The sequence below is a fragment of the Maniola hyperantus genome, chromosome 17 (genome assembly GCF_902806685.2).
Source record: "Maniola hyperantus chromosome 17, iAphHyp1.2, whole genome shotgun sequence".
Lineage (NCBI taxonomy): Eukaryota > Metazoa > Arthropoda > Insecta > Lepidoptera > Nymphalidae > Maniola > Maniola hyperantus.
The window spans coordinates 10,841,832-10,913,920 of record NC_048552.1 but is presented as its reverse complement, the minus strand read 5'-3'; the positions used below and the strand labels follow the sequence as shown (position 1 = coordinate 10,913,920).

The 72,089-nt window shown below is 37.2% G+C and overlaps 5 protein-coding genes across 8 annotated transcripts; 2 read left to right on the top strand and 3 right to left on the bottom strand.

Annotated features, from left to right (window-relative positions):
* Positions 1–33,011: 33,011 nt before the first annotated feature.
* On the bottom strand, positions 33,012–35,124 carry LOC117990315 (uncharacterized). Its single transcript, XM_034977779.2, has 2 exons — positions 34,885–35,124; positions 33,012–33,290 (listed from the first exon to the last, which is right to left on the bottom strand). Exons 1-2 carry the CDS (start codon positions 35,080–35,082, stop codon positions 33,150–33,152), a joined length of 339 nt encoding a protein of 112 aa, XP_034833670.1. The 5' UTR covers positions 35,083–35,124; the 3' UTR covers positions 33,012–33,149.
* Positions 35,125–39,789: 4,665 nt separating this feature from the next.
* Positions 39,790–42,000, bottom strand: LOC117990316 (uncharacterized). 2 transcript variants are annotated; one of them, XM_069504212.1, is made up of 3 exons: positions 41,890–42,000; positions 40,722–40,914; positions 39,790–40,040 (listed from the first exon to the last, which is right to left on the bottom strand). In XM_069504212.1, exons 1-3 carry the CDS (start codon positions 41,913–41,915, stop codon positions 39,900–39,902), a joined length of 360 nt encoding a protein of 119 aa, XP_069360313.1. In that variant the 5' UTR covers positions 41,916–42,000; the 3' UTR covers positions 39,790–39,899. The 2 variants fall into 2 exon arrangements, with proteins under 2 accessions (XP_069360313.1, XP_034833671.1); XM_034977780.2 differs by lacking the exon at positions 41,890–42,000 and having other exon boundaries at positions 40,722–40,958.
* A 2,856-nt stretch (positions 42,001–44,856) lies between these two features.
* On the top strand, positions 44,857–46,517 carry LOC117990314 (uncharacterized). Its single transcript, XM_034977778.2, has 2 exons — positions 44,857–45,105; positions 45,735–46,517. Exons 1-2 carry the CDS (start codon positions 44,905–44,907, stop codon positions 45,873–45,875), a joined length of 342 nt encoding a protein of 113 aa, XP_034833669.1. The 5' UTR covers positions 44,857–44,904; the 3' UTR covers positions 45,876–46,517.
* A 6,133-nt stretch (positions 46,518–52,650) lies between these two features.
* On the bottom strand, positions 52,651–56,403 carry LOC117990313 (uncharacterized). The gene is made up of 4 exons (XM_034977777.2): positions 56,352–56,403; positions 56,018–56,232; positions 55,460–55,674; positions 52,651–54,970 (listed from the first exon to the last, which is right to left on the bottom strand). The coding sequence occupies exons 2-4, from the start codon at positions 56,161–56,163 to the stop codon at positions 54,891–54,893; spliced, it is 441 nt and encodes a 146-aa protein (XP_034833668.2). The 5' UTR covers positions 56,164–56,232; positions 56,352–56,403; the 3' UTR covers positions 52,651–54,890.
* Positions 56,404–56,476: 73 nt separating this feature from the next.
* On the top strand, positions 56,477–69,183 carry LOC117990311 (TP53-binding protein 1-like). 3 transcript variants are annotated; one of them, XM_069504117.1, is made up of 11 exons: positions 56,477–56,845; positions 57,961–58,073; positions 59,647–59,680; positions 59,760–61,875; positions 62,426–62,579; positions 63,304–63,394; positions 64,568–64,729; positions 66,069–66,268; positions 66,742–66,899; positions 67,489–67,708; positions 68,394–69,183. In XM_069504117.1, the coding sequence occupies exons 1-11, from the start codon at positions 56,791–56,793 to the stop codon at positions 68,724–68,726; spliced, it is 3,636 nt and encodes a 1,211-aa protein (XP_069360218.1). In that variant the 5' UTR covers positions 56,477–56,790; the 3' UTR covers positions 68,727–69,183. The 3 variants fall into 3 exon arrangements, with proteins under 3 accessions (XP_069360218.1, XP_069360217.1, XP_034833666.1); XM_069504116.1 differs by having other exon boundaries at positions 57,958–58,073; XM_034977775.2 differs by having other exon boundaries at positions 57,943–58,073.
* Positions 69,184–72,089: the final 2,906 nt, after the last annotated feature.

Here is a 72,089-nt window from a genome sequence, read left to right as displayed (position 1 = left end):
TGAAAAATCCTTTCTTAGCGGATGCCTACGTCATAATAGCTATCTGCATGCTCAGCCCGATCCGTCCAGTAGTTTGAGCTGTGCGTTGATAGATCAGTCAGTCAGTCAGTCACCTTTTCCTTTTATATATTTAGATTATGGTTTCCACTGAATTGTATTACTAAGTATAATATGGTTCTAAGTTTGTATCTTTATCTTGTAGTCTAGACGCATTAATAAAATGTCTAGGATATTAGATATACTAGATAAAATTTCGTTGTTTTGTTTGCGGTTTGGCAAATTCTTCCTTCCCGCATCAGGCAGTTAATCTACCGTCTAGCAGTCTTGGAAATAACTTAGAAGTTTTGTTTCGCTCTTGAGTAATTCAACATGTACCTACTTACTTAAATATAAAAATATCAAGACGATATTAGAATCTTTTTTTTCATTGCATAATGCATAGTCTCTAATAATTTGAATTTGTAGGGCAGCAGCTTCATTCGGCAGAAATATACATATATCCATTTTATTTCCTATCCCGTGGGAATTTCAAAATAATCCCTGTCTACGTTATAAAAGGGACCTCTGTGAAAGATTTCAGCGCTCTAAGTCCAGGGGTTTAGATTGGGTGTAGGCGACTCAGTTAGCGAGTGAGTCAGGACTTTTACTTTAGGAGTATTTCCCCTCCAAATAATAAAACAAAATTAGCTGTTATACTTAGGTACTATTACTATTAGTTGTAGCAAGACTGTAGTCTTTAGTACAGTAAGTAATAAAGAAAAAACACTAATAGCTGAGAAAGTTTTTAAAACGAAATTAAGTAAATCAGCGCAGCAGTTGCGGGGAAAATAAAAATAAAACTTTCCCAAAATGGTGGGGGCGCATGATGGATCGGTTTAAATAATTGCCGGCCCGTTTTTGTGCCCCGGCGGTTTTTTGGCCATTACAACTTTTTTCTACAACTAGAACGAGTCTGTGTTTTCGTAAAGGCCTAGGTACATTTTGCAGAGCATGTTTTGATATTTTAAGATTCAACTTGATTTTGTAGTTTATTTTATTTTCGTTAGAACTTTTCAGCACATTACAATTTTTTTCTGTAACTAGAAAGAGTCTGTGCTTTTGTAAAAGCCTATAGCTGTACATTTTGTATTGCATGTTTGGATTTTTTTTCGTCAATGTGATTCTCTAAATATTATTTTATTGTTATTCTATTTGCATACCTACTAATTTATACAATACAAAGCAATAAAAAGCAAATACTTGCAAATGCTAAACAGTACAAAAATAAAAGTTGGATGGTTGGTTTAATAGCAATCGAATAAAACTGGTTGTTCTCCAAATGGTCGTGTAAAAAATGCGTGTTTTGGGGAAACTTCGCGATTTTTTTTGTATCGAGCCAAATTAAGCCAATCATGTTTTGGCTCTCGTAATTCTCTTAAAAATATTCTTTAATTTTTATAATATAAAAAATAAATAAGTAAACAAATTTGTAATTTTTGAGACTAAAACTTGATTCTTTGAACATCCGAAATGTGTCTCAACACCGATTTTGGAACGCATATCGCTTTAAGGATTGAAATCACTGAATCGGCACAAAAAATAACTGGCAATTTTGTACCTATGGCACATCTTATATTGAGCGTAGATAATACGTAAAGCTTGTAAAACGGCTGATAGACTGACTGATCTATCAACGCACAGCTCAAACTACTGGATGGATCGGGCTGAAATTTGGCATGCAGATAGCTGTTAAATAACGTAGAATACGCGGACGAAGTCGCAGGCGTTAGCTAGTACTTAAAAATACTTACAAACTAAAGCAGAAATAAAAAAAATTGTAAAATTTATCTGATCCAAAACGACCCTATGTGAATTCATGGTGTGGAGTGACCATTAGACAGTTTAAGTTTTAAGTTGTGTAACTCCCAAATATTGGTTTTTTGAACGCGGTTCGAATGTGTTTACGCAGACTGGAATTGAATTTTTAAACTCGATTTTTCAACGGGTTTTATTATACAGTTGAAATCATGTAAAAATCCGTGTAAAGTTATTTGTTTTCGTGTTACCTATCAAAGAAGTTGTTCACAAAACTCTAGGGATAATTAATAAGGCAAGCGCTTTTACGGCGATTACGCACTGCACTTCCGTCATCTGAGAGAATACCAGCGATTGTTATCTACGACATTATGTCATAGCCATACAAAACAAAAAGGAACGTATTTTCACGGACTTGGATCGGATGCAGTGCGCAACCGCTCTTACTCTCTTTCGTTGTAATTCGTTGAGCTATATCGGTCACTCTGGTTCTCCTACGGATTTTGTCCCTCAGAGAGTTACTCAACATAGCCCGCTCCATAGCCCGCTGAGCTATTATCATACTTAATCATCATCATCATGATCAACCCATCACCGGCTCGACACTACAGAGTGCGGGTCTCCTCGCAGAGTGAGACGGGTCTTGGCCATAGTCTACCACGCTGGCCATGTGCGGATTGGTAGACTTCATACACCTTTGAGAACATTATGGAGAACTCTCAGGCATGCAGGTTTCCTCACGATGTTTTCCTTCACCGTTAAAGCAAGTGATATTTAAATAATTAAAACGCACATAATTCCGAAAAGTTAGAGGTGCGTGCCCGGGATCGAACCCCCGACCTCCGATTAGAAGGCGGACGTCCTAACTCCTAACCACTAGGCTATCACTGCTTTCTCGTAATAATTTTGGAAAATTAATTGTGAATACCTGACATTGTCGGACTTCAGCTGTTCTCATTAATTACCTTATTAATTAGAGCGAGCGCTAGCTCCGATGAAAATCAAAATAAAGCTGAAATTGACTAATATATTGAAACTTGAAAGATTTTCTCAGAGTTAATTAAAATTCTGCTCTACGAGGAGGTATTTATTAAAAACGTGCCGTAAAGGTTGCTTTACTTATTTTGCAATTTGCTAACAAATACATAATATTAAACATTATTGACAATCAAAAACACCTTTTTTTAATAAGTGATGGAGCAGTCTAAGATGGAAGTGAGCTAACCTGGAAGGGCAGCAGCTTTTGTTAAAACCACGCCCCTTTGGTTTATACACGGCATTGTACCGGAACGCTAAATTGCTTGTCGGCACGGCTTTACCAGTACGGTGGTAACCAGCCACAGCCGAAGACTCCCACCAGACCAGACCAGCAATTTAGAAATTATAAAATTCACATTGATGTTAAATTCCAACTTCCCACAGGAGCGAAGCCGCGAGCAATCACTAGTTATCCTAATAAGAATAATTAATCAAAAATGCAGAAAAAGTCAAGAATAGTCGTCCAGTGCCCGTCACGCAGTCTGCGTGAATGATTTATAAACTGCCGAACAAATTGACAGTCGGCCGAAATTCGGCTTTTCAGAAATTTCCAATGCTTTTTCAAGTACTTTTTAGGGTTCCGTACCTCAAAAGGAAAAACGGAACCCTTATAGCATCACTTTGTTGTCTGTCTGTTTCTGTCTGTAGGTCTGTCAAGAAACCTACAGGGAACTTCCCGTTGCCTTCGAATCATGAAATTTGGCAGTTAGGTAGGTCTTATAGCAGACATAAGAGGAAAAATCTGAAAACCATCAATTTAGGGTTACATCACACACAAAAAAATAATTATGGTAATGAACTAATAATTAGTATTTTAAATTTTCGAAGTAAGATCAAATCAAAAGGGGTATCATAGGGCTTTGCCTATGCATTCCAGAACAGATTTTCATTTATTTTTATGCATCATAGTTTTTGAATTATCGTGCAAAATGTCGAGAAAATACGACTGAAGTACGGAGCCCTCGGTGCGCGAGTCTGACTCGCACTTGGCTGGTTTTTTATTGGACATTTCATTTTTATTTTGCGGCGAGTTCTGACGAGTTTGTGTTTTAAAAAAAATCTAAACGAATTCCGCTGAAAGTTTAAAACTGTGGAATCTGCTCAATACGGGACTGCAACGAATGCGGCTTGAATTGACAATAGCGGCTGCGAAATCGGATGCATTGTGAGGGATAAAATCAATATGTATTTATTTCGTACTAGCTGACCCAGCGAACTTCGTACCGCCTAACACATCACTCATTAATTGTTTTGCCTTCCCGGAACCCCTCCAGTAACACAGTTTTTTAATTTTTTTTTCTCCGTAAGAACTATCCTCAAAAAAGAATTAGCGAAATCGGTTCAGTTGTTCTCGAGATTAGCGAATGAATCGCTGAATGTGTTGCCTTAGCAACACATTCAGCGATTCATTTTTATATATAGGAAAAGAAAAAGATAGAGGACAACAGTGATACCGATTCTGATCTGAACTAAATTTTAGAGTATTCCCATCGCCTTCCTACCAATGTAATATGAAAAGGACAAACACAGTGTGGATAGCTTTCAATCCCTTCAATTTAATTTCGAACTGTCAAACCTCGTGACTTTAGCTAGCAGTCGCGAGCCTATGTTTAAAGGAGATCATTCTGGCTCCATACATTGTTGGGCCTTTTCTGAAAGTGCCGGCCAACAAAAAAATTGGTACGTATTGTTAGAACTAGTCAATTGGAGCAATAGTTAATATGGCACCAAAGTTGTAAAATTGCTCTGAGCCAAGTTTATACAGGTTCGATTCGATGATTCCTCATTTTCATACATTTTATTGATTTCTAAAAGTGCTGGGAAACTTAAAATAATGATAGATATGGCTAGAACTAATGATCTGAAGCAAACAAATAAAGCCACAATAGCTCAACTGGTAAAGGAGTGGACTGAAAACCGAAGGGTCGACGGTTCAAACCCCGCACGTTGCACTATTGTCGTACCTACTCCTAGCACAAGCTAGCCTAGTTGGAGAGGAAAGAGGAATATTAGTCATTTAACATGGCTAATATTCTTTTTAAAAAAACCAAAAAAAAAAAAAAAAATGTTGTTATGGTTCAAAAGCTGTGGGGTCATTACGTCATTACGTCGCTGTGGGGTCGTACGCGTATACAAGTGTTCTTTCTATTGAAAGTTTAAAACTGTGGAGTTTGCTCAAAACGAGACTGCAACGAATGCGGGTAGAATTAAAAATGGCGTCTACGAAACTCAACCTATTGTTAGAACTGTATCCGCGGTTAGTTTCCTATTTATTGTTTGACTTTCGAGCTTTTATTCCATCAAAGGAAATGAGAATGCAACAATTATTCCAAAGCCAAAACCTAAAACTCATTTGAACATTAAAATAAAAAATATAGCTATCATCATCACCATCATCAGCCTGTGGATATCCACTGTTGGACATAGGCCTTCCCTAAAGAGCGCCACCAAACCTGGTCCTCAGCCTTCCTCATCCAGGCACTTCTATGTGGTTGAGTTGTGTCATGTGAATGAGTCAGTGAACCAGTTCCCGCTTCTCTATTTTACATCAGTGTATAATATAGTGTGTTAATAAAACAGAATTAATATAAGATTCAGGCCATTTGTTATGACCCATGAAAACGCCCAGTTAGGGCATAAACATTTTTATTTGTTGTGTTTGGCTGAATAGTAAATCAAAGGGTCCGGTTATTGGACGTTATTATCGCCCTGCCCGGGCGTTATTAGCACTAGCTGTATATTGTGGACTGTGTTTAGGAGCTACGAGGGTATAAACGAATAAATGCGAACGCTTATTGTTTTTTTTAGATATATCATACACTATGCTTTCCATGCTTATTGAAACTTGATAATAATCTTTCATATTATAAAAATCACAAAACCGGCCAAGTGCAAGTCAGGCTCGCACAATGAGGGTTCCGTACTACAGTCGTATTTTTTCGTCAATTTGCACGATAATTCAAAAACTATGATGCATAAAAATAAATAAAAATCTGTTTTAGAATTTACAGGAATATACCTTTCATATGATAGATACCCCACTTGATATAGTCACTCACTTCGAAAGTTGAAAATACTAATTATTAGTTCATGACCACAATTTAATTTTTTTTGTGTGATCTAACCCTAAATTCACGGTTTTCAGATTTTTCCCCAAATGTCAGCTATAAGATCTACCTACCTGCCAAATTTCATGATTCTAGGTCAACGGGAAGTACCCCGTAGGTTTCTTGACAGACAGACGGACAGACAGACAGACAGACAGGCAGACAGACAGACAGACAGACAACAAAGTGATCCTATAAGGGTTCCGTTTTTCCTTTTGAGGTACGGAACCCTAAAAATTAAGTATTGTTTGTATGTTCGTTTTCTACGCTTTCGCGCATAATTTTATTAATTGAGTTGAATATTTTAATGTAGGTATATAACGAGTACGTTACAAAACAACATACCACGATTAATTTTGATGTGGGGCGATTGGGTTGAATGGGCGAATATCGAAAAATAAAAACAAAAATTAATCGTAGTATGTACCTACCCGTTATGTACATTAAAATCTGTCGTTATACCACGAAATAAACTTAAATTCAACTCAATTAATAAATTGAGTTGAAACCCTTGACTTATATATTACTTTGTATGGACAGGGGTATTGAACAAACAAAATGGCACCGACTCAGTGACGTCTGGATTTCAAACGGGTCGTTCATTAGCATCTAAGAGGTGGCGCTGATTTATTTGGTTTCAAAACCGTGAAAAATTACGTTCGCTTGACCATATCTTGTCATTTATATCGATGGTTGAAACTTTCTACAGTTGTGGTTAGGACTTAAAGTGTTTTTAACATCAGAAGCATTGCAAAGCATGTCGAAGTCCTCATCCCAACGAAAAATACGCCTAACTATGTTTTTATTTATTTTTAACTCAAATATTTTATTAACTCGGTTGATTGCATGATTTATGTATTTATTTTTTGCCGACAGGCCAAAATCAAAATACCTACTCTCGAATAATTTAATAAGAATTTCGGATTTTAATTCCATCAAAATTGGTTCCCAGTATTTGATTAGCATTTAAATTGAAATATCTTTTTTAATGCCTTTTTCTACTGTTTATGTTAATTTTAGAATATTTTTATAGGTTTATTAATAATACCAGCGAACCCGGCAGACTTTGTCCTGCCCGGAGCAGCGCCACATTAAATATAATATTTTAATACTTACTAATAGCAACCGGTGACTCTTTCCGGTAACTTCTTCCGGTCCTCATTCGCAAGGCATCGTCGGACGTCAAGGTCTGCCGTACCCGTATGTTTTCAAGATTCCACGGAATGGTAGAAGCGATTCGCTTGCTCGTTTTTAATTCAAACACCTAGGATATGAAACGCCCGTGCCATACATACGAGTATTGTGGCATCACTGGCAATAAGTACGGCTCCAAGACTTTGGTCTTCCAGCAGTGAGTAGTTTTGGACGAGAAGACATCTGAAAGCTTCCCGTACGCTCTTTCGAGCACTTTCTCCAAATATAAATAGCCGATAAGCCGGCAATGTTAATTAACATTAATGAATAAAGATTTAATTTAATTTTCAATAGGTAAGAGCTAAAATATTATATTCGCGTTGCCCTGACTGGCATTTCCGCCTTCTGGGAAATCAATGTGGACGATAATTTCTGTTAATGGAGGTATGAATGATGCATTTGATATTTGATTGAACATTAAACAACTACGGCGGCATGGGTTTAAATGATTTCCGATTATTATTTTAGCAAGCTGATTTGATTATTCGATGTTAGCAGCGCTATTCTGTATAAATTTGAATAGCAAAACTAATTTGGCCATTGACTCAACCTGAGTCAATGGCCAAATTAGATTTGCTTAGTTTAATGCAAAAATGTTTTTATTTGTTTATCTTTTTTATAACGTTTCAATGTGTAAATATCATGGTTCTGAAAGAATTTTTAGATTTGCCATTACAGAAAATAAGCAATAATGTTTTTTTAAACACACTTATTTAGTCGAGGCTATTAAGGTATACAATCTTGCCGCAAAAAAGAGTTTCTTGGTTTAGGAAAAACTCTTTAATCTACGCGAAAGGATAATATCTAATACTGCTATCCCATTTCTAAAATCCGGTCAGGTCTTGGACGATCTAACCTTTCGTCCAAGGGTCAGGTAGATATAGAAAATATTTTTGAACTACTGCCAAATCGAGGGAATTTTCAAAAACTGAAGCACGTAATCGCCAATTTTTTTTTAAATACTCTTAGTTCAACTCCAGTAGTTCTAATTCACAAACCAATCACTCACTCGTTCATCATTCCCTCGCGGCGTGTACTGTTTCAGTGATGTGAATGATTTATAAACTGTCGGACAAATAGACAGTCGGACGAATTGGAATAGAAGTGTTCCTTTTTCAAATAGTTTTAAAATAGACATTTCAGTATTTTATTTCGTGGCAATTTACGACAGGTTCAGAAGTTTATTTACGAATCCATCCACAGGCCGCAAGCTATTGATTTACTACTATTAAATTGTGGGACTTATAAAAACCAAACAATATAATTAGTACAACAAAAGGTCTACTATGAAAATAAACATCTTTATTCGATGTTTATATGTTATTTCGGGGCCTAAATAGTAAATCAAAGGGCCCTGTTATGAGACGTTATTATTGCCCTGCGCGGGTCTTGCTGGCAATTGCCGTATATTCCGGATGGTAGGTACCTATATAATATTTGTAATAACCACATATTATCTTATTTCATTTATGTAAAAACTACTAGTGGTTGCCCGGGACTTCATCCGCGTAGTTCTATTTCTAATTTTCCATGGGATTAAGAAATTTCCCAGCTGTACAACTTAAATTTCACCATAAGGCTTCTTTTTTCATCTTTTTGGGTTCCGTGCCTCAGTGTATGTCTGTCTGTCCGTCAGTCCGTCCGTTCATGCGTCGGTACTAAATTATAACTTTATAGCTCACTAGCTGATGCCCGCGGCTTCGTACGCGTGGATTCAGGTTCTTGAAAATCCCGTGGGAACTCTTTGATTATCCGGGACAAAAAGTAACCTATGTCACTCTCCAAGTCTCAAACTATACCTATGCAAGAAATCACGTCAGTCAGTTGCTCCGTTGCGACGTGATTGAAGGACAAACCATCAAACCAATAAAATAACAAACAAACACACTTTCTCATTTTCATCTCATTTCATTGTCATTTTTATAATATGGGTAGTGATAATATGAATAGTGATAATATGGGTAGTTATGGCTATGAATGATATTTTTTTTTTATATAAAGAATATTAGCCATTGTAAATGACTAATATTCCCATTACCTCTCCAACTAAGCGTTAAGCTTGTGCTAGGAGTAGGTACGACAATAGTGCAACGGGCGGGGTTTGAACCGTCGACCTTTTGGTTTTCAGTCCACTACTTTACCCGTTGAGCTATTGAGGCTCAAATGGAGGATATGATACACAGGCGGACGAGACGAAACTATAATAGGGCTCCTTGAACTCGAGACCCCTAAAAAGTATCCACGTGGCTTAGTTAAACCGTAATATACACTTGTTCATTACTAGTAAACTAGGCCGTCGGCATTTACCGCCTGGTTTATATGATAGAGGGGGAGATAAAAAGGTTCTCAATCTCGCCGTTTGTAAACCCCACACGTCTGCGCCGACACGTAGTCGGGTATGAGTAAATAAATAATATTGAGTGACTAACGATCACGTATCTCAATATTAAATATTAACTAAGTACATTCACTCCATCGATGTACCTATGTATAATCCATACTATCCATACTTTTATACATAGTCTAAATATATGTATAAAACGAAAAGGTGATTGACTGACTGACCGATCTATCATTCCGGCATTCCGAACCAGTGGTAAATTAAAACTACCTGATTATTCATAAGCACTTTTTATTTTATTATTGTAAACTGATTTATACTATTTTTATTTTATTTTTGTGATTTTACTTTTGTAATGACATTCAAAAAGTGTACTCCGTATGTACTTACTTTGAATAAAATATTTGATTTTGATTTTGATTTTTTTTTTAAAGTTTACATGAATAAAAAAACATTCTATTCTATTCTATTCTATCGTAAGGTTCAAACTGTTGGATGGATCGGGCTGAAAGGCATGCAGGTAGAGATAGCTGTTATGACGTAAACAACATTCGCTAAGAAAGGATTTCAACCCCTAAGAGTTAATTCACTTATATTTTGTAGGTGTTAATTAGTAGTTACTTAGCTAAAAATATAAGTAAGGGAAGGGGGAGGGGGTGGGGGAGGGGGGGGGGGAGGGGGGAATAGCCCCTTCAAATTTCATGTCTTTAGGACTAGCGGTTTAGGCTGTGCGTTGATATATATGTCAGTCAGTCAGTCAGTCAGTCAGTCAGGACTTTGAATTTTATATACATACCTATATAGATTTTCATAGAGTATATTTAATTCAAATACACGCTCAATAGAAATACATACTCTGTGAAAATTTCAACTTCCTACCTATTACTGTTATTAGACAGGCTTAGTCTGGTACGGAACCCTAAAAATACCTTTATTTTTGTGTAAAAAAGGAGGAGGTTACTTTTATTCTGGAGGTCTTAAGAAGTACTTAGGCTACGAATAATATAACCGAATAATAACATTGAAAATATGCTGGAAATAATTCCCAGAGGATTGCGGTAACTGAGTCGTTAATGGCGGCAATCTAAGGTTCCCAACTGCGCTATTAGAGAACGGGGAGACAGTTAGCTTCCATTAGTGCGCAAAGACCTCATGAATATATTTTCATAGAGAATATTTAATTAAAATTAATTGTTATGGGATTACTTTATTGCATACTAGATGATGCCCGCGATTTCGTGTGGATTTAGGTTTTTAAAAACCCCGTGGAAACTCTTTCACTTTCCGAAATAAAAGTAGCCTATGTCAATCTCCAGGTCAGTCCCAAAAATCACGTCAATCCGTTGCTCCGTTGCGACTTGATTGAAGGACAAGCCAACAAACAAACACACTTTCTCATTTATAATAAAGGTAGGTAGTGATTCTTAAGGTGGATACCTACTTAGTTCTTCTTTTTTCATTTTTAAAACAGTTTTTCTAACACAGGAATTCATGGTCATGGTCATGAGCGTTATATCGCTGATATAAATCTGACTCGTTTTAACTGAAACTTAAGTCTGAGTAAAGTCAAAGTACGCTCTATAGATCTCAACCTAAGATTCGTAGCACATTTGCTCAAAATCAAAGCGTAGTGACGCGCGAAAAAAACTTTTTCAAAATATGTTTTAAAGTTTTTCGAATTCTACGAGTATCTCCACAAACAATTAAAACTATGCAAGGAACAATAATTTGCTATGATCCACTAAATCTGGTTTTGTATAGTTCAACATACAGCATGTGATATTTTACTGCAGCGTAACATGCAGCAGCACCGCCGGCTATCGCGCTACTAAACATGCAGGAAAAGCGAGCAACTAAACAAGCAACAATTTTACTTCGACACCGGAGCTTCCTCAGGAGACTTATACTCTACAATGCGCAATTAATTGCAAAGTCCACCCAACAAACAACTAATCACAATAAAAAAGCATACGTGTGGTGAAGGGCACATTCGTAATTGTTCCACACAAAATATTGGCATTTCATAGCTGAGTTCAGTTTACGTTGAAACATTTTTAGAAAAGACATTTGACACTGCGCTTCTTCTCTGCGCCAATGAGCCTGGAGCCTTATCCTGGCTATATTTCTCGCAGCATTCGATCGTAGGTGTAAGTTACAATGGAACAGTAACCAAATAACGTAATATGTCAAGCTTAGAGGCACCAGTTAGTACTGCGACACCAAATTTAATATTTTACGTGAACGTATAGCGAGCGACGTGCAAAATACATTTATATTTATTGCATTTAAGACTTTAAACCTGTTATTTTAAGGGTTAAAGTTGTGTGTAGCGTTTGTAGTTTCAGGGTGACTGTATTTTACCTCGAGGGAAATTACCGGTGGACGTTAAATTCCGATGATGGGTGTGCAGCCATTCCGGTTTAAAGCAAATAACTACAGGGACTCGTGCGTTGGTGTAAGTGATTACCAATGATTCCCGATGGCTTAATTTGATTACCTACTCTGGTCGGATGAATATTTTATGACACCTGGTACTTTATAACGTGTAGATTATCTACTAGATGATGCCCGCGACCAGGCCCATCTTTCCCACTGGGCACTCTGCGCACGTGCCCAGGGCCCACGATAGATAGGGGCCCACTAGTCCCTGCCAAATCACCAAACTATAACCAACCGACCGATATTTTATTAGCGAAAAACATATTTATTTCGATAAAATCAAAGGTCAAAAAGGCCCACTCAAACGGAGGACCATAGAGATAGTTAACTATAGTCAAGACTTATATTCGATCCTTCTTGTTTACCCCCGACCCATTACTCTGTCATGGTCATAGGGGCCCAATTATTCTAATGTGCCCAGGGCCTTCAATAGGTTAAAGATGGCTCTGCCCGCGACTTCCTGAATGACTGTGGGCAGCCCGCGACTGTAGCCAATGCTACTAGGTCTACGCGTGAATCAGTCCAGTCGCACATATTTTCAGCGAAATCGCTGACAGACATGGTTAATTTGTGGACCACGGAATGTTCACTCGTTGACCACGCGCGTTTCACTAGTGTCAACGCGGCGTCCACCCGTGGACCACCTGTCGACAACGAGTGGACGCCGCACGATGAGGGGGTGCTGATCGGGTGCCGGGTGGCTCTAATGAGCTATAACCTTAAATAGCACTATGCCCATCACATTCAAGTAGTTAAGTACTAGCAATGTCATGCTAAAGTGCACCCGGTAGGTACAAACTGCAAGCCTGTACCGTGAAATGTCTCCTTTATTTCACTTTAATACAGGCGAGTCGGTATTAAAGTGAAAATAAAAGAGACATTTGTGCTTACACGAAGCCGACTTCATTGCGTCATCAGTACCTACCCTTATTATAAATGCGAAAGTGTGTTTTTTTGTTGGTTTATTGGTTTGTTGGTTTATTGGTTTGTCAGTGTGTCCTGCTCCTGCATCAATCACGACGCAACGGAGCAACAAATTGACATGATTTTTTGCATGTATAGTTAAAGCAGAGTGGTAAAGGCTTTTATCACGGAAACTCAAAGAGTTCCCACAGAGATAACTCTGCATTTGCCTACTATCATTCAATTCAATTCCCAATTATTGGCTTTTAGGTGCCTACTATCATAATATATAACTTATTATAAATGCGAAAGTGTGTTTGTTTGTTGGTTTATTGGTTTGTTGGTTTGTTGGTTTGTTGGTTTGTTGGTTTGTTGGTTTATTGGTTTGTCAGTGTGTCCTGCTCCTGCATCAATCACGACGCAACGGAGCAACAGATTGGCCTGATTTTTTTGCATGTATATAGTTAAAGCAGAGAGTGGTAAAGGCTTTTATGATTTATCACGAAAACTCAAAGAGTTCCCACAGAGATAACTCTGCATTTACTATCATATATAACTGACGGATGTTGCTGATTAAATTAGTGCCCCGGCCTTGCAAAAACATAAATGACACAAACACCCACGAATAATTTACAAAGTGCAAAGTTACACATAGAACGCTCATAAACACACGACGTTAAAGTTTTATTCCTCTAGACATTTTGTTGCAGAGACTCGCTTGAGATCTCGTATAAATCAAGCGTTACTTTGCGGAAGTCCATGATGCTAAGTGATTACCGCCGCCCATCAACATTTGCAGCACCAGAGGAACCGCCGATGCGTTGCCAGCCTTCCTTCCTGAAGGCCTTCCTTGTTGAAGTTATTTCTGCCGAATTGTATGATGGGCATTATAATTATTTTCAAAAGTCGCATGTGTGTTGGAGCCATAGAGAGTAGGAGTATGTAGGTATAATGAGAAACAAAAATAATCCAACGAGACGTGTAAAAATACCCAGGAAGCGACCCCGGGCCGGACACTGGCCGGGAGCAATAAACGGCTAATTAAATTATGCTGCTCTCGCACAGTAATGAACTTTATTTATTTACACCTACTTCTCCATTGCTTTCTCTCTCTTTCTCTCTCGTAACACGCGCCTTTATTATGTACCTATCTTACGTTTTTTTGCACTTTGTCATTATTCTCAGAGTCCTAAGAGCATCTTTACAATGTGGGTACTTACTTATTATGTATTAATAACTCCATACATCAAGAGATTCGTTTGTTATTATTATGCACACCAAAGTTTTTAAAGACCACACAAATATTTTAAATATAGGTACGGTACATACATCTTTATCTATACAATACATAAAAGAAAAAGCTGATTGACTAACTGACTGATCTATCAACGCACAGCAAAGGACGGATCGGGCTGAAATTTGGCATGCCCATTACCTTATACCATTACCCTACCATTTGTTCGTTGGTTTATTGGTTTGTTCTTCAATCACGTCGCATCGGGGCAACAGGCATACATTGCATCCCGAAAAGGGACATGTGAATTCTTTGATTTTCCAGGATAAAATGTATATCCCGAGAAAATCAAAGATTTTCCGCGGGATTTATAAAACCCTAAAATCCACGTAGTTGAAGTTTCGGGCATCTTCTAGGTTATATTATTATATCTACATTTCTGGGAGAAGGTACGTCACAAACATCAAGAACATAACACTTGCAAAAATGTAGAGAACATTCGCGGGAAGTGGTGTCACACTTTACTGCTAGCTGTAAATTATGACTTTTACGACTACCTTCAAGAATTCTAGCGTTGCGTTTGGTAGACTGCTTTAATATTTTGGATTCAATATCACATACGTTTTTCAAAATATTTTCGTTATTTGAACTCGTACAAGAGGTAGGTAAGTCCTTCCGCGACTTCGTCCGCGTGGATTTAGGTTTTGAAAATCCCGTGGGAACTCTTTAATTTTCCGGGATAAAACGAAACGTCCTTCCCCGGGATACAAACTATCTCTGTACCAAATTTCGTCAAAATCAGTTGAACGGTTGAGCCGTGAAAAGATAGGAGACCGACAGACAGTCAGACAGACAGACACTTTCGCATTTATAATATTAGTATGGATAGTATAGATTTAAAATTTAATCGCATCGGCATAATTTACATCGGCCTTTAGAATAACATTTCGGCTTTGTAGATCGATGTCCCTGTCACTCATAACTATGTGACGTTTTGTCGGTCTGAACGACAGAGACAATGCTCTACAAATCTGCTAACACTTTCTAAAGGTCGATGTGGTCGATGTACAATACTTTCTGTCGCGTACTGTAGCTATTTCAATATTGATAGCGCTCTATTTCCAATAAGAAACAGTCTGCAGATATGAAACATCACGTTCGTTGATATAATTTTGTCATAATACAATATGTCACAAGGAAAACCAACATCCCCTTTCTGAGTATAATACAGAATTTGTGATTCGATTATTATATTATTCCGTCGAACTGAAACCATTGTCCACAGAACCAAACGCTTTAATATTAATGTTGATGTATTCACCGCTCAGCTTCGTATGGGTTTCATTATTTTATTATTTTGCTCTCTTCGTATATACTTATACTCATGTAGAACGTGAAATTTAGTACTTTTTAGGATTCCGTACCTCGAAAGGAAAAAAGGTACCGTTATAGGATCACTTTGTTGGCTGTCCATCAGTCCGTCTGTCCGTCGTGTCTGTCAAGAAAACTTACAGGGTACGCGCACCGAGCATTCCGTACTCAGGTTTTTTTTTGCACGATAAATCAAAAATATTTTGCATAAAAACAAAGAAAATCTGTTTTAGAATATACAGATGCAGCCCTTTCATATGATACCCCACTTGTTATAATTATCTTACTTTGAAAATACTAATTGTTTGTTCATTAACACATTTAATTATTTTTTTTGCGTGATATAATCACAAATCCATGATTTTCAGATTTTATTCTTTTACTCGTGCTATAAGACCTAACTACCTGCCAAATTTCATGGTTCTCCGCCGTGGTTCTAGGTCAACGGGAAGTACCCTATAGGTTTTCGTGACAGGCACGACAGACAGACAGATAACGAAGTAATCCTATAAGGGTTTCTTTTTTTCTTTTGAGGTACGGAACCGTAAAAATTAGAACTCCCTACGATAATAATTGTAATAGGCTACCCGTGCGAAGCCGGTGCGAGTCGCTAATGGGTACCATATAAAATAACATACCATAGCGGAAAATAAAAGGAAATTATCTTTGTATAAATCGTTACCCCTCACTACCGATAACACTGCAAACCGTCAGATCCTGGAAGTTATGTTTTTGGGAATGTTCCTAGAATTCCTGATGTAAAAATATATTCATTCAATATACGAAAAGGTCCTATCTTAACCCATTGGCTTACAATATTGAACTCTATCACAACGGTATTGAGATCTTAACAGAGCAAGTAGTGTAAGTTTTACTTTTAACATCATACGTAAGTATTTAATGTCCCTGCTTCACGTTGGTGCAATAGGCACAAACAAAGTCCAATGCCGATATAAAAAAATTACCCTAAAGTAAACGTTGACGGTCTTATCACAAAAAAAAACAGATTTACTAATGACTGTAATATTTTAATGTAGATAACGGGTACATCCCACGATTAATTTGGCGTTTTTATTTGTCGATATTTCAACCCAATTGCACGGGTCGCCTCACGACGGGACTGCGGTGCTGCGAGAGATGAAGTTCGAGCTGTCAAGGGCAATAGCGAACTACCCTCTTTCTTGTTCTTTGGCAAAATACACTTGCAACGTCACTATTAACTTTCGATTGACTACTAACTTTGATTGGGTTGAAATATCGACAAATAAAAACCCGTACCCGTTATCTATAAACCACGAAATAAGCTTAAAATCATTAATGTCTATAATTGTCATTTTGACAATTTTTGTATGGAAAATCTGTCAGGTGCAAAAGAAGACTAATTTTTCAAGTGGCAGCGGCCTTATTGGGCAACGAGACTAAAACGTGTTTATTTATTACTCTAACAATTTGAATATAAAATAGGTTTAGGTTTTAAAAATTCCAGTGTAACATTTTAATTTTCCGGGATAAAAATTAGCCTATGCCTGTCTCATAGATGCAAGCTATTTGTATACCAGATTTCATCAAAATTGGTTAAGTGTTGGATGAGTCGTGAAAAGGTTGTATTTATAATATTAGCATGAATTAGTATGGTTAAGTAATGTAGGATTTGGGCTTGTAATTCTGTTATACTGTTTATATTAATTATTCTTCTTCGACTGCGCAGTTATTTGAAACAAATAAGATAAGGTCTCGGCAACTAATAAAATATCCCTTGGGCCTTGGTCACAGGTGGTGCAGATTTGGCCAAAGATTCATTTTGTACCATCGTGTAGAGGTGTCATTATGACCGTTGTACCGTGTATGGCAACATAAAGTCAGCTTTACCGTGATGTCGGATGCAATTGCAACAATATCAGTGTCGGCCGCGGGAAATGGCGTAATATTTTGCTATTGGTGGGTAGAATAGAATTTTCACGGCGAAATTATAGAATTTTACATCAGCTGGGTTTTGCTCTTTGTTATTTTTGTAAACTGTACGATACAAAGCAACGGTTTGACGTAATCTCTACATGAATGTTTATTTTTAACTTATACTAGTTGATGACAGTGACAATTAATCAACAAACAAACACACCTTCGCATCACTAGTCATATTATATTGTTGGGAAAGTGAGTTTGTTTTTTTTGGTTTGTCCTTCAATCACGTCACAACGGAGCAACGAATTGACGTGATTTTTTGCATGGGTATAGTTTAAGACCCGGAGAGTGACATAGGCTACTTTTAATCCCGGAAAATCATAGTTCCCACGGGATTATTAAAACCGAAATCCACACGTACGAAGTAGCGGGCATCAGCTGGTATTATTTTAAAATCTCATTAAGTACAATTCTATATAGAAATCTATAAAATGCAAAATATTCACAGTCGATCAGAGACACTTAAACCTCGCATTCGCCGTTATTAAAAAACACTTTGCATTTAAATAAATAGTCTTCCTTTAAAAACACTTACAATTTCCACTGGGATATATATTTTTTGTTTGTGTTTCGAGTCTCGACTCTCGATTCCAATCCAGAATTCTTTTTCGATGCAAATATCTCATTAGGTTTTCAACCATAACAATTCGCGGAGGCATCGAATTTTAATACATGGAAATTTTCGTTTCGACTGGAGACTCCCCGTTCAGTCTTTATTTGTTTACAGTGATATACCAACTTGATAATTCAAAGATACCTACTTACTTTGAAATTAAAAGACTTAGAAACACTAAAATCAATTAGTATCTACCTATAGAAGTGCTATTTCAAATAAAAATTGTGTTCTATGAAGCTATCTTAATTTTAGCTGATCACCTCTGCTTTGGTGGGATTGAATTTCTAAAAATCCTTTCTTAGTTTTTTTTTTATCATTCATTGTTTTTGAGCATATTCACAACACACGTCTACACCTTCATAAGATTGACTGATAGGTTCTCGAAGTTAAGTTTGCCTTTTGTATAACTTTTATTGGTTATGCAGTAAACAGAAAAACCTTGTCATAAAAAAGAGCGTAGGTATAGATAGAATTAGGTACTTAGCTGTGAAAGCCTAGTGGTTGAAACATTAAAACGTCCACCTCTTAGTCGGGGCTCGGAATTGCGTATTTTCCTACTTTTGAATTTGATAAATATTATTACTTTATTATAAACTAGGATAAAAATAATGACGTACGCTGATAAAAATAATTTACAAAGTTACAGGCATTTTAATTTTGTATGAAACCGCACGAAGCTACTATGGCATTAGTAAGGTGTGACGTCAAAATGCTATATCGCTATCTCTGTCTAATCAGAAATATTTAAATGTTTATAACTTTTTTGTTATTTGATCAATTTAGTTAGTTTTTTCAGTTTACGTCATTATTTTTATCCTAGTTTATAGTAAAGTAATAAAAAAATTGGAGTTAAATACCCAATTATGTGCGTTAAAAATGTCGAGGAATCCTGCGTGCTTGAGAGTTTCCATAATTTTCTCAAAGGCGTGTGAAATCTGCCAATCCGCACTTGGCCAGCGTGTTAGACTATGGCCAACACCCTTCCCATTCTCAGAGGAGATCCGGGCTCTGTAATGAGTAGGCGATGGGTTGATCATGATGATGATTATGATAGAATTTGTAGTATGAAACTAGGGCGACTGCAAACTAAATACTTTTGAAGAAAATTCGATTTTTAAACAAGAGTTTTTGAAGTGAAAACTTCTGGGCGATTTTTAGGCATTAATTTTCTCATACACAGGATATATATTCTACATTTATATCTTGGAATTAGCATATCAACGTTTGTTTGCCTAAATTCAAGTGGGAGTAAACGAAATTCTTGCTACCTACAAACCCATCATTTGCTTTAAAAATCTTGTTATTTTTTAGGGTTGTCTCATAATATTTTTGTAAATCTTAATTTATTTTTATCCTAGCTGATGCTGGCGAATTCATTTGTGTGGATAGGTATATAGCTTTTTTAAAAACTCGTGCGTATTTTGCGGGATAAAAAGCAGCCTATGTCACTCTCCCGGTCTCTTTAACTATAGGTATATCCATGCAGAAAAATCACATCGATCCGTTGCTCCGTTGCGGCGTGATTGAAGAACAAACCAATAAACCAACAAATAAACAACTTTCGATTTTATAATATGGGTAGTGATAGTGATACAGCAGTCATACATATAACAGTGGGGATTGCAGTTTTACATGGTATGAAGTTTGGTAGACAGCGCCGCATACATGCCCTTTTGTGGAAAAAAATACTTCTCAACCATCGAATCATAACGCTTAGTACCGAAGTTTCTAACAAATATCCGCTCGAAACTTTGGTTTAGTTATTAGGCGTTATAATTCATGTCCTCAACTTTATTTTCAACAAAAATAAATTAAACACTTGATGTGATTTGTAGTGTAAATTGCTACGAAAATTTTAACTAAGTATGTCTAGATGAAATAAAATAAAAAATAGTATTTCTGAAAGCGATTTAATTTGCGTTGAAGTTAACATTGTGTTTGTAAATTTGTAAAGAAACAAAGGTTTATTTTTACCGTAAATAACAGTTCAAGTGACCGTGTTTTAGTCCGCTGTTTCAGTGCAAAGCAAAATCCATTCACGAAAAGACCCGACGCAGCGAATTCGAATAGTTTTAATGAGATGGCCAGAAAACTTTCCGCAATTAGTGCCGAGCGGAATCCGAAGGAATGTGTAATAATGACGCTTTAATTAATCACTGAAGCCCGGGAAATCGTTTGACTAGACTAAAAACTCACTTGATGGCCTTGATGAGAAAGGAACTTTAACAATTTTAAAAATAACTTTAGCTGTTACAGCTGTTGTTGTTGTAAAAAGCTAATAATCATAAAACTATTTATATTACTTTAAAGTAGTTAAAAGGGCACAACAAAGGTAATTTTTGTAAAAAGCGTAAATAGAAGCTCAAAATATGATCGTGTTTTAATGTAAACAAAATCCATTCACGAAAAGATCTGACGAAGCACATTTGAATAGTTTTAATGAGATGGCCAGAAAACTTTGCACAATAATTACCTACTTTGTGCCGAGCGGAATCCGAGGGGATGTGTAATAATGACGTTTTAATTACTGGGACTCGTGAGACTCACTTGAGCTTTAGCAATTTTATTGATGACCAGCCGCGACTTCGTCCGCGTAGACTACACAAATTTCCAATCCCTATAAATAAAAATATTTTATAACCCTATAAATAAATATTTTAAAAATTCAACCCCTAAGGGGTTTACCCCCTTAGGGGTTGAATTTTTAAAAATCCAGCGGATGTCTGCGTCATATTTAATGTACCTTACGTATACCGATACGACTTAAACACAAGCATGAGTCAGTGGCCTTCGTGAAATGCAGGAACTATACCTATATAAGTACTAAAAATAATAGCAAATCGTCAAAATGAGACCAAAACGAAGTGAACCCCCGATTTATTGCACCATAGAGTTGTTCCATTCCGTAACAGCTTTCATTATGGCCAAGTTATTGCTGACGTCGCAATAAAAATTGTTTATCGGACCAATATCGGTTTATTTGGCCAAAAAAAATGACGCGCACATTTTTATTTATTGTTCTGATGTTATTGCCGGCTATTATTTGATTCTAGTGGATTTATCATCTATAATTTTCGATTAATACTTTCCCATTTATTGTGGCGTGTGTTGGTTATTAAGAGAAAATTAGAAAGCCCTTCTTAATTTTCTTTTTGCGCCTTATCGTTTTATGGAGGTAAAACTAAAGCTACAAGGGTTTTAAATGCGCCCTGGTCTGGGAAGAGTGCACGACAACCACTGCCAAAAAGAAAAGAAGCACATCTACCTAGGAAGTTCTAAACTCTCTATATCGTAGACCCTCCCTGGCGCAGTGGTAAGCGCTGTCGTCTTATTAGTGGGAGGTCCTGGGTTCGATTCCTGGCAGCGATTTGGAATTTTATAATTTCTAAATTTCTAGTCAGTTACCACCCTACCGGCAAAGCCGTGCCGCCAAGCGATTTAGCGTTCCGGTACAATGCCGTATAGAAACCAAAGGGGCATTGGTTTATTAAAAACTGCCATACCATAAGGGTTCCGATTTTTCTTTTGAGGTACGGAACCGTAAAAAGGGGATTAATGTTTCACCATAATTTAACAACTAAGGCAAATAAAACCTTTCTTACCAAACGTTCCTTATCATTAGTGGCGGTTTTATTAAGTCGTTTTCCCTTATAACCATAATCCGAGTAAATCACCATGGCTCTTACGCAAAGTGCACCGCGGAACGTTAATCCTTTAAAAACTCGTCAACCATTAGGTTTATAACCACTTATTCCTTTTTATCCAATGACCGGTTCATATTTTATCGCTCGGTTAAAGTTATGCAAAATTTTACTCACCGATACGTTAATTTTAATGTAACAAAATCAATGCACGACTTTCTCACAATGTTTAAAATGCTAACAACACTATTTATTGAAAGTAAATAAAATAAGTTATTATAATATAAGATTTTTATAGAAATTAATTTTATACTAAAAAAATCTCAAATAATTCAAAAACTTAACTAGGTTAAATACTAACCAATAAACCATTATTTATTCATTTATAGAGCCTTCATATTACATTATAATGTGTTTTTATTAATTTTTTTTAGTGGATAAGTGCTAAAAAACCTACCTACCTACCAAATCTCATGATTCTATGTCAACGGTAGGTACCTTATAGGTTTCTTGACAGACACGACAGACAGATAGACAACGAAGTAATCCTTTAAGGGTTCTTTTATTTCTTTTGAGCTACGGAACCCAAAAACTAAGCATGCAATGTGCCTTAAGTGAGTTTTTATGGTATTTTCGAAGACATATTATTGCCTTTTTTCAAACTTCTTTTTGATATATTTTAATGTAGATAACGGGTACATACCACTAATTTGATGTTTTTATTTGTCGATATTTCAACTCAATTGCATGGGTCGTGGTTACGACGGGACTGCGGTGCTACGGGACTGAAGTTCGAGCTGTCATAGGCAGTAGCGAACTACCCTCTTTCTTGTTCTTTTCGCTGCAACTTCACGAGCTGTCCGGCAAAATACACTCTATCTATCTAAATCTAAATCAGCCTGTGCTGTCCCACGTCTGGGCAAAGGCCTCCCTCCGATCCTTCCACAATTTTCTATTTCGTGCCTCTTCAGGCCACGTAACTGTAAATTTATCTAATTCATCACGCCAACGTCGCCTCGGCCGACCACGCTGGCGTTGATGATTCTGGGGCGTTCAAAAAGAAGCAGATTTTCAAAATCTAAATACACTCGCAACTTCTTTTTCATATCTTAAACTAAACTAAAAACATAGTAACGACTCACTGTAAACGTGCTGCACCGGAACAAGCTCGAACAGTGAGAGTCCCAGAGCCATAACAGTTTTAATTAGGTTAAAAATTACAAAACTCACCGTATCTTGCAGCTCCATTACGCTTTTACGGTTATGTTTATCTACGGTATTCTATTATAATTATGCAGTTAGTGCTATAGTAGTCGCATAGAGGAACAATTAAAGCTATAACGTACCAAACTTTTAATTATTGGTATCGAATAATTTTAGCGCAAAATATTGTTTAACTCGGTCAATCTGTTTTAATGCCGCCGGGAACTATGGATGTTACTTTAATCTTTTTGGTATAAGTCCGCAATAGGTCGAGATGGCAAACGAGGTAGGAGGCGGAGGGACGCCCCGCACACCCGAACGTCACCCGCACTTGCCCGTACCGGGTTAGGGCGAGGGCTGTGCGGGTGTGTGGGGCATGAAATTAACAGGGTTTCCGGCGCGTTCCAAACTTAATCCGACAACTTGGATCGGTAAAACACCTATTTATTAGGAATAGTGCCAGTATTTTTCTTTTTATTTCTCTACTAGCTTATGCACGCAACTTCGTCCACGTGGACTATAAAAATTTCAAACCTCTGTCACCCCTTTAGATCTCAAATTATCCTTTCTTAGCGGATGTCTACGTCATAATAGCCATCTGCATGCCAAACAGCCGGATCCGTCCTTTCCGTTTGAGATGTGCCTTGATAAATCAGTCAATCAGTCAGCTTTTTCTTGCCAAAAGCACAAATACCAAGTTTAAATTGATTTTTTAAGTAATTCTACAATCCATTCTCCATGGTGGTAAAAAGACAAAATGTTTTCTCGATTCGTGCAAAAACAAATCGCCAGTTAAAGTAGAATTAAAATCCAATTAACAGTATAAAAGACGTAAACAATAAACAACGGATCGTCTTTATATAAACCTTTTCAACTGCAATAAATCCCCGGCGGAGTTTACATCAAGAAACAATCAACGGCAGGAAGAAAGTTCCTGCTATCGGGAATTAACAGGAATTCCAACACTTTCAAACTTAATACAAAACAGCTATTTGGATTAAAAAACCTACTTTTAGGGTTCCGTAGTTATGTGCGCTTAAAGAAATTGAATATCACTCGCTTTAACGGTGAAGGAAAACATCGTGCGGAAACCTGCATGCCTGGGAGTCCTCCACAATGTTTTCAAAGATGTGTGAAGTCTGCCAATCTGCACTTGACCAGCTTGGTGTACTATGGACAAAACCTTCTCATGGGTTGATCATGATGAGGATTCCATATCTCCAGAGAAAAAAGGAACTCTCATAGGATCACTTCGTTGTCTGCCTGTGTGTCTGTCTGTCAAGCTCCGTCATGTGAATCAAAAGGTATTGTTTTATACACAACCAGGTATTTATTCTGAGTACACAACGAAGTCGCTCAGCGAGCTATGGAGAGGGCTATGTTAGGATTTTCCTTGAGGGATAAGATCCGAAATGAGGAGATCCGCAGGAGAACCAAGGTCACTGACATAGCCCAAACTATTAGCAAGCTGAAGTGGCAGTGGGCAGGTCATGCCTGTCGTAGAAGCGATGGCCGTTGGAGCCGGAAAGTCCTTGAGTGGAGACCGCGTTTTAGCAAGCGTACCTAATGTGGGACGCCCTCCAGCACGATGGACCGACGATATAAATAGGCTGGCGGAAAGTGGCTGGATGAGGTAGGCTGAGGACCGGGTGTGGTGGCGCTCTTAAGGGAAGGCCTATGTCCAACTGTGGACGTCCACAGGCTAATGATGATGATGATGATGATAATGAAGTATACAGGTAGGTAATTTTCAAGAAATAATAAAATACATTATTCTTGTTAGGTAATTTATTGTTCTGCTTATACCTACTTGTATACTAAGCCAGTGACTTCATCTGTGTGGATTTAGGTTTTTTAAAATCCTGTGGGAACTCTTTGATTTTCCGGGATAAAAAGTAGCCTACGTTAATGTCCAGGTTCTTATCTATCCCCATGCAAAAAATCACGGCAATCCGTTGCACCGTTGCGACGCGATTGAAGGACAAACCAACAAACAAACACACTTTCGCATTTATAATAAGTGTACTGATTATTCCAAGAGCAGAAAAAGCCCAGGAAGAAGAGAATATTACTGAAAATGCATTCTCGTAATTATTGCAACAACAGTTTTCTAGCTCTGCATTCGCTAACGTACAGCATTATAAACGTGCCAGTAAAGGATAATGGCAGAAGCGAGCTGCAAGCTACTTTTATTGGGTCGTTTTACGTAACTTTTATAAGAATTACCTACTTCTATTTACTTATAACATTTTTTTAATCTAAATATATAAAAGGAATAGGTGACTGACTGAATGACTGACTGATCTGTCAACGCACAGCTCAAACTACTATTGGACGGATTGGGCTCAAATTTGGCATGCAGATAGCTATTATGACGTAGGCATCCGCTAAGAAAAGATTTTTAAAAATTCAACCTCTAAGGGAGTGAAATAGGGGTTTGAAATTTGTGTAGTCCACGCGGACGAAGTCGCGAGCATAAGCTAGTATGGTCATATAACTGCTATATGAAGTTTTTTTATTGAAAATATTACAATAAAACTTAAAACGATATTTATTTTTGGCCCAACCCGGGTGTCGAACCCAGTAGGTACCTCGCAGTCGAAAATGTTAACCACTAGACCAATGAGGCAGTATAATAGTCAGAAACCAGTCTTTTTAGGGTTCCGTACCTCAAAAGGAAAAACGGAACCCTTATAGGATCACTTTGTTGTTTGTCTGTCTGTCTGTCGGTCGGTCTGTCAAGAAACCTACAGGGTACTTCCCGTTGACCTAGAATCATGAAATTTGGCAGGTAGGTAGGTCTTATAGCAGATATTCGGGGGGAAAAACTGAAAACCGTGAATTTGTGGTTACATCACACAAAAAAATTAAATTGTGGTCATGAACAAATATTGCTATTTTCAACTTTCAAAGTAAGATTACTATACGTGGGGTTTAAGTGGGGTATCACATGAAATGGCTTTACTTGTACATTCTAAAACTGGTTTTTAAAATACGATCGTAGTACGGAAACCTCAGTGCGCGAGTTTGGCTCGCACTTGGCCGGTTTTTTAAAATCATACCTAAAAGTCCAAGAAGCTGTGTGCCAAAATCTTGACAACCATTTTGGCTAACTACTACAACTTTGAACACGGAAAAGTGAAAAAAGTCACTTATCTAATTTATTACAACTCCTTAAACGGCACTTGGCAAACGTTTGAACACAATATCTTAGAGAAGTACTGTTCGCGATTCGAAATACCACAAAAAGGCCATTAAGGAACCAGACAGATCACTATCTCTTAAACACGTGCCAAATTTCTTGCGAGTTTTTAACTTAATTTCCTCTGCCACAATCAAATGGTCTTGGCAACGATGGGGACTCTACAAGGAATCTTGCGTTCTGGGAAATTCCTTGCTCATTTTATTTCAATGTGCTTGGCGAATCTTTTCTGATAACAGCCATGTTCGTTGCTCAGCGGTGATGCGATTGTGTGGTATGCTGACATAATGGTACTGATTCTAGTGGCTATTAAATTTTAGAGTATATTCTCATCTTTTTCTTACCAATATAATAGGAAAAGGACAGACCCACTTAAATCATTTTAAAACGAGATTTAAAAAAATTACGAGATATTTTACCGCGATTAATAGTTTCATCTGAAGACAGAAGGGCTGGCTCATTCTTTGCGCAACGGATCAGCCTGGCTGTCAAGCGCGGAAATTCAGCCAGTACCTATTCTTGGCACCATGCCACGCGAGCATGATTTGTATAGTAATTAGAAAAGGCTAGCTTTAAGTTTTATTGTAATATTTTCAATAAACAAAAATCAAAACTGTCAAACCTGATGACTTTAGGCGACAATCTTGAGCATAGTGTTTAAAGTGTTTTAAAATTCATTTGCCGTATTTTTAAGCAATATTGAAAAGAAACAAGAGATAGGTACTCTTTTTAACCGACTTCAAAAAAAGGAGGAGGTTCTCAATTCGTCGGAATCTTTTTTTTTTTTTTTTTTTTTATGTATGTTCCCCGATTACTCGAAAACGCCTGGACCGATTTTGAAAATTCTTTTTTTGTTTGAAAGGGTATACTTCAAAGTTGGTCCCATTTCAATTTGGTGAAGATCTGATGAACATCTTCGAAGATAGATACTGGAACTCCTCAACGGATAAGAGTAAATTGCTCGCGATCAGTGTAATAGCTTAGTAAACAGTAGATTTTTAACCAGTCATAGCATAATTCCATGGGGCCACTAAAAATTGTGAAATAAAAAAATTTTACAAAAAAAATAAAAACCGACTTCGTTACACAAACACTAAAAATTGAAAAATAATTTAATTTATTACCGATTATATTATGTATACAAGAGTTAATATAGTTCCATAATAATATTTTTTGGGGTCGGTGCCAATGAGGTGCCATTGTGGAGTCCCATAAAAATATGAAGTCTAGACGATTCGCGCAGCTAAAGCTAATTGGCACCGGCACCAAAAAGTATTATTATGGAACTATATTAACTCTTGTATACATAATATAATCGGTAATAAATTAAATTATTTTTCAATTTTTAGTGTTTGTGTAACGAAGTCGGTTTTTATTTTTTTTGTAAAAATTTTAGTTTATAGAAAGACATCAGAATCGACACCCTTAAAGAATTTTACTTTAGTATCCTGTTTCGACTGCTATGAAAATTTTGCATTATTTCGATATAGTGCAGCAGAATAGTTACTCATTTGTTACCAAGATAATATCTTAGCGATTCAAAAGAACTTAATAAACAATCCAATTAAAATCATTTTAAGTTTTAGCGTTACTTAAATACTAAGTACAAGCTATTAATTCAGCCAGAACAACTTCTAAACACGTAATAGGAACATAATACGGCCACGCTATAGTTGTCGCATAATTCAACAAGTAACAATAATTCAGGCAACATTCGAACATTGTTTGCTACACACAATATCGAGTTTAATAACTAAAGGCACCTTTGGCTGTATTAAGGCTAACTACAAACTGAATTATTAGATACTTATACTTAGCTTAAGCTCGCAACTTTGTCCGCGTGGACTACAAAAATTTCAAACTCCTTTTTCACTCCCTTAGAGGTTAAATTTTCCAAAATCCTTTCTTAGCTGATGTCTACGTCATAGTAGCTTTCTGCATGCCAAATTTCAGTCGGATCCGTGCAGTAGTTTGAGCTGTGCGTTGATAGATCAGTCAGTCAGTCACCTTTTTCTTTTATATATTTAGACTACAATATGATTCCCGCGACTTTGTCCGCGTGATTTAGATTTTTAAAAATCCCGTGGGAACTTTTTGATTTTCCGGGATAAAAAGTAGCCATAGGCTACTTTTACTTTCCTTCTTCAGGATGCAAGCTATCTCTGTACCAAATTTCATCAAAATCGGTTGAAAGAATGGGTCGTGGAAAGCTAGCAGACAGACAGACAGACAGACAGACATATTTTCGCATTTTTAATATTAAGTAGTATGGATTATAAATGCTGAAGTGCATCTATCTATCTAACTGTTTTACTGTTTCCACAAGCTCACGGCTCATCCGCTTAACCTTTGATGTGGTACTTACTAAGTACAACTTGCATTCCGGAGACCGACAAAGGCTAATTTTTATCCCGCAAAATCAAAGAACTCTTACGTGATTCTTACTAAATCCACGTGGACGTAAATACAGGGATCATCTACATCTTCATCATCATATGAATAAGCTAAGGAAAAAATCATGTCAACTGAAATTTCAGTGTACAGTGAGCCCTTATACACCGGAGCGTTAGTAGAGTCAATTTAAGTTGGCAACTTAATTTGTGTAAGTTGGCCAATACCTGTCGAAGACTGGCTTAAACATTGTACGGTGAACAAACATGCCCAAATGGTATTGTTATGAGTGTTTAATTATTTAAACTCCAATCTAGATATTTGTATTGGTTAGCCTATACATTTTGTAGTATTATAAAAAGCTTAAGGGCAAACCATTTTCTACTATCCCTGTTCCAAACTTCGTCAAAAACGGTTGAACGGATGGGCCGTAAAAGGCTAGCAAACAGACAGACACACTTTCGCATTTATAATATTAGTATGGAAAAGTATGGAAGTATGGATTATGGAAGTATAGATTATAAACCGACGTATTATCCGCCTGAATCTATAGTGGCTCTTTGCGACTGGATTGATGACGTGTACCTAGTGGGAGCCTTCCAACGCTGCGCTTTTCTGTATGAGGTCACCATTCAAGCACCTTGGGACCCCAACATCTATCGGTAATTATATTTCCGCAAACAATAGTCCCATGCAGATACATAATAGTCACATATAGGTTACTAGTTTACACACAATTACCCGAGCGTCCTGCATGCCTGACGCACCACCATAAATTAAATTTCACGTTGATATATTGCGAGCGGGTGCTCAGCTAAAATTCTGCATTATGCGGAATATGCAACGCGGTGCTATAGAAAACCAACGTTACGACTGACTAAAATTAAATTAATTTTAATTACAGAAAGATTTTTCGAAGAAATGTTCGTTTTTAGGTCTCTATGCCCGGCCCTGGCAAGGGATGTTTACGAAGGGGCGCAGGTGATTATGTAGAGTTCCATTACCTGGCCTACCTAATTATCCCTACTAAGTAATATTATCTTGGAGTGACCAAAACTGCCGCTTCTTTAATATAGCAGTGCCATGACGTGATGTTCTTCACTCGTTCACATAAATAAATATAAACACCAACTACCAGCTATGCAATGAGACGAATCCTCGTTCTTTCGAAGTTAGTAATTTTTTTATTATCGCTGTTGGATGGGCGCCTATGAGGCGCTTGCCTAGGGTGCTCTTGACATTTAATCCGCCTCTGAATGGATGTGCAACGTCACACGTTGCGACCTACAACACAATAACATTCGCGGTAGGCTCGGTGTCTGTAACATCGATGACAAGTTGCAAGAGGTCCACCTTAGATGATACGGTCATGTAGCATGGAAATTGGAAACCACAAAATTACATCAGTAATAGATGTCTCAACATCGCCATCCTGGAGCTAAATCCCAAGGCCGCCCAAGAAAGTGCGGCTGGACGTCGCGAGTGCAAACCTGATAGCAAATAAATAAATAAAAGTTTATTCGGCTCACAAAACAAGAGAAACAAAATATATAAACCAACTGTTAAAAATAAAAAATAAAACTAGGTAAACTTAAAACTACGAGCTCGACAGTACTAAGAACAAAAATGATGTCTTGTTTGAGCTGAAAGGGCTTCTGCCTCAGCATGATGCTACACTATTTGACTAATACAGCTCTGATTTTCAGGTAGAGTCCTAGTGTCACGACCCGACAACGAAACAGTGAAATAGACTCAATAAAACGGATGCTCAAACTCCGAGCAAGGTTGGCGGCAAAATGTAGGTGTGACAACACATTAGTCTAAGCTAAGTTTTATCTCGATAGGAACTTCAGATTCATCACAAATAACAAACTGAAAACTGTGCGGGTGTATGGGGCGTCCTAGACCCGATTGATATCGAAATGTCGCGTACTAATACTATAGATAGAAAATTTATTTCAAATTAGAAGATTCCCCCTTACCTATGACTTAACCCCTATGAATACAAAAACTATACCTACCTTCCAGCGGCGAAGAGTCAATATAACACGATTCCTATGGGCTTCCCTTTAAGAATTGGCATAATACTTATAGCGTAAGTAGGTACCTACTTAACATAAATTCGGTAATACGTTCGTAAATACAAAGGTTCGATCGTCACGCATGCTAAAATTTTTTTGTTATTATTAATTTAAGTTAAAAGCATAGGTACCAGCTAATGTAAGTAACATACACCTACAGTCCTACACCGTACAAGCCGTAAGATATCGGATTCCCTAGTTAGATTTTGCTTAGTATTTATCTCTTTCATTTCCCTAGCGAAAGCGCAAGGAGCGAACTAGGTCTGTCTCGCTCTACGAATGACCAAAAAAAGAACTCACCAATTTAATCTGGTCCAGTAGCGAATACTAATTTGGAACTCTGACAGGTCAGACAAATTTGGCGTAATTAAGCCGCCAGAATTCGAGTTCCCGTATTATACCTCCAAATTATAATATAGTAGTAATTATATTAATAGTATTATTTTAACAGGTACATGTTACTATTTTGAATATTTTGTATTTTGAAGGGTAAGTAATTTGATATTGATACATTGTTTTTGTGAAGCGGCCATGCTCGTTTGTTTTTAAAAGTGGTTAGTGGTGTTTTATTTTGATATAATAAATTAGGGATAGTGATTAATAAATAACAACTAATAAGTGTAAGTTGACGGTAATTTTGATTCAGTTTTGTAAGTCAAAATCAGAAATGGCCTTAATTCACATAGATTGTTGTTTAACAGATTTCTTGTTACGTAACGATAGTAATTTTTCTAAATTAGGTTTTGAAAACAAAAATCGATGGGGAACAGCTGATATTCTTTTAGATAAGTACGTTTCCGGCTTCCCTTTTTCAGATTTTCACCTTTCGCCACTGCTACCTTCATTTATATTATTTCATGGAACAATGGGTTTTGCGGTTGAGTTTCCAAAATCGAGGAATATTCTAAACACAGTTGTTCCTAAATTCTAATTTGTAGGCACCTGCAGCTAGCTTAGCTGTAGCTTCGTTTGCGTATCGAAAATGACTGACTATCACACCGAGTCGTAAACAATTTATTATTTTTTGACAGTGATAGCATACTATAAAGAAAGCACATATTAAGTTAGAATGATCTCATGATACACAGTTATGTAATTATAATACAATCGATGGTTTATATAGGAGGTAAGTATTGTACCCTTTTTACCTTTTCTTACCACACACTAAACACATAAGTAAAATGATTACTCATACTTATAAATTTTTATTTTATTAATTTTTGACAAGATTTACAATAAACTAATGCGTGGAGGGTATATTATTTGCTCTATTATCATCGAACAAGTATTGATCAAAAGTTTATTTTTTTTTAATGAAGAGTCTGACAAAGGAATTTTTTCATTTTTGAAACTGTTTTCATTACGTACTCCAAATAATATTATGGTAAGTGGATGTTGGTTGGGGAGCCCAAGCGGGGGTAAGTTAATTAGATGCAGAAAAGTTTGCATTTCAATAATCTGACAATTTGAGCGTGGCATAAGGAAATGGGAGAGTCACAAAGTTTCTAAAATCGACCATGACTTTTGATCCAAATCGTCAGGCTTTTGAATAAAAGCTACTTGAGCGTTCACTTAACGTCCCTTCTCAATATCTGACGAACTCATAAATATTTTTGGTTCTATTTTCTTTTCTTTTTTTAATGTACCTATAGACTCGCACTTTTTAAACCTGGTGGCAAGTGATGGTGCAGTCTAAGATGGAGCGCCCCTTTCTACTCCTTCGCTTACCAATCAAACCAGCAGCTTAATATTTTTCCGATAACAGAAATACGTGGGGTGCATACCCTATTAATATCTGAAGCGCTCGAGTAATACTTTGTGAATTTTTTTTTTTTTTACATTTTTGTAAACCTGTACATGCTCTCCCCACCAGTAAAAGGGTCAACATATAACCTTTTTTTCTTTTTAGCGCTTAATCTTCACAACCCAATAGGTCCCCACGACCAAAGCTCGAGTAAATCCCTATTTAGCCCCTTGGGCTCACCTACTATATAGAGAACTAGCTGATGCCCGCGACTTAGTCCGCGTGGAATTAGGTTTTTAAAAATCCCGTCTTATAATTCTTTGATTTTCCGGGATAAAAAGTAGCTTATGTTACTCTCCATGTCTTTATCTACCCGATGAAGGATTATAGCCTATTTTGGACATGAAAAACGTGGAAACGTTGCACTTCGGTGTAAAACCGAGAACCCATTCAAATTCTGTCACAATGCATATCAGAGTAAGTCAGTTTTTTCGATCTCTTTGTTTATTGGCTGTTCGTACAGAGATTTCAACTAAGCCACGGCATTTTTACCGATATCAAAATACGGTTTTTTTTAATCAGATTGTTAGCCCGTGACTACAATCTTACCTGGTGATAAGTGATGATACAGTTAAGATGGTATCATTAAATATCAAAACTGTTTTATTTAAATTAAATAAATGGTTAATCCGACGATAACAAAGTGTTGGGATAGTCCTGGTAAATAAAAAATCACTGTACAGATATTTATTTATGATATTTAAAGACTTAGGTGCTCCAACCGCGGGTCAAAAACGGCACGGGTCTAACCCGTGTTAGTTTAATGAAAGTGAAGAACTATATACTACTACATGAGGGACCGGCGGTTTCGGCGTGCCAAATGGTGATTTAGGCGTAAATGTAGACGTCATAGTTGATCTCGCGTCCACGTTCGCTCTTCATGCGCAGTGTCACGTAGTTGAAGCCAAGACCTCCATCTGTCACGTTGGCTGTCGCACCTGACTTGGTCTTGTCGTAGGCGAGGATACCCTGAAACATTTATAAAGGTAAAAAATCGGGGTAACCATCATCGCTTGAAGAACGGTGGTCCTTAAGAACGCTCATGGGCAGTTTACCAGGTTCTCAATTCACCAGATTCGCAACTCACCAGAAGTACAGTTAAATACAAAATATAAAAATAAAAATAGAAATAAAGAAACATTAAAAAATTAAACATAATATAATATGTTAATGTAATCTAAATAATATAAAAGGAAAAGGTGACTAACTGACTGACCGACTTACTGATCTTTTTTTTTTTTTTAATTCTTTATTTAGCCAAATAGTTTATACAATTTTACGCTTGACATCCTAAAACTCAGTTGAGTTTGTATGGATGTTGCACATTCCTCTTAACTAATAACTTAGTACAAATCAAAACTGATGAAATCGATAATATTGGTAGATAAAATGTAGGTCGGTAGGTAATTAGCGAAATGTAACTAAATGCTCGCGATTATGACTTCGCACCGCGCACCGTGCAATCTAATAGCCACTCGCCAAATCTATCAACGCACAGCTCAAACTACTGGACGGATCGGGCTGAATTTTGGCATACAGATAGCTATGATGGCGTAGGCATCCGCTAAGAAAGGATTTTTGAAAATTCAACCCCTAAGGGGGTAACTATTTTAGAGGTTCAGTGAAGTCTACGCGGACGAAGTTGCGAGCATAAGCTAGTTGAATATAAGGTTGAAAAATTACTTTTTTTTGCTAAAAATAGTAATAGAGGACCAAAATTCAACCCCCACTTTAATTTAAAATGTTCTACCCTATTGAACTACGAGTTTGTTTTCATTGGATTTAGGTCTGATGTTGGAGCAGGAAGGCGGGTCCTCGGGTTGGTTGGCGTGCTGTGGTTCCAGCATGCCTCTGACGGTGTTTGGAGACACGTAGTGACCCAGTGGGTCTGCTATGGCGGACATCCGCTGGCGAAGTAACGAGGCGTTGTTGGTCCCTTGTGCTCCGTCGTTAGCGGTGGGGTGGAACTTCGTGAGGTTTTTAGTCGGTAGGAGTCCAACATAACTAACCACTGTGCATCCCCGTGGCCGGTGGTATCAATTCTGGATTTTCCTCACAAGAAAAAAAAAAAAGGAAGGCGGTGGGTACATAATCGGATGTCAAGTCCAGCGTAGACCCATACATTTCACTTTTCGGGGATGATATAAATTAAATTTTTATTCATCATCATGATCAACCCATCGCCGCGCCCGCTCAATACAGAGTACGGGTCTCTTCTCAGAGTGAGAAGGGTTTTGGCCATAGTTTACCTACCACGCTGGCCATGTGCGAATTGGTAGACTTCACACACCTTTGAGAACATTGTGGAGAACTATCAGGCATGCAGGTTTCCTCACGATGTCTTCCTTCACCGTTAAAGCAAATGTTAATTAATTAAAACGCACATAAGTAACACCGAAAGGTTAGAGCTACGTGCCCGGGATCGAACCCCCGAGCTCCGAAAGAAGGCGGACGTCCTAACCACTAGCCTATGGGTTCATAAGCAAATTTTTATTAAAATAGGTACATAATTTACATCTTGTGTGGTGAAATAAAAACAAAGATAAGTAAAGTTTGAATTTACCTGAATAGCCCGCCCATAGAAGTTGTTAGGCATGCTGAATTTCAGCTTCTCAACCCGTTTCTGGAAGAGATATGAGCCGTACTTCACATTTTTATGGAACACCTTCTGTCTCTGGACGTTGGTCCCCAGGAAGGTATGCTTGCATTCTGTAATTACAACCGCTGCTACTAGAGCCGCCAAGAACAAGTACAGTCTCATTTTGAAAAATGGAGAGAAGAAAATCGGTTATGAAATCAACGTTCGATTGTACTCGAAATTTAAATGTAGAGTTTTTGGGGAAATCAGTTCTTTTATATGGTTTTTTTGGGTGAGATAAAAATAATGGTGTGTGGAAATTAAAGTGTGATACGGAAACACAAAGTGTGGTTCCGTAGTCCTCATTATTATATGCCCCATTTCACTTTTTGGTTAAACTTGTACACATAGTTCGGACATCGCAGTATTTACAAATTAATGTGGTTCTTTGAAAATAAATATGACGATGACTTACAAATCGAGGAAAATAAAAATTTAATAAAGACACAACAGAAATTGATAGTGTAGCTAAAGGGAAGGGGATAAAAACCTTAAAATTATGTTCTGATAGCAGCAGTGACATATTATGAGCGTACTCGGAACTAAATGTTAGTAATGAATAAGAAAGAAAGAAAGATAATAAAACTAATAATAGAAAGTATTGAATATTTGCATGCTAGATATGTAGTAGAATATGAAGATCGCTTACACTTAGTTATAATTTATTGTAAACATCCTGTGTACTCATATTCAGCAAAAAAAACTATTCTATTCTATTCTATGAGACATTTGTCAACTTAATGTCAACACCAAGACCATTTTGATACACAGTGTCTATTCAAACTCCCTATACGCTCGGTGGGTCGGACACACCTCTTCCAGCGTACTTGTAAGTGTCCATTTCAGTCACTATGATGCCACAAGCAGATGAGAACTTAAAGTAACCAAACTAGGAGCACTCCTCTGACGTAATGCTTCTTGCGATCCCAGGAAGCTGTGAGCGGAGATGACGAAGAGTGGAGGAGGTTGTTAGGGTTCTGTACCTCAAAAGAAAAACGGAACCCTTATAGGATCACTTTGTTGTCTGTCTGTCTGTCTGTCTGTCGGTCTGTCAAGAAACCTACAGGGTACTTCCCGTTGACTTAGAATCATGAAATTTGGCAGGTAGGTAGGTCTTATAGCAGACATTAGGGGGAAAATCTGAAAACCGTGAATTTGTGGTTACATCACACAAAAAAAAATTGTGGTCATGAACTAAAAATTAGTATTTTCAATTTTCGAAGTAAGATAACTATATCAAGTGGGGTATCATATGAAAGGGCTTCACCTGTGCATTCTAAAACAGATTTTTATTTATTTTTATGCATCATAGTTTTTGATTTATTGTGCAAAATGTCGAAAAAATACGACTGTAGTACGGAATCCTCGTTGCGCGAGCCTGACACGCACTTGGCCGGTTTTTTAGTCCGTAGGCCACTACGCAACATCCTCAGTGGTGTCGGGCTTGCCAGATGCAATCCATGGGGGTTTTCCTCCACCTCCGAAAATATCCCTCCCTCTCCTTTCTACCTACTGTACCGCAAGACACCGGGCGAGTTTCCACCCCTATGTCGTCAACATTCCATCTTCGCGTACGAAACGCTTTGCGTCATCATTCCTTATACGCATGGCTAGGGTCTGGAATACTCTTCCTAGATCAGTGTTTCCTGCTAATTATAATCCGGGTATCTTTAAAACAAGAGTGAATAGGCACCTTCTAGGCAAATGCGTCCCATCTTAGGCTACATCATCACTTCCCATCAGGTGTGAATTGTAATCGTGCGTCAAGCGTGCGCCTATAATGAATTTAAAAAAAAGCTGGGACTAAAATAATGATTGAAAAATATCTACGAGGTACTCTAAAATATAATCATTATTTAAACTTTCAGGGTAATAAAATTATTAATTACTAGATGATACCCGCGACTTCATCCGCGTGGATTTAGGTTTTCAAAAATCCCGTGGGAACTCTTTGATTTTCCGGGATAAAAATTAGCCTAACCAGTTCTTAGTTAGACGATGTTATGCGTGGCACAGTTTGGAAAATAAACGTCTTTTCTTTCTTTCTTTCTTTCTTTCTTTCCTATGACCTTCCCTGGGATGCAAACTATATTTGTACCAAATTTCATCAAAATAGTTTGATCGGATAGGCTGTGAAAAGCCAACAGATTGACAGACAGACAGCCACACTTTTGCATTTATAATATTAGTATGAATTTTTGTGTAACGTACCTACTTAGACTGATTTATTTTTATCCTATTATATTTAATTAATATTATTTTAGTTAATTAAATAAGTATAGTTAATATGATAAATTAAAATGAGCATTATGATAAAACTCGGACCAATGACCCCTTGAATTCATTAATTATTAATTGATAATTATAAAATCACTTTCGTCCGTTATTCAATTATATATTTAGGGTTCAGTGGCTACTTTACAAAAACGGAATTTTCTATTACGATAATCACAAGTATTTTTAGACCAATCAATTAATTATCTTTACTATTATTATTAATATTACAAAGAGGTAAAGTTTGCAAGTTCGTTTGTAGGAAGTAATCTCTGGAACTACTCCGATTTTGAAAAATTATTTCACCTAAATTATTAATTAAAATATTTAAAGCTACATTATTCCTGAGTGACATAGGCTATATTTTATTTTCAAAAAATTAGAGATCCCTACGTAACTTGTTTTAAGCTACCCGTGCCAAGCCGGAGCGGGTCGCTAGTGCATAAATATTAGTCTGTAAATATTATTAATTCCAAATAATGTTTAAGCATGGCTAGCTACAACAAAACTGGTTACGTTAGAAAATTAATGAGTCTAAAATATTACAGAACCGTATTCCACTAGTGTCTACACGCATTTTAACTTTACACTTTCTACTTGTCTAACCATACAAATTGCTATTTTTCTTGAATTCATTTATTTGGATAATTGTTTCCTCGCAAATGGAAGAAAAGCAGTACACAAATCTCGACCGAACCACCGGCGATTCACTTGGTTCACACGGTTTACAATCACTACCCATAATTATAAATGGGAAAGTGTGTTTGTTTGCTGGTTTGTTGGTTTGTTGGTTTGTCCTTCTATCACATTGCAACGGAGCAACGGATCGACGTGATTTTTTGCATGGGCATATTTTAAGACCTGGAGAGTGACATAGGCTACCTACTTTTTATCCCGGAAAATCAAGGAGTTCCCACGGGATTTTTGAAAACCTAAATCCACGCGTACGAAATTGCGGGCATCAGCTAGTCTAAAATACTTAGATTACTAGGTAACTAATGCGTGGAGTACCTATGCTCTATTGGCATTGATGAAAAGCCTGGATGGCAAAAAAATCAGTACCCATAAATTTTTATTTTATCAGACAGATAAGATAAACTTTTTCTCATTTTCATTATCAGTAGGTAGGTACCCTTATTATAAATGCGAAAGTGTGTTTGTTTGTTGGTTTGTCCTTCAATCACGTCGCAACGGTAGGTACACCAATTAATACATTGTTTTTCTCTCACCAAACTGGTTTGTTGGTTGTTGGCGAGCTGGCTTAAAAATAATTAGTATCTACGCTACGTATTAAATGACATGAAAAAATCAGTCAGTGCATGAAAAACGTTGAAACGTTGCACTTCGGTGTAAAACCGAGAACCCATTCAAAGTCTGTCACAATGCATATCAGAGTAAGTCAGTTTTTTCGATCTCTTTGTTTATTGGCCGTTCGTACAGAGATTTCAACTAAGCCATGGCATTTTTTACCGATATCACAATACAGTGACGTTCAAATTTTGAACCACGCGATATTCGATCCATTTTTATTGTGATTTTGTGCATCGAGGGCGGTTTTCTAATCCATTAGCATTCTGCGGCAGATTTATCTCGATTTTACATTTTTAGGGTTCCGTACCTCAAGCCGTGCCGCCAAGCGATTCGGCGTTCCGATACGGTGCCGTGTAGACACCAAAGGGGCATGGGCTTAATAAAAACTGCCATATCCCTTTCAGGTTAGCCCGCTTCCATCACTTACCACCAGGTGAGATTACTGCATCATCACTTACCACCAGGTGATATTGCAGTCAAGGGCTAACTAAAGGGCTATCTGAATTAAAAAACCCGCCAAGTGCGAGTCAGGCTCGCGCAACGAGGGTTCCGTAATACAGTCGTATTTTTTCGACATTTTGCACGATAATTCAAAAACTATGATGCATAAAAATAAATAAAAATCTGTTTAAGAATGTACGGGTGAAGACCTTTCATGTGAAGTAATTGTTCATGAACACATTCAAATTTTTTTTGTGATGTAACCACAACTTTGTGGTTACATCACACACAATAATTAGTATTTTCAATTTTCGAAGTAAGATAACTATATCAAATAGGATATCATATGAAAGGTCTTCACCTGTACATTCTAAAACAGATTTTTATTTATTTTTACGCATGATACTTTTTAATTTATCGTGCAAAATGTCGAAAAAATACGACTATATTACGGAACCCTCGTTGCGCGAATCACTAGCCGGTTTGTTCCATATTGTTACGATTTTAGGCGTGGTTTATTCCAATTTGCCTCTATCTCGTATTTTGTAACGACTTTTACGAATACCTCGATACAATAAAATAATACATCTTCATAACAAAAGGGCGTATAGATAGTTCAATCCATTATTATTACCCTATAGGTTTCTTAACAGACACGACAGACAGCCAGACAGACAACGAAGTGATCCTATAGGGGATCCTGTTTTCCTTTTGAGGTGCGGAACCCTAAAAAGTGTTGGGATAGTCGGTAAATAAAAAATCACTGTTGTAGGGATATTTATTTAAAGATAAAGGTCCTTCAACCGCGGATCGAAAACGGCACGGGTCTAACCCGTGATAGTTTAATGAAAGCGAAAAACTATATAGGTACTACTACAAGAAGGACCGGCGGTTTTGGCGTGCCAAATGGTGATTTAGGCGTAAATGTAGACGTCGTAGATGATCTCGCGTCCACGTTCGCTCTTCATACGCAGTGTCACGTAGTTGAAGCCAAGACCTCCATGTGTCACGTTGGCTGTGGCACCTGACTTGGTCTTGTCGTAGGCGAGGATACCCTGAAACAATTATGAGGATTAACAATCGGGGTAACCGACATCGCTTGAAGAACGGTGGTCCTTAAGAAGAGCAACAAATGGTCCTTAAGAAGAGAAACATTTATGAGGGTTAAGAGCCCGCTTCATCGATACGATAACTAGTTGGTGGGTGGAACCTTAAATAATAGTTTTTCCACAGATAACGGAAACAGCCTTATTTGTGCGTATCCACCCTTTCCCTCACCTCGAGAGAGGCACTTACCGAAAAATGATCGGATTCATTAGATTTAATTTAATTTATTTTAGTTTTAATTTAATAATGTTTTTTTTACTTTTAATTTAGATATAACTAGCTGATGCCCGCGACTTCGTACGCGTGGATTTAGGTTTTTAAAAATCCTGTGGGAACTCTTAAATTTTCCGGGATAAATGTCCCGGATACCCTATGTCCTTCCCCGGGTTGCAAGCTACCTCTGTACCAAATTTCATCAAAATCGGTTGAACGGCCGGGAAAAGCTAGCAGACAGACAGACAGACAGAGAGACTCACTTTCGCATTTATAATATTAAGTATGGATAAAAAAAATCTTTGTTTACCATTGGCTTCCGTGGCTTCCTATTAAATAAATATTTTACTAACAAATACTAAATCATTGGATTATTATTGATAAGTAGATCAACATAAACAAGTAGTTTTGTTTACCTGAATAGAACGCCCGTAGAAGTGACTGGGCATGGTGAATTTCAGCTGCTCAACCCTTTTCTGGAAGGTATACGAGCCGTAATTCACACACATATGGAACACATTCCGTTTGTGCACGTTGGTCCCCATGAATGTATGTTTGCATTCTGTAATTACAACTGCTGCTACCAGAGCCGCCAAGAACAAGTACAGTCTCATTTTGGAAAATGGAGAGAAGATTGTCGGTTATGTAACTAACGTTCGATTTTTAATCGAAAGTTAAATGTAGAGTTATGGGGAAATCAAATCTTTTATATGGTTTTTGGGTGAGATAAAAATAATTGTGTGTAAATATTGGATTTCCAACACACTTTAATTTTAAAGTGCGATACGGAAACACAAAGTATGGTCCCGTATTCTATCCATACTAATATTATAAATGCGAAAGTATGTCTTTCTGTCTGTCTGCTAGCTTTTCACGCCCCAACAGTTCAACCGATTTTGATGAAATTTGGTACAGAGTTAGCTTACTTTCCGGGGAAGGACATAGGCTACTTTTTATCGTGGAAAATTAAAGAGTTCCCATGGGATTTTCAAAAACCCAAACTCCACGCGGACGTAGTCGCGGGCATCATCTAGTACTTAATAAATAAAATTGAAGTGTCGGTCTCGGAAATTTTGAAATAACTACCTGATATTAAGCTCATATTATTATGGTTATTTGAACTTTACTATAACTGAATCAAACGTTTTTAAATTTTTTGTCTGTCTGTCTATCTGTTTGAACGAGCTAATCTTCGGAATGGCTGAACCTATTTTGACGGGGCTTTCTCAGACAAGTACCTATAGGATTAACCAGGGAGTAACAAAGGCTACTTTTTTAACCAATTTTCAAAAAAGGAGGAATTGTGTTTTTCTACCTATGTACGCCAAAATATCCTAGATTATTCAACCGATTTGCGTAGTTTCTTTTTTAATTGATAGAAAAACTTTGCAACACCCATAATAAAATGAAATCCTGATGCTATATAGGACCTGACCAGAAAAAATGATGGGATGTAGAAACTGTCCGTTACAAATTATTGATATTGGAGGTACCTACTAAGTTACTTACCTAGTCTAAGTAATGACTTTTTGAACTCGAGGACCCAAAGTCTCAGTCCTGATGCAGTAAGGAATTGCAAATTACCTGATACTATGAACAAGCGCCGCCATTTTCTGTGGCAAAAAATACACGGTAAAATCATAGGTATTTTCTCTCTATTAGTTTAAATACTCTAAGCTTAGATCCCATTCCGCCTTAAGTCAAAGTAGATACGCTCGGTGAGGCGCTTGAATCTGCACAAAAAATGATGACCATTTCAGTGGCTATGATGCCACAAACAGATAACACAGACAACAAAGGGTCAAACTAGGTATCTCGGCTTCTCTGTTTGCGTCAGGGGATTAAAACTAGGCTTAACTGTTCGTAATCTTTTTTCTGGTACCAAAATAAATGTCCATTGGAAAAATCTATTGTTTATAATTCATTATATTTATCTATAATCATTATATTTAACCCTTCAAGGTTATAACAAATTTAATAATGTCATTCAGGGCAAAAGCATGCACTTTTGCCCTTCATGCTATATTTAGCAAAAACTTATATGATGTTCGTTACACATTTAGTGTTTAGGTATTTGAAGCACGTTTATTAGGCTCCCAAATTATAAAGAGTTCAATAAGATAACTATAAATATTTTTTGTTTATCAAGCAAAAGGATGTTATTGGTCAGACTGCGTACTTTTACCCAAACTCTGGTTCCCTGGATTAAGGGATAAAAAATGCAATTGTAAGGGTAAATGTTCGCGTGTTGGGTAAAAGTACGCAATTTGTTTACCAATTATAAAATTATAGATTTACCAATAAAAATAAAGTATAAAAACTCCATATTAAAATCAATTAGAACAAACTAAAAATAATTCAGATAGTATATATTATGAAAAACTAAAATTATTTAACAGAAAAACATAAAATTCTTCTCACAAGACATTTGTCAACAACAAACAAAAAATGGTAAATTCTGCCAAATTAGGGACTTAGTTGAAATAAAAAACTAGCCAATTGCGAGTCAGACTCACGCATTGAGGGTTCCGTACTGGAGAATCATTATAGACTATTCTCGCGACTTTGTCCGCGTGGACTACACAAATTTCAGACTCCTATTTCATCCCCTTAAGGGGTGAATTTTTAAAAATCCTTCCTTAGCGGATGCCTACGTCATGATAGCTATCTGCATGCCAAATTTCAGTCTAATCCGTCCAGTAGTTTGAGCTGTGCGTTGATAGATCAGTCAGTCACCTTTTCCTTTTATATATTTAGATATATTTAGATTTCTTTTGACCATAATTATTTCAGATTTTTCGATTAGTAAACTTTGGAAGTAAGGGGTAAAGGTATTTTTTTCAACATTTTGCACGATAAATCAAAACTGTTTTGCATTCTTACTTTAAAATTTCAAACCCCCGATTTTCCCCCTTTTTAGATTAAAAATAATTTAGATTTTTTTTATTTCAATGATATTGGGGCCACTATAATGTATAAAACTATTCCAAACATGTCGATAGCTTTAATAGTTACTGAAATGTGTGACTGTCTTTTAGATTTAAAATAATTTAGATTTTTTTATTTCAATGATATTGGGGCCACTATAATGTATACAACTATTCCAAACATGTCGATAGCTATAATAGGGACTGAAATGTGTGACTGTGACAGACAGACGGACGGACTGCGAAAGTCACACCCATAAGGGTCCTATTTTTACTATTTTGGTACGGTAACCTAAAATCTGTCCGTTGATGCCTATAAAATCCGCTTCATTGACTACAAGTTTTACAATGACTTTTTGGAACTAGAATTCACAACATTTATCATACTACTATCTATCTACAATTTTTTGGTACATTAATAATAAAAATCATATTTATAATTTTACTTAGACTTTTATAACACAATAATATACACTTATATTATATGCTATAAATGTATATAAAGGACATTATTTTTAAAACTATTAATGGGGTAAAAGTCCGCGTGCGTACCAGAGCGTGACGAAATTTTCTACAGAACGCAAAATTAACGAGCTTGACCTTAATTAGACATATTTACTCATAATTCACCAAAAGCCGCGTGCACGGCTCAGTTTTGGAAAAGTTTTGACCCAAAATGGCGGTCTAAGCATGCGTTCTTCCGTTGACCAAGCTTCTTCACCCGCACACCCTTCACTGAGAAATTAGCACCGCGTACTTTTACCCACTGCGTCCTCTTACCCCTAATGACTCTATAGTTTAACTTGCCTGTATTGATTTATTTTTATCCTATTATATTTAATTAATATTATTTTCAATAATTAAATAAATAGGTATAATAAGATAAATTAAATTAAAATGTGCATTATGATAACACTTGGACCATAAGCGCAATTTATTAATTATTATTATTAATTAATAGCCACAAATATATTTAAACAGATAAATCATTTTTGTCCGTTATTCGATAATGTATTTAGGGTTCCGTCGCTACATTATAAAAACGGAATCTTTACGGATTTTTAGTACGGAATCTAGCTTATGTTCGCGACTTTGTCCGCGTGGACTACACAAGTTTCAAACAACAATTTCACCCCAATAGGGGTAAATTTTCAAAAATCCTTTCTTAGCGGATGCCTACGTCATAACAGCTATCTGCATGCCACATTTCAGCCCGATCCGTCCAGTAGTTTGAGCTGTGCGTTGATAGATCAGTCTGTCAGTCGGTCAGTCACCGACCGAGAAAGGAAAAGGTGACTGACTGTCTGACTAACTGACTGATCTATCAACGCACAGGTCAAACTACTGGACGGATCGACCTGAAAATTGGCATGTAAATAGCTATTAGACGTAGGCAGCCGCTAAGAAAGGATTTTTGAAAATTCAACTCCTAGGGGGCTGAAATAAGGGTTTGAAATTTGTGTTGTCCACGCCGACGAAGTCGCGAGCATAAGCTAGTATAGTATGTGCCTACGGAACCTAATCAACTCTATGCGTTTCAGTCTGCAGTTTTTTTACATTCACCCACACACCCATATTTTTATCTCATCTATAATAACATATAAAACCAATCGTTTTTCCTCCAGCACTACCATATTAAGATTCCTCCGGATAGTATACCCTCTTTTGCAAAATGAGGTGCTACGTATTTCTCGCAGTGTTCGTAGCAGCGGTGATTGTGATAGAATGTGGGCATACATTCTTGGGGACCAACGTGCTGAGGCAGGAGGTCTACCATCGCGAGGTCCAGTACAGCTCCAAGATGTTCAGGAAGCGAGTTGAAAACATGACATTCACCATGCCTGCTTCGTATGGCTACGGGAAATCTATTCAGGTAAAAAAAATTAGCGTTTAAACTACCGTGAGTGATTTCCATTATAAATAATATCTATCGGCTGAGCCGCGGCGCGTGCGCGAACTGACTCCCTTGAAAAAGGACCCCGGATGGGTTCGAAACTAGTCGGGCTAACGTCGACTAGACCCGTGAGTACAGCCGGGATAGATATCCATACTAATATAATAAATGCGAAAGTGTGTCTGTCTGTCTGCTAGCTTTTCACGGCGGATTTTGACGAAATTTGGTACAGAGATAGTTTGTATCCCGGGGAAGGACATAGGCTACTTTTTATCCCGGAAAATTAAAGAATTCCCACGGGATTTCCAAAAACCTAAATCCACGTGGACGAAGTCGCGTGCATCATCTAGTTATTTATAAGATACAAAATTGTTTACTTTAACATGTTCTAGAATGGCCGTCTCCCGTACTGCAAGATTTTTTAAATTTATAGATCATCATCAACATCATCAACCGGTAGACGTCCACTGCTGGACATAGGTTTTTTGTAGGGACTTCCACACGCCACGGTCTTGCGCCGCCTAAATCCAGCGGCTCCCTGCGACTCGTCTGATGTCGTCCGTCCACCTATTATTCTTTAGATATTTCAACAACCTTTATATTTCCAGGGTATCCTCGCGTATGACGTCACCAACTCGGACGCCTCAGCCAACGTGACAGCGGGCGGTCTCGGCTTCAACTTCGTGACACTGCGCATGAAGAGCAGCCGTGGAGATGACATCCACTTCGATGTCTACATTTACGCCTAGGCGAGAAAAATGCTTCTCGAAAATACAGACGGTCATTGAATTTTTTTTTGTCGTAAAGTACTGCCACCAGTACCTACGTTACTACCATTACAACCTAGCCTATGAGATAAGCTAATAAGCAAAATTGGCACCGATAAGCACAACCTAATTTTAGAGAGTATTCGCACCCTCTTCTTACTATTGTAATATGAAAAGGACAGAAGCAGTTTGACATTTCTAAATTTAATTTTTAGATGGTAAACCCGTGATTTTAGCACGCACTCGCGAACCTACTGTTTAAATTTGTGTGCACTAAAATTTAAATGTCTTTAAATGTGAAAGTCATATTCCGTTCCTTTTTTAACATTAGTAAAAAGAAAAGGATGCAGATACTCTAAATTTAGTTTAGAGAGAGACTAGAGAATCGGGGCCTATTCCATTAACCTAAACTTATAAACGTACTTATACCTAAGAATCGGTCCATTGACTTAGCTCAGTCAAAGTGTTTAATATATTATCTTTGGCTCAGTTTATAGTTAAGATACCTTATTGGAAGACACTTTGTTCTTGTGTTCTTTAAGTTACACTAGCACTATGCTTTCACTTTGTTCGTGTGATCTTTGATTTGCACTAGCACTACACTTTCACTATAACTACACTAGCTCAAAAGGCTCAAAAATACAGACGGTCATTGAAAATAAGTTTTTTTATTTCCTGCTTGGTTACATTGACTAGCAGTCTAAGCACAGTCAATGCGCAATAGCTTTATGTGGTCAATGCGATACACCTCTTGCAGAATATGCGCGAAATATGAAACCTTCAGATTCTCTCGCTAATCGGGGACTTTTTAAGGAATTGAGAAAAGGATTTGACTCTCACCACCTGGGTGCCTGGTGTGTTTCGACCGCTCGTTCTGATCTTTTTCCCACGCAAGTAGGTATAATAAGGAAATAGAGTATTTTACACCAAGTAAAAAAAATCTAAAAATATATGAACAAGATAGCATATCGAGTATCGATAGGTCTATGATCCCACCAAAAAAAGTAAAGTTTGCCAAGACTCACAAGTTCATACCAAATAAGATCAGTCAAGAGCACTTAAGAGCTATATACTTTGGACTTATCCAATTATTAAGTCCAAGTATATAGCTTTAAGTTCTCTTGACTGTATCACATTTATAACAATAAATAGGAAATAACCCTACTTATAACCCATGACTCTACAAATCCTACATCTTTCTAAAAAAGTATGGCTATGCAGTTTAATGTTCGTGGAAATTTTATCTGATATAACATTTAGGCCCATAAGGAATAGGTTGTGCGACAATTACGAAATTGTATTGTGGGGCCATTTCGTGATTGTCGTCCAACTCTTCTTATGAACTTAAAATATGTTGCCGTTGTATGTTGAAGGCCGGAAGGAATTATTTCTACCGAATTGATTCTCATGAAACTTTACACGTGATTTTAATTACCATGAAAATAAATCAACCAGTAAATAAAAAATGATTTTTGTAGGTAGTATATTTATTTAAGAAGGCATTTAAAGATTGAGGCACACCATCCGCGGGTCGTATAAGCGGTACAGGTCAAACTATAATATGGGTTAGTTGAACGAATGCGAAGAACTCAAGGCTCGATTCCTCCGCACAGTACGAAGAATGTACTGGGACGCAGTAGCAGTGATGCCATACCTACTCAGAATTGTATCTTCGTACAAAGTCTGTACACAGGAACCGGTAGTGTCGCTTGCAGTCGGAGGCACGGTCGCTTGTCGCTGTCGCTGCCGCTCGCCATCGCGCCGGTCTCGGAAGTACTCTACCTTTATACTACAAACAGAGCCAGCAGGGTTGGTGTGCCAAATGCTGGCTTAGACGTAAATGTAGACATCGTAGTTGATAGTACTCCTAATTTTGCCGGTAAAACGCAGTGTTATGAAGCTGAATCCAATACCACCTGCACTGCTTTCCATCTCGACTTTAGTGTTGGAATTGTTATTGTCGTAGGCGAGGAAACCCTGAAAAAGGGGTTGTACGTTGTTGTATGGAACCTGGCATGCCTAAAAGTCCACCATTTTAAAAAAACCTCGTTTCGGCGGCCAGTGACAAAACATATTGTGTCAATAAGGTGGTATCCTAATTTACTAATTACACGGCTAACGAAAATGGCGGACTTTTAGGTGTGCCAACTAGGTTCAATGCCCATGAATGCGTCAAATCGGGGCAACCGACATTGTTATCGAAATTTCAAAATCAATTTTTAAAAAAAATCACGCAAAAACTATTGGACAGATTTGGCCGGGAATGGAGATAGCTTATACCCTGACATCAAAGGGTTCCCACGGGATTTCGAAAAACCTAAATACACGCGGACGAAGTATCGGGTATCTCACCATTAATTTACGTGAGGGGATGATACAATAAAAGCAGAAATAAATAAGTAGTTTACCTGGATAGTCCGCCCGGCTAATTCCCCGGGTATGTTGAAAGTCACCAATTCATCGCGTTTAGAATATAACTTCGCCGCAAACTGAATGCTACGATGCAAAATCAACTCTTTGTCCACATTGGTTCCTACGAAGGTATGCTTGCATTCTGTTACTACTACCAGAGCTACCAGAGCCGCCAAGAATAAGTACAGCCTCATTTTGAAGAACGGGGAGAATAAAATTAATTGGAATGAACGTTCTATTTTACTCGGAAGTTGAATGAAAAGATTCGGGGACATCGATTCTTTTTATAAGAGTCTTAGGTGAGATAAAAATATTAGTAGGTATGTGAAAATAACTAAAATGTGATACGGAAACATTAACTATGATTCCGTAGACCTATATTTTAATTACAAACATACCTACTCCCAGTTTGATAGGAAACGTGACGTCGCAGTAACAGAATCAAGAAGATTGAGTGATTTGACTCTCAACTGGCGCCAGCAATGTTGAGAACTGCAATTTGGTAGATAAAAATAACTGTATGGCATGGCACTATATAATAATTATTGTAAATTGAATTTATGAAAAGAGCAACCGTCGAACAGTGACTGAGGAGGAAAAGACAGCCGTGAAAGAGAGCGTAGCTAAAGATAATGTAAATAATGCTCCACCTGATATAACTTGAGCAAAAATTAAAAAAAAAAGTTAAAAGCAAGATACCTAATTAGCAAAGTTTTTGAATGAATGAGTCATTCAAAAATTTATTGGTTATGTGCGTGGCCGCCATTTTAGTGACGTCAGCACTAGATTGAAGTTTCTGATGGTATAGATATTTTGATTTTGGCTGACGTCAAAATGACGTCATTTCGATGTTAATGAGACATGGTTCCAGCACAATAGCAATTTGCGGGACTTATAGCACTCCTCCATTGGAGTTTTAACCGACTTCCAAAAAGAAGGTGGTTCTCAAGTCGGCCCGCTTGTTATTTTTTAATGTAATATGTAGATACTATGTTCACCAATTTTTTCGAGGTTTCTGGACCGATTTGCAATTTTTTTTTAAATCTACAGCAGAAGTTTCTGTGGTGGTCCCATAAAAAAATTGGGTTCCAACTCCTTAATCCTGATGCTGCAGCGTTATTACCTACTTGAGTTACCAAGATTCACGAAGTGTTCATATAGTGGATTAATATCGTAGGTACTAAGCAACAACTTCAAGCTTGGACTCCCTTCAATCCTGATGATGCAGAGTACAGCACTCCTAAACTGTAGTATTTCAGGAACTGTGGATGGTGCAGTATTATAATATTTGTACCAAGCATATATCATAAAACTTCGGATCCCAACTCCTCAATCCTGATGCTGCAAGGTACTGAACTCCTAAGCCGTGGGGATTCAGCAATTTCTGATGATGAATTGATGTTTTAGGTACGAAGCAGACTTACTATACAATAACCTACCTACCTAGATACACGTGTAGAAATAAGTTATTTTCGTAATTCTTTACTTTGTAGTGGTTTTGGAATCGGATGTCGTTTACTTATATATATTTTTATATTCTAGGCATTCCTCTGTAAGGTGTAACGTAAAATATCCGGGACTAAAATAAGGTTCATTTGAAAAAATCTACGAGGTAGGTACTCTAAAGTTAACAAACCTCTATCTATCTCTTATCTTACGACCTCTAAGTTTTACAAAATAATTTATTATTGTACCTAGTAATTTATGTTGATATATTTTTTCTATCTATTAAGAACTTACTTATAATAAAACTGTAACTGGGCGGTTTCTGTCTGTGCACTCTTCACGCTGAAACTACTGAACGGATTTGAAGTTTGAACGCAACTTAGCACGCTTTACAACAGCTAATAGGTAATCCAGGTTAACTTATAGGATAGTTTTTATCCTGAAAAACAATAGAGTTCGTTCGGGATAAGGAATGAACATTTTTATCGATTTAACTTCATAAGTAACTCCGTCAAATCTTAACCGATTTGGACAAACCTCTTTTCTTTACTAAAGTTGTACTATCAATAGCTATCAGATGGTGTTTTTGCATTACACAGATAATTATCTTAAATAATAATAATAATATAAAATAATAAAAATAATAATCTTTATTTTATCAGACAACAAAGGCCCACAATATTATGTTAGTAACCATCTTAACCTATGTTAGTAACTATTTATTATAATATAATGTATGTTAGTAAGAAACTTATTCTATGTGAATTAATATAATTAATATACTTATTAACTAATGCAGACATCCAGTGCGCTGTGAGAGCGCTGTCTGGTATGCTATCACCTTCAGGATAATGTTGGGACTTCTCTCCAACCTACTTTTCATTGAGGCGATCCTTTTCCGTATGATTGCGAAGAAGCCGTCTACACAGTTATTCGCAAACATACCGGACGCGCTACAGTACCGAGGCAGTCCCAACATTATTCTGAAGATGTTATTATACTGGACCCAGAGAGCGTTTATAGATTTTGGGTATAGTCGCTTTTAAAGCACGTTCTGAGGTAAGTATTATGTTTTAAAACAATAGGCCACTAGGGGGCAATGCAGTACAGTTTTTTTTGTTTTAATTTTTCACATGTTCAATTACCTATAGCCAGTGGCGTGCAGCTCATAGAGGCATGAAAGCATTGCTTACCCCAGTTGTAATAGCTCAATGCATATTTTTCATTATTTTTCATTATAACTTGCCAGTAAACAGGTTCTACCACACTGGTGCCTACCCTGGCTTCAAACCCTGTGCACGCCACTGCCTATAGGTACCTACTTAGGAATTCAACATTCTGGGCCGGAAGGAATTAATTCCTACCGAATTGATTCTCATGGAACTTTGCACGTGAGTTTAATTACCATGGAAATCAATCAATCAAAAAATAAAATAACGTTTGTATAGGTAGGAAGTATATTTATTTAAGGCATTTAAAGATTGAGGTACACCATCCGCGGGTCGTATAAGCGGTACAGGTCAAACTATAATATGGGTTAGTAGAACAAATGCGAAGAACTTAAGGCTCGATTCCGCTGTACAACAGAGACGCAGCAGTGACGCCGTACCTACTCGGATTGTATCTTCGTACAAAGTCTGTACACAGGAACCAGTAGTGTCGCTTGCAGTCGGAGGCACGGTTGTCGCTGTCGCTGCCGCTCGCCATCACGCCGGTCTCGGAAGTACTCTACCTTTATACTACAAACAGAGCCAGCAGGGTTGGTGTGCTACATGCTGATTTAGACGTAAATGTAGACATCGTAGTCGAGATTACTGTTAAGTTCGCTGACAAAACGCAGTGCCATGAAGTCGAATCCAATACCACCACTGCTATGCATCACGGCTTTAGCGCCTGAATTGGTATTGTCGTAGGCGAGGACACCCTGGAAAAAGAGTTTGAAGGTTTTTGTATGGAACCTGGCATGCCTACAAGTCCGCCATTCTGAAAAGCCTCGTTTCGGCGGCCAGTGACAAAACATAATATTAAGTCCATCTGCGGACTGATTAGTGATTACAATCAAAAAGCATGCAGTGACGAAATGTCGTTAGATTTTATTGTAATCACTAATAAGTAGGTATACCGATTGACACCTTATTGACACATGTTTTAGCATTGTCCGCCGAAACGAAGTTTTTCCAAAATGGCGGACTTTTAGGTGTGCCAACTACTGTTGGCACACCTAAAAGGTGTGTCAAGTACTGAGTGAACATATATATTACAAATTTCGTCACTGGCCGCCCGGGTAAGGAGGCAAAGCCTCGATGCCCGTACCCCCGTCTGGTCGATCCGACCAAACGGAGATGACCCCTGAAGTAAACATAGGCACATAGTTCGTACAACCGATAGACGTTGGGGTCCCAAGGTGCTAGAATGGCGAGCTCGCACCGGAAGACGCAGCGTTGGAAGACCCCCCACTAGGTGGACGGACGACATCAGACGAGTTGCAGGGAGCCGCTGGATCCAGGCGGCGCAAGACCGTGGCGTGTGGAAGTCCCTACAAGAGACCTATGTCCAGCAGTGGACGTCTATTGGTTGATGATGATGATGACTGAGTGAACATACTCGTACATATCACAAAATATTTCGTCACTCGCAAGCGAGCCGTGGCATTAGCGGTCAGAGCGTCGGTCGCGAGGAGACGCAGGTTCGAATCCTGCCGGACTGCAATTTTTGATATGTATTTAAAAATAAACAAGTAGTTTACCTGAATAGTACGCCCGGCTAATTCCTGAGGTACGTCGAAACGCACCAATTCAACGCGTTTATCATATTTCTCCGGCGTGTACTTGAAGTTACGATGCAACATCAACTCCTTGTCCACATTGGTTCCTACGAAGGTATGCTTGCATTCTGTTACCACTACCAGAGCTACCAGAGCCGCCAAGAATGAGTACAGCCTCATTTTGAAAAACGGAGAGAATAAAATTGGATAGGAAATCAACGTTCTATGCTACTCAGAAGTTGAATGCAGAGGTTTAGGGGAGTCAACTCTTTTTATAAGGTGTTTTGGGTGAGATAAAAAATATTGGTAAATATTGGTATCAGTGGACGCTAAAGTGTGATATGAGAACATAAAGTATGGTCCGTAGTCCATATTTTAATATATATCGGTACCCTTATTATAAATGCGAAAGTGTGTTTGTTTGTTGGTTTGTCCTTCAATCACGTCGCAACGGAGCGACGGATTGAAGTGATTTTTTGCATAGATATAGTCAAAAACCTGGAGAGTGACATAGGCGACTTTTTTATCCCGGAAAATCAAAGAGTTCGCACGGGATTTTTAAAAAACCTAATTCCACGCGTACGAAGTTTCGGGCATCAGCTAGTAATATTATAAAAGGAAAAGGTGACTGACTGACTGGCTGATCTATCAAGTCAAACTACTGGACGGATCGGGCTAGGTATGCATATAGCTATTAATAGGGTTAGGTAGGTAAAATTTTGTCCAGAACCAAAATAAGGTCCATTTGAATAATTTACAAGGTACTCTAAATTCTAATCATCTTACGACCTGAAAGTCATTTATTATTGTAGTTACTAAGTTGATTTTTTTTATCTACTTACCTACAATACAACTAGTAGGTAGTTATAGGAAGATAAAATATTATAAGATAACACTTGAACCATAATATTATCTTCAATTAAATAGGCAAAATACAAAACAGTTACCTAATTTACTCGTTCTTTATTCTGTCACGTGAACATCACGGAACCTTGTTCTACAAAATAAATGTTCCGATTCTAAATTATATAAATAATAGGTACCTACGCTATTAAATTTCACATTAATTTCACTATATTTCAGCCAGGTATTATTGTAGGTCAGAGCCTATTTTGGTAAGACCGACCGCCCCATTCTAATGCATAAAGATAAACATTACATACAACCACTTATAGATTAGGGGGTCACAACAAATTTGGTAACCATCACCGATATGGATTTTGTTGTGTTCAAAGGATTGGGGGCAACTCTCTGAAGACAAATATGCTACTTTGTCGGCCCTGAGTGGTTGTCATAAGGGTTAAGTTGTTTATGGCGCCTGAAAGATGCGTGATCGTTACCAAAAATTACATGATAATATGGATATAGCTGGTGATGGTATAGAAAGTAAGTACCTACTAGTTGTGCTCATGCAAACCGTATAAGGACTGATCACGATTCGATTGTGTTTTCGAGCTATGCCCTTCCAAAGTACATGCAAAAATAAAAACGACGATAAAAATGGCTATTTCTCATGTAGATAGTAAGTACTAGCCTTACACATGCAAATTATGTAAAAACTTACCAAAAAATTGGTTGCGTTATGGAGCAATGCTGATTCAAAAAATCTGCTTATATGGAGCTCAAAAAAAGAGTTGACTGTTGATGGTGTAATAATTAAGCTCTAGTTATGTTTACATAAACTAATAACTAGCCACGACATAGCCGCCCACCAAACCAAACCAGAGACAATTTAGAAATAAGTGACATAATATGCCTGTAACATATAATCCATAATATATAGGTCAAGCTCCATCGAGAATCCTTCCGTCTGTCGCCTCTGTCGGCTCGAGATCAAGAGGGCGTCAAATTGCCTCATCCGGCGCTCACCGGAAGTGCACTCGCAGCCTTATATCCACTTCGCAGCTTCCTTCCTGAGTGTGTTTTTTGACAAAAATGAGTGTGTACTTTGGTATTGAGATAAGTGCCCTACTTTTGGTTAAAGATCGATTTTCGTGTAACAATAAGAAAAGAAACAAAATATTATTATAGTTAGGTTTTTTTAATACTGATATTATTTTGCCGTTTAACTGTTATGTATTTCTTACCTACTACAAAAGTAGCTAGTACCTACCTATAGTTCGCGACAGTTCGAGATGCCAATTGGGGTATGAGGCGGGAGGACGGCCCGCACACCGCACCTCACCTTGACCCGCGTTATTCCGCATTGGGTTAGCGCGGGGCCTAACCCGCACGGGTGTGCGGGGCGTCCCCACCCCAATTGCCATCTCGACCTGTCACGTAAGGTCAGCAATAAGGCTAGGTTTGCACCCGCCAGTACAAGCGACTATGGATGGGTGTATACCTAGCTTTGTTGCTGCTATAGGTACATCAGTTCAAAATTTGAATCTCTTAGTATGGTTTATTATATCTTCACCGCCCCTTTTCGGCTTAACCGTGTTTTTCGTTGATTCCACTGAAATATAAAATAAATAGCAACATTAAATAAACTGCTTTTTGCTATTCATGTTTTGAAAGGCACTCCTCCAATAAAAATAACATAATTTAATTAGTGTTGCCACGTTAAAAAAAATTGATTCAAACACTCTAAAGAGGATTGACATCAAAGTAGTTATACAATAACTAGTTGATGCCCGCGACTTCGTTCTGTTATAACTTTTGTCTAAATGAAAAATATCAATATGCACTTTTACTAAATACGTAACTACTTAGGTTTTTCTTGACAATTATTTAAAACTTAATAGGTACCTACTTATTATTTTCACTTTTTAATTACCTACCTACCTAATAATTTATGCAATGTAAAGTGAACTAAATAAAAAAAAATGGTTGCGAATAAATGTCAGGACAATAAAGATTTGGGGAAAAAAACAAGTAGGATTTAAACCACACGCATATTCTTTTTGAACCATCGACCCACAAGTCCCGTTACCACCGTACTTACCTATGCTTTCTCGTATAGGCAAATAAGTTTTCTTGGACAACTTTTTCAAAATCTTTTTATTTGTCTTATAAAATCTTGCTAATTTCTTCGAACCCAACTTTAGAACTAGTTCAAACTGATTCAGCCGACTTCTCAGCTTCCTATGTGCCATTATGATTCTACTCCATATTTTATTTGCACGACTAGCGTTACGTAAAGATGTGTCGTCCAAATATCTAAAAAATGCAGAATATTTAAAAATCAAGAATTACCTATAGTAGTTAATTTAAAAACTTAACTAAGACTTTAGTAATTATTTTAAGTAGGTATCTACCTAACCATTGGCAATAACTTTCCAATAAAATAATCAATAGAAAAATTACGTAAGGTTAGGTAGGTACCTACTTACCAATGTAAATGTTACAGAATTATTTATTATAATAATAAAAATTATAGATATTAATACCTATTATATTATGTAAGATCACACAAGCAAGAAATATTTTACGCTGTCCATAGTAGGTGTCTCTACGTTTATTATTATTATTATTATAGCAAGTTACTTATAGTGAAACTTACAAGAATATCTTCCAAGAGAGCTCAAGCGGTAAGGAAGAAACGGCGTCACTTTGTGTTTTCTCGAATAATTTAGAGCCAAAAACGAAAATTCCTTCGTACATTTTAAAACAAAAGCTTGCTACACAACAGGTAGGTATATATGGCATTCGGGTAGTTACGGGTACCTACCTACTTTACGTAAGTTATGTATCTACCTGTAAGGTAGGTGTACCTACCTAAAAATAATTTTATTTTGACATAACTACTTATCTGGGTTTTAATTTTTATCTAAATAGCTATAAAAAAAGAATAGTAACCATTTTGGGAATAATGTTATTCGTAGTATAAAGTTTACCTGAAAATTTTCAATATTATCTAGACTTTTAAAATGTAAAACCCAAAAACACACGTAATACCAACGGACAACCAATTTTTAGTAAATTGCAAAGAGTATTAACCTATGGTATTAACTATAATATACAGGGAAATTGTGTCTAAAAACTACCAAAGTTGTGACAGATAATCCTTAAAACATAAGCTGGCAACACCGGCAAAATCAACAAGCGGCCGTGCTTCGTTCGACTTTTAGCAAAACTAAAATAATTGTTTATTCAATTAATTTCTTACCATTTTATTATCAGTTATCTTGCCTGATTCATACACTTTTGTATTGATTCGCTGTTACTGTCTTGCGTACGGAGTTTTTACCGTTTATCGTCCTATTAAAAGTGACAGATGTTTCTGTGCTAAAACGCGCCAGTTTTTGATCAATTAAAGTGAAGCTTCACATTAAAATGGAAGAACCCAATAATGAACTTATCGACATTGAACCAGCATCAGGAGAAACAGGTAAAAGTATTTTCTTTTATTGTTATCTTAGCAGGTAATCGGTATAGTTTGTATAAACCAACCTGTTTAAGAAGTCTGACAGGTTACTGGGAGAGCGCTATATTCTCAGTTTAGAAGTATTTTTAAGTGAAATCAGTTCACTTTTTATTAGATATTGTAAGCAACAAACATTTTTGCAACTAAAACAACCCTAGGTATATCGGCTTTTTATGTAATAATGTTATTGCAACTGATTATACTGACGTACCATAACATTTTTATTTGGTCGGATATACATCAATCCAAACATCAATACACTTCGCAAAAAGGAAATGCACACACTATCTGTTTTTCCCTCACATTTCAAAACTATTGAGCTAAAAGTTACCTATGAGAATAATAATTGAGAATGTGATATTATTGTTTCTCTTTTAATTTTACATATAAGCCATTTTGTTGAAAAATGTTTCTTAATGTAGTCAGGTAAGGTACAAATTGCTTACGTATAGTGTTGCTAGGTTATAGAGAAAGTGCGAGGGGTTAGGATGATAATAGAAAACAACGGCTAAGTTATTAATTATAGTATATTAATTCATTTAATGAATGAGAATGAACATTATTTCTCTCATTTAAAAAGAACATACAATTTTATGTAGGTATGTTTTATTATTAGTTATTTTAATTCAGTGCAGTGATTGTGTAGTATCATTCAGATGAGTATAAAATTCTATCACACTGCATTTACACTATACATACATGCAACAAAAAAAACTAGATACTTAGATATTTTATCACAAATTATAGCTGCAGTGCCCTGTAACAGACATACCTACTTGCAAACATTATACTTATACAAAGTGCATAAAGAAAACTACTTTAAGAAAACGCACAGAATTGAAAAGTTGAAAACCTCCTATTCGGAAGTTGGTTAAAAATAATGAAATTACAGTGCGACAAGGCTCTCTTGGCACTTGAATGACATTGACAGAGGGGCGCTGTTGGAGAACACAGGCTCAGAATATTCAAATAAGAACAAAGGGGAGGGCATCGTTAGTTCCGATTTTCGCCACGCGCCAAGATAGCCTTGTCGCACTACACTTAACATCTTTTTGTAACAGAGAGTAATGTTCTAGCAGTGTCTGAAGTATCAAGCACTTCGGGAACCAAAGATGTCTCCCAAAACCTATTCCCTGAGAGTCCTGTTTATGATCCGGAAGAAGACCCTGCATTCCCAGAGGATAGCGTTGAGGTATGTAGGTTCCATACTTTAACAGGAAAAAAGGAAGGAGGGAGGATCATTATGTTATCTTATCACTCTGTCTGTCTGTCATGTCTGTCAAGAAAATATAGGGTAATTCCCATTGACCTAGAATCATCAAATTTGGCAGGTAGGTAGGTCTTATAACACAAGTAAAGGAAAATATCCGAAAACCATGAATTTGTGGTTACATCACACAAAAAAATATGGTCACTTTTTCACATCTAAACTCATAATCGGCCAAATACTGAGCATGTTAAAATGGGAACAGTTTAGGCCATAGTCCACTACTCTAGCCAAATGCAAATTGGCAGATTTCACCACTTTTGAGAACATTATAAAGAATTCCCAGGCATGAGATATTTAATTGCTAACGCACATAATTTTAAAAAGTTGGAGGTGTGTGCCTGAGATTCAACAAAAATGTTTACCACAACGTTGACATTACTAAGGATTTATGGAATAACTAGCTTATGCTCGCGACTTCGTCCGCGTGGACTACACAAATTTCAAACCCCTATTTCACCCCTTAGGAGTTGAATTTTCAAAAACTCTTTCTTAGCGGATGCCTACGTAATAATGACTATCTGCATGCCAAATTTCAGCCCGATCCGTCCAGTAGTTTGAGCTGTGCTTTGATAGATCAGTCAGTCAGTCAGTCAGTCACCTTTTCCTTTTATATATTTAGATGTAATGCAACCAACATTTCCCTTATTGCTCCAACTAAATATAAAGCTTTTCCCAGGACTTGGTATGCCAGTCATCACCATCATTATTGACCTATCTGGCTCACTACTAAGCACTGCTTTCCTCACAGGGCTTGGCCACCTTGGCCTGGTGCGGATTGGCTGGCCACACGCCTTTGAGAATATTATGGGAGAATTCTGAGGTGTGCAGGTTTCCTCACAATGTTTTCCTACATCTTAAAATCGAGTGATATTTAACTGTTTAGAATAAATAACAACATAATGGTACTGATTCTACACCTAAATTTTAGAGTATTCGCATCCTCTTCTTACTAATGTAATATGAATAGGACAGACACAGTTTGACAGTTTTAAATTTAATTTAGAGCCGTCAGGCCGCGTGACTTTAGCTGCCAGTCGCGAGCCTACTGTTTTTAGTAGTGTGCACAAAAATTTAGAGTCTTTAAATGTAAAGTTCAGGTTCCATCCCTTTTTAGCTATATTAAAAAGAAAAAGATGCAGATAGTCTAAATTTAGTTTAGAGAAAGACAAGAGAATCAGTGCCAATACCAAAGATTGATTTGCATTTTTAAAATATCGCCCATCTCGCATCTCGCTCTTGAGTATATCCTGCCTGTAATTATGATTGAAACAGTATGCTCATACGCACGACCGTACGTCATTCAAGGGGAAATTCATCACGGTTTTTTAACCTGTAGGTATATTTAAGTTTTGTATACAACAAGGGCTGCTTTCATCTCAGACTAACTAACTTGTATCAGAATAAAAAATACAAACAGTATTACCGTAATCGGATTTGTCATTCTTGCTTGTAATTACCGCATATTACTAAAACTAAAGATCTATATTGTCCATAGGTTGAATCAACTAAAGAAGAACAAAAACTTAAAGGTAAATTTAATCATTACATTTTAAATCTCTATTGAATCTTAAGTAATCGATTGATAAGTAAGTATACAATTTATTACAGATGAACCTCAAGTAATACATACTAAAAGAAAGCTATCAGAAGAAGCCCCAGACAGCAGTGCAAAGATTCAAAAACTAGATTTGGAAGATGAAGAAATCGCTGTATCAACCCAAACACTAGATGATGAAGTATCCTCAATAATTAGTGTGGCTAAACGCAAGTTACAAGAAGAAATACCATCTACCTCCCGCGTGCGTTCCCCAGGGCGATCAAGTCCAAAAAAAGTCAAAAAACGAAGCAACAGTGCTGAACTTACGCCTAAAACACCAAAGACACCAAGATCTCGTTCAGCCAGCGTAGACCTCACTAAAGGTCGTAGAACACCCAAACTTAAAACACAATTACAACTATTCAAAGAAGAAATCGAAGAAAAAGATGTAGCAGTAACTTCTTCTAGCTCAAATCGTCCTAGCGTAGAGTTTGTAGCAGAAATCCCCGCGCCCAAAATACCAGAAACAATCACAGAAGAAGGTAATACAGAAAACCTTGATGATTCGCAAAATTTCCATCTAGCATTATCCCCTACACCAGATGAAAATGAAAATTCAAATGAAGACAAACCTAAACTTGCGAATTATAATAGCGAACCAGTGGTTATTAAAGATCGGGAAGAAATACTCGATGCTGGTAAAGTCCACGAAACTAAAAGCGACGGATTTAACTACTCTGAACTTAATAATAAACCAAAAGATTATAGTGATGGGAAGACAACAGACCTAGAAACTACTGACAGTGTATGTTCAGGTCTCGATAGTCCTGAGAATCCTCCAAGCGTTGCTTCAAAATTAATCACAAAATTATCAAACGGAAATTCCTCCACACCAACGGAAACAAACGACAAACACGGCGCCGATGATATTACTCCTGATATGACAAAGTTAAATGGTAATACTAAAAGAGGCAAAAATGAGTCATTCAGAGTCAGTAATACAACCACTCCCTCGACCATATCTCCTTTTCAAAATGGCCATTCCTTACCAATACATACACCACAGATGCCAGTTTTCGACGTACATGTTAGCCACAATGAAGATTGCGAATTTTTGTCTTTGTATGTTGTCCGTACTGATACTGACGTTGGAATGGATATGTGTAAGGAGTATCAAAGGATTTCAAAAAGATTCTCGATCGATCCATATTTTGGTGACGTTTCTGTCAGTACGTCTCCTTCAAGTGTAACCAGTATTGGAATGATCAATTTGCCCAACAGATCTTCATTTGTATCAACCGTTAGCTCAACATCATCCTCTAGTACAAGGACTAGTGATGGAGCGTTCGTAGTTCCTCAGCCCCCTAGAAAATCAGTCTCAAACCCGTCATCTACCGTCAAAGGATATGAAGCTTTAATGAAAAAGCTTCAAGACTTATTTTCGCACATCCGTGAAGCATCAGTTACGGACGCTAATCGATCGCATGATGATAAAATATCTGTGGGCATCCAAGCGTCTTTGTCAAATGAAACAGGTTTCAGTAACGGCAACGCCTCACCCGAAGAAGTTAGTAAATGCGATAAAGCTACTCCGAAAAGTTCTTTAAAGAAACGGGTCAGAGGACGGCGGCCTATCGCTGGAAAAACTAAACGGGCTTTATTACCAACTCAGCCGGAAGAAAACGAGTATATGCATGGGATGAATTCTCCTGAAATGGTGCCAACCAATGGCGATAGTGGGAAGATATCGCCCGTTAAATCACCAAAGGAGGAGAAGCCCTTATCATCCCTAATTGGGACACCAAAATCCGTTACTAAACTGAAACAGAAAAAGCGGCCTATATCACCTCGACCTGCCACACCTGTTGAAAAAGTTGCAGTGAAAACTGAATATCCTGGTTATGCCCCCGATACAGTTGTGTTAGCAAAATGGGTTGATAAACGCTACTATTCGGGCAAGGTGTTAGAAATCACCGAACCAAATAAATACTTGATAAAGTTTGATGACGGTCAAAGCAAAACTTTGCTAGATGACTTCATCATATTTGGGGATACTAAAAAGTTGCCACTTCAGGGGCAGTCGGTGTATGCTCTGGTGGACGAGGAACAGAATTATGAACCGGGTCTGGTGCTGGAGGTAGATGAGAACGAGAGTGGTACTGTGGCCTATAAATGCACGACAGATGGGTAAGTACTACTTATCTATTCTGCTGTTCATCATAATAAACATAGTCTTCAGATTATGATGTTTTAAGAAAGTATCATACGTATTTTGATCAACTTTAGCTGTTCAAACTTTGAAAAAACGCTATAATTAAAACATTGCTTTCGATGCCAGATATGTGGTACGTGTTGTTATAAGTAGTTGTTATTAGTACTGTATTTGAGAGTAGATAAAATTGAAACAAATTTATTTATTAATCACTTAATTACACAGAAATTTTGACAAAAATAGGCGACACGCCGCGCCGTATCGTTATAAGCAGCAGATATACAATTTCGTTTACATCTATGGTTCTGTGACCATCAACAATTATGAACTATCAAGTAAACTGGGCACTTTTAACGATTTAATCATGAAACAGGCTACCTATCTCTAACAACGAATTTTTCTACTCAAATGAGTAGTCAAGTTGTTTCTTAGTAAGGTGTTATCTCATATGAGTGAGCGAGACAGAGAACAGCTTTGCTTCTGTTGGTTTTCCCACGACAGCTCAGGTCTTTATTTATTTTCCAGGGATACGATAGTGATGGTAACAGCCAGCGAGCTATACCTCACGGAGGACCAGGCTCGGTCGATAAAGGAGTCAACTCGGTCGCGCTCACCGACTTCACCCGCCACGCCCCGCAGGCGACAACATAGGGAATTAGACCTCGACAATATTATACAGGTGAAAATATAATACGTATAAATAGACGTAAAAGTAAAATAATAATATGTTGTACTTAAATTTATATTTTTTTAATTTGGCCAGCAGTTTATAGTTTCTTTTTATTATAACTATAACATGTATCGATTTTTAAAAAAAACTGACCAAATAATTCCTAAAATGGTGTTCATTTCTTAAAATTTTAACGAGTTCCCTTTTTCTGATTTACAAGGAACCCCAGAATCCAGATCGGTATAGCTTTTAAAAGAATTCGGTCCAAAAGATAGATGATTGTCATAAAATCAACTCCTTATGGTGTCTTTCTTACATGGATGAAGAAGTTTCACTTCAATAATTACATTGATTTGAAACTTTGTTGGCGTATTTGAAACGTGGGTTACTTTAGTTTTCTTTACCTGAGATAAAAGATAAACAAATTGAAGAAACATCTGAGAAACGGGTAAGCGACGTGATTTGCCCGGTGCTTTAGACCTGGAGTTTCGTTTTTCACTCGTATCGTATCATTTCATTGCCAGTTCGCGGTAATAACGTTCTATGGGCGGTGTATATTGTGCCTCTTACGCGTTTCAGCGAGTTGTTTGCCTTTTAAGTCAGTTAAGGAAATGTAGATTATACTTGATTGCAAAGAGGCTCAATAAGGCTAGAATCCAGAGCTAAGGGCTCTGGATTGCCAGCCAGTTGAAAAAATTAGTTGCACAGGTGTCACATATTTTTTGTCTTGCAGGGTCCCCGCAGCGCTCGAAGTCGAGACAAAGGAAACTCTAGCGCCAAAAAACGTGTTACGTCACCAAAGAGTCCCAAAGCTTCAACCTCAGGTAAAATAATACGGTATTTTATACAGTAAAACCGGGCCGCTTAGCTAATTAGATAAAAATATATTCCAAAAGATCATAAGTCAGTACTTACACATTATGACTTATGACTGTTCAAAATATAAAACACTATTGTTTAAAAGTTTTATTGCTTTTAGCTCTTATCCGGTCGTTCTGACTATGCCTGATCAGTCCTTCTTTCGAAATAACCACGCGTTTACACCTACCTAAACTTAAATATAATCTTATAATCTAAATATATAAAAGGAAAAGGTGACTGACTGACTGAATGACTGACTGACTGACTGACTGACTGATCTATCAACGCACAGCTCAAACTACTGGACGGATCGGGCTGAAATTTGGCATGCAGATAGCTTTTATGACGTAGGCATCCGCTAAGAAAGGATTTTTGAAAATTCGACCCCTATGGGGGTGAAATAGGGGTTTGAAATTTGTGTAGTCCACGCGGACGAAGTCGCGAGCATAAGCTAGTATAATATATAAAAATGAATCGATGAATGTGTTGCTAAGTGCAAATCTCGAGAATGTTTTTTTATAATATTCCTTGAAGTACGAGGTGGTTCTTACGGAGAGAAAAATTTAAAGTATTAAAAAAAGCGACTGTAAGCGGTACGAAGTTCGCCGGGTCAGCTAGTTATAAATAATTATGTTTCGGTCGTGGGAAAAAGCAAATAAAAACAGTGTTAAAAGTATACTTAACCCTCGGTGCGCGAGCCTGACTCGCACTTGGCCGGTTTTTCATTTTATAAAAGCTGAAAGTTTGTCTGTATATTGTCCCCAACACAGGGACTCGCATTTGCTTTATGTATCAATTGACACAAAAAACAAATATGGCGAGTGCGTTCTCAATTTTTTTGCATTATACATGAACTAGCTGATGCCCGCGACTTCATCCGCGTGGAATTAAGTTTCCAAAAATCCCGTGGGAACTCTTTGATTTTCCGGGATAAAAAGTACCTACTCTATGTCACTCTCCAGGTCTTTATCTATACCCATGAAATAAATTACGTCAATCCGTTGCACCGTTACAACGTGATTGAAGGACAAACCAACAAATCAATAAACCAACAAACCAACAAACAAACACTTTCGCATTTATAACAAGGGTACTGAGGTACTGACAAGGGTACTGATTTATTGTTTCATTTTTAGGTCTCAAAACCAAAGGCACTCCCATAGGTCGAAAACGTGTTGCAAGCGAAAGCAGCGAGATGAGCGAAAGCAGCAATTCTGCGCCTCCTGTCAGGATTGAAGAGGTCGCTGGGGTCGAGCCGGAGGTCCAGAAAACCCCCCGGAAGATTGACGGGGTCAAAGGTACCAGATTCACTACTATTTTATCCCCACACATGGGGGGTCAAAAGTGCCTGGCGAATACGGGAGGTCACTAGGTGCTCTCGGAAAATTGTCGGGATAAAAGGTTCTAGATTTGATATAATGTTCAGCGTGTAACCAGAACTCTGGCAAAAACGAAGATAGGTGAATAGTAAATAAAATAAATAAATAAATAAAAGTTTATTCAGCTCACAAAACAAGAAAATACAAAAAACATACAAACCAAATGTTACAAATTAAAAAAATTAAAACTAGGTAAGCTTAAAACTACGAGCTCGACAGTACTAAAAAGAAAAATGATGTCTTGTTTGAGCTGAAAAGGCTACTGCCTCAGCATGATGCTGCAGTATTTGACTACTGCAGCGCTGATTTTCAGGCAGAGCCCTAGTGTCACGACCCGACAACGAAAGTGTTCTCTATAATATAAAAATCAACTAAAATAAAAAAAAAGACTTCATTATTAGTGGAGTAATAAATATAATATATATATATATACATATAGGATATTACATATATACTTAAACACATGTAAACTTATACACATACAAAATGTAGGTACGACATGTTTTTGATGTATGGAATGCCAGTACTGATGATTACTGGTATCATACCACAAAATAAAACCGGCCAGTTGCGATTCAGACTCGCGCACCACGGGTTCCGTACTACAGTCGTATTTTTTAAATAAATCAAAAACTAAATATAAAAAAAATATCTGTTTTAGAATGTACAGGTAAAGCCCTTTCTGAATCATCATATGAAGTAAGGTAGATCCCCTACTTGGTTTAGTAATCTTACTTGAAAGTTGGAAATACTAATTATTTGTTCATGAACACATTTTAATTTTTTTTTGTGAAAAAAACGTTTGTTTTTGTGTTTTTTGTAGGCTTTTTTTTACTTATGCTCTAAGACCCAACTACCTGCTGAATTTTATGATTCTTAGTAAACGGGAAGTACCCTGTAGGTTTCTTGACACACCGACAGACTGACAGACAGACAGACAAAAAAGTGATCCTATAAGTATAAGGGTTCCGTTTTTCCTTTTAAGGTACGGAAAGCTAAAAAATTAACGAAGGTCTGGCACGCGCTGGCTCTCTATCTATCATAAATCATTCGACTGATAAGGCTACCTGTGAAATTGTCAATTTTACGAAACTTTTTAACATTTTCCCCTATAGGGTGCTTTCCGTTTACGTAGTACGGAACCCGTGGTGCGCGAGTCTGAATCGCACTTTGCCGGTTTTTGAGTGTTTCCAAAGACAATAATATAAATAATGCCTAAAACTCAACTTGTGTTCAAGGAATTGAACTCTCATTTCAGCCGGCCCTCTCCAACTGAAAGGCGCGGCGAAACAGAATATAGGCAAGAAAAACTCCAAGCTAACTAAATTCGAGAATGACGAGGACACGGTGACAACCTTGGGTCCCATACCCAGTCAAGAAAGCAAGCTGTTCGTTGGACTTTGTTTCTTGCTCACTTGCACCGAACCGCCCAAACCACTGAAATCAGAGAAAAAAGAGGTACTTAAATCCTACACCAATTTTTCCAAAATTATTGAAAAAAAAATCGTTACTGGTTAATCGTTACCCGAAGGAAGTCTAATTCTCTAGCACACGTATTCATTCACACTATATCAGCACTCCAAAAATCATATTATGAATATTATCTAAATATATAAGAGGAAAAACTGACTGACTGACTGATCTATCAACACACAGCTCAAACTACTGGACAGATCAGACATAAATTGGCACACCGATAGCTATTATAGACATACGCTAAGCATGGAATTGAAAATTCAACCCCTAAGGGGGTGAAAAAGGGGTTTGAAATTTTGTGTAGTCCACGCGGACGAAGTTGCAGGCATAAGCTAGTTACTAATAAACCTTTGTTTAATAAATAAGTGGTAGATGCATCCGACTATTCGAAAGTACTTTTAAAAGTTTATTCGAATAAAAGAGATTTTTATTTTATTTATTTTATTTGTGTCCAGCAATGCCAGGATACCCGTCATTACTCTTCCGAGGAAGATAGTGAGACCGCATCAACGATGGCTGGGACGGATACTGAAGACCTGGAGTTCTGTACGCGACCCTTCAACAAGGAGCGGCTTAAAGAGCAGCTGGAAGCAGGCGGCGGAACCGTCTACAGGTAAAACCGTCGTCAACCGATAGACGTCCACTGCTGGACATAGCCTCTTGTAGGGGCTTCCCTTCTTCTGAGGAAGATAGTGAGACAGCATCAACGATGGCTGGGACGCACGCGAAACACGTCGTAAGGTGTTTGCTAGTAGATCGCACTCTCAACCTCTGCCTAAATCTTTTGAATTTTTTTGTGCTGATTTTTGTTTTGTATTTTTTTTGTGTATTTTGCGTCTATTCGTTGCTATAAAAAGTTTCTTGTAAGGGCTTATAAATAACTAGGTGATGCCCGCGACTTCGTCCGCGTGGATTTAGGTTTAAAAAATCCTGCGGGAACTCTTAAAGTTTCCGGGATAAAAGTAGTCGTATGTCCTTCCCCAGGATGCAAGCTATCTCTGTACCAAATTTCGTCAAAATCGGTTGAACGGTTGAGCCGTGAAAAGCCAGCAGACAGACTGACACACTTTCGCATTTATAATATTAGTATGGATTAGTATGGATTTCGGACATCTCGAGAAGACATCTCTAATCTTCCCGAACGCTGAGCCGAGTTGAGTGCTTTCAACTTACGTGATGTGTAAACTTTTTTTTAATTTCAGCCATTTCGACGATGTGCCAAAGAACAAGTACCCAGTAACCAAGCTGATAGCACCCAGACCGTGCCTGACTGCCAAATACATACAATGTCTAGCCGCAGATATAAGAGCCTTGTCCCACGCGTGGGTTATCATGAGCTGTATACAGAACAGAGTACTAGATTTCGATGCCCACATTCTACCTTCTGGGTGGTCTATACTGAAGAAGCGTTATGTAACCTGGGTAAGTGAATTATAAACTTTTTTTTATATCTTTATTTATTTTACAGGGCTTTTATACATCTATTTACCTATATAAAAGGAAAATCTGACTGACTGACTGACTGATTGACTGATCTATCAACGCACGGACGAACGGATTTTTGAAAATTCATTCCCTAAAGGAGTAAAACAGGGGTTTGGTATTTGTGTAGTCCACGCGGACGAAGTCGCGGGCAAAAGCTAGTTACGTATAATTTGCCAGACCTATCGTACCGTATAAACTTATAACTAGGTGTTCAAACTATCCTAAGGAAGACTTAAGGGTAAATGACCATCAGGAGATGATTTGGCGGCTCCCCTCCCCTCCACCCATCACCTCAGGCCCCTCACAGCATCCCTTACGTGTCGCAGCCCGTGCGGCTCGCAGTCTCCTGCACGCCGCGTCCAGGCTGATAACACCCAGAGTGTGTATGACTAACAAATACATACAATGTCTAGCGGCAGACATAAGAGCCTTATCCCACGGCTGGGTTATCATGAGTTATATACAGAACATCTTTAATTTTTATAATATTAAAAAATAAATAAACAAATTCGTAGTTTTTGAGGTCAAAACTTGATTCTTTCTTCTTCTTTCTTCGAAATGTGTCTCGACTCCAATTTTGGGATGCATTAAGATGATGATTATGATTTATTCCCAATTCCAGGTCCCCCCATCAGGTAAACGCAACACAACCTTCTTAAAAGACAAAGTAATCCTACTATGCGGTGACCAGGACACGTTTGTCAAATTCTGGGAACGTGTCTGCACGTTTGCCGGAGCAACCACTAGAGTGGTCAACGAAGAGGACCTAAACATGTCCGGGGCAATCGTTCTAGTCACAGAATGGGACTGCCCTCACGAAGTCCAAAATAAGGCTAACCAGGATAATATTCCCCTAGTATCAACCACTTGGGTGGTCCAATGTTTGATCGAAGCGAGGCTGATCGCCCCAACTTCCCACGATAAGTTTTCATTTATGTACGCAGAGCCCGAATGATCCTGGGACTTTCGAAAGGTGCTCATTATACGTGAATATTGACACATAGTGAGTCGTGCGAGATGTGACGCTTTAGTGTTTAGTGTAAAGTGACATAAAGACAAAAGTGACAGTGTTTTATGGATTTTGTATTTTAAGTGTGGCAAATTGTGCTACCTATTTAATTGGATGTTCTTTTTGCGGGAGACATTGTGACTAATTCTGTTGTACACAATCTTCTTCAAACACAGAGCGATTCGCTTCCTCGATTCTATTCTGGAATTATAGATGTTTTTTTTTATTGAAATAAAATAATTCTAATTTTTTTTAAATAATTCGCATTACTAAAATATAAAGTGCCCTTCTGGCTTTCGTTTTCCCCGCCAATTTTAATATTGGTACCTTCAAAAGGAGAGTGAATAGGCACCTTATAGGCAGGCGTACTCTACCTTAGGCTGCATCATCACATACTATTTGACGTCACAGATAAACAGTGCATTCAACAAAAAAAGAGCAGTTGCTGCTATACTACTGGATATGTCCAAAGCTTTTGACTGTGTCAGCCATGAGATTCTTCTTGAAAAACTTTATAAATATGGTATACGAGGTGCTGGCTACGACTGGCTAAAGAGCTATCTCCATAGACGACAACAATGTGTTGAAATTACGACCATACTAAATAAACATAAATCTATTCATAGATCGTTATACAAAGAGGTCAAATCGGGAGTCCCCCAGGGAAGTATCTTGGGGCCTCTGCTGTTTTTGCTCTATATAAATGACTTGCCAGACACGGTTGAAAATGACACAATTCTCTTTGCTGATGACATTACATTAATAATTGAAAGTAAGTTAAAAGATGAACTTGAACAAGACATCAATGTTGCACTAAATAAGATTATTCATTGGCTCGATCTAAATAACCTTTGCGTTAACTTAAAAAAAACCAAAATAATTGAATTTCAGACCTATAACTGCTCATCCCTTAACCTTAACATTAATTATAATAATGAAAAAATAAAAGTGGTGCCGTCGGCAACTTTTTTGGGGGTTACAATTGATAAATATTGTAATTGGAAGGAACAAATACAAATAATTTGTAAAAAACTTAATAGGTTTGTATATGCATTATATCGACTCCGAAATACAGTCTCTGAAGAAGCAGCTACAACTGCTTATCATGGTTATGTTGCTTCTATACTGCGATATGGACTAATACTATGGGGTAACTCTGTCGATATCGTAAATGCTTTCAGAGTACAAAAAAAATGCATCAGATCATTGTGTGGCGCGGATATAATAGCTCCGTGTCAGCCTTTGTTTAAAAAAAAAAAGATATTACCCTTGCCATGTTTATATATATTTGAAACATGTCTATTTGTAAAGAAACATGTGCATTTATTTGATATGAAGCCTGATAACGGACGCCGCCGACATAAACTTAAATTAAAAATACCATGGCGAAGACTAGAGATATGTTCCCGCAATTCTTATTGTATGGCTGTCACTTTGTATAATAAACTATCTGACAACATTAAAAGTCTACCAATATCTAAATTTAAGAAAAAATTGTTTGACTATTTAATTAACCAATGTTTCTATAGTGTTAAGGATTTTTTGGATAACTGTGGGATTTGACATAAATTACTATTACTTTGAATTATGACGTTTTGATAATGTAACTATAAGTTTTTAAAATTTTACTGTCGTGGTCATTTCTATTTGTTATTTTCTTAAATCTATATTTATTGTAAGTACCACATATTTTGCACGCCATACATAAATGGCAAAATGTGAAAGGACCATCTATATATGTACGATCATTTACTACTCACATTTAGCAAAATTAAATGATTTCATTTCATTTCATTTCATTTCATTTCATTTCATTTCATTTCATTTCACTGCAGTCAAGGCATGCCATTTAATTTAAAAAAAACGAAATGCTATCCTTTTTCACAGAAAGCATTGTGAAAAGGATAGTATTAATTTAGACCTGTTATGGCCCCGGTTCTCTAGTCTCTCTCTAAACTAAATTTAGAGTATCTGCATCCTTTTCTTGTTACTAATGCTAAAAAAGGAACGGAACATGACTTTCACATTTAAAGACTAAATTTTAATGCACAATACAAATTTAAACAGTAGGTTCGCGAGTGCGTGCTAAAATCACGGGTTTTACCATCTAAAAATTTAAATTAGAAATGTCAAACTGCTTCTGTCCTTTTCATATTATTACAATAGTTAGAAGAGGGTGCGAATACTCTAAAATTAGGTTGTGCTTAGAATCGGTGCCTATTTTGAGTTAAGTTATTGTGTACAACAAAATTAGCCACATTGTTTTAAAATTTCTATACTTTTCATAATTGTACCAAATTGTGTTATTTTTTTTTTGTTATAATTTATGCAATGTATGGAAGCATCAAGAATCATGATTTTTATTTTTTTATGTATTTGTTATATTTTGTTTTTAAATCTTTGTAAGGCAAATATGACTTAATACCAAATGTTATTTTAAAATATTCATTTTTTTAACTATGCCAAAATCTATAAGCTGAATGCACATCCAGACATTTTGCGTCGAAAAAATCGCATTCCTAAGTACTTAGCTATTACTATAGCGCGCTGTATGGTACGAGTGAATTGAAAATCGAATGCAATTGCGCAATTGATTTAGATTTTTGGTTTATTTTTTCCAGACCGATTCCACTGGTTTTTGTAAAGACGAATTAATTGACAATCAATTGTTCGATTCATTCGATTGTTTTTTTTTTTTGCAACAATCACCCATCGCTAATATCAAACTTGTACTAACATTTGAGATTTCTTAAGAGTACAGTACCTCTTTTTGAATGAATACTTTGCCTTTGACTTCTTATATTTATTTTTGTTAGATTTCTCTAAAAATAATAGACACAGCAAAAGAATTATATAGTAAGTAGTACAAGTTCGAATGAAATGTTTCTTGCTTAAATTATCCTAATTAAAATGAAACGTGCGTTCAGCTTTAAACTATACAAGACAAGACAAAAGTACAAATATCTAAAGTGTTGAAGAATTTTGAATTGTGACATTATTAATTTTTTTGCACTTATGACATTATTATACCAATTTACTTGATGAAACATTCCCGAATGGTAGAATTTAACTAATGGATATATTTTAACGGTTCAAGAGATTAAATAAAAGGCCTACTTGAATAGAGTAGTCATTAAACTTATTTGTAGGGGATATGTATTCTTAAGCTGCGTCCACACCAGTCGAAATTAGAGTTGTGCGTTCACCGAGAAATATTTTATCAAAGCACAAATTCACATTTAAAAGGAGTTAATTCGTAAGGCGCTCCATGCAAACGTAGTTTAGTTCTAATTTGGACACGTTCCAAAA

Excerpts from the sequence above, each read along its gene's own strand:
- LOC117990311 (XM_034977775.2), top strand. The coding sequence starts at position 56,791 with ATGGAAGAACCCAATAATGAACTTATCGACATTGAACCAGCATCAGGA. Across the intron at positions 61,876-62,425 it reads TATAAATGCACGACAGATGG|GGATACGATAGTGATGGTAA; the intron begins GTAAGTACTACT and ends TTTATTTTCCAG. Across the intron at positions 66,269-66,741 it reads TGAAATCAGAGAAAAAAGAG|CAATGCCAGGATACCCGTCA; the intron begins GTACTTAAATCC and ends ATTTGTGTCCAG.
- LOC117990316 (XM_069504212.1), bottom strand. The coding sequence starts at position 41,915 with ATGGCGGCGCTTGTTCATAGTATCAG. Across the intron at positions 40,915-41,889 it reads GCGCTTGTTCATAGTATCAG|ACTGTACTTGTTCTTGGCGG; the intron begins GTAATTTGCAAT and ends TTCCAAAATGAG. Across the intron at positions 40,041-40,721 it reads TCTACGGGCGTTCTATTCAG|GGTATCCTCGCCTACGACAA; the intron begins GTAAACAAAACT and ends TAATTGTTTCAG.
- LOC117990313 (XM_034977777.2), bottom strand. The coding sequence starts at position 56,163 with ATGCCATATATACCTACCTGTTGTGTAGCAAGCTTTTGTTTTAAAATG. Across the intron at positions 55,675-56,017 it reads CTCTCTTGGAAGATATTCTT|ATATTTGGACGACACATCTT; the intron begins GTAAGTTTCACT and ends TGCATTTTTTAG. Across the intron at positions 54,971-55,459 it reads GCCTATACGAGAAAGCATAG|TGGAATCAACGAAAAACACG; the intron begins GTAAGTACGGTG and ends TTTATATTTCAG.
- LOC117990314 (XM_034977778.2), top strand. The coding sequence starts at position 44,905 with ATGAGGTGCTACGTATTTCTCGCAGTGTTCGTAGCAGCGGTGATTGTG. Across the intron at positions 45,106-45,734 it reads GCTACGGGAAATCTATTCAG|GGTATCCTCGCGTATGACGT; the intron begins GTAAAAAAAATT and ends TTATATTTCCAG.
- LOC117990315 (XM_034977779.2), bottom strand. The coding sequence starts at position 35,082 with ATGAGACTGTACTTGTTCTTGGCGGCTCTAGTAGCAGCGGTTGTAATT. Across the intron at positions 33,291-34,884 it reads TCTATGGGCGGGCTATTCAG|GGTATCCTCGCCTACGACAA; the intron begins GTAAATTCAAAC and ends TAAATGTTTCAG.